This window comes from Coenobita brevimanus, chromosome 71 (genome assembly GCF_032717465.1).
Source record: "Coenobita brevimanus isolate Jiangsu-jjx chromosome 71, ASM3271746v2, whole genome shotgun sequence".
Lineage (NCBI taxonomy): Eukaryota > Metazoa > Arthropoda > Malacostraca > Decapoda > Coenobitidae > Coenobita > Coenobita brevimanus.
The window spans coordinates 58,534,953-58,607,041 of record NC_137024.1 but is presented as its reverse complement, the minus strand read 5'-3'; the positions used below and the strand labels follow the sequence as shown (position 1 = coordinate 58,607,041).

The window sequence follows — 72,089 nt, the reverse complement described above, 5'->3', positions numbered from 1 at the left end:
CACAAATCAGTCAGGTCTTGAAGTATCTTCCTCACTCTCTCTTTCCTACTGTCTATGCTCCAGTCTGTTACATACAAAGTGTCCATATATGTCAAAATTAATGGCTTAAATTTAGCTTTCTTTTTGACAATTTGTTTCAAAAGGATGAGCATTGCAAGCTCTCAGCTTTTTTTTTTTTCTTTTTTTTTTTTCATTAAAATAAATATGGCATAGTACTAATGGGGATAAATACAGTATATGGTAAAGGACAGTCAGTAATGATTAAAAGAAACTACACTCGGGACTCACTTTTTGCAATCTCCTGGATACTGAAAGGCCCCATTTTGGCTTGTACAAGAGGGAAGGGCTGCAGTGGTGGTGGCTGTGGTGGTTGGGGTTGGGGATGGTGATGGGGTTGTGGTTGTAGTAGTTGATGAGTCAGGTATGGTGTTGTCAGTCATAATGTCTGGAGTAGTTGTAGTGGGAGGAGGCAGAGATGAGGAAGGGGTTGTTGAGTCAGGGGAGGGCGAAATAGGAGACGAGGAGTTAGGGGATGGGGAACTGGGGGATGGTGATGTGGAAAGGGATGGGTTAATTGGTGATGGTAAAGTGATAGTCGTGGTGGTTACTGAGGTGCTTACAGAGGTGGTGGAGCACTTTGGGATGAAGGGCTTGGTGTAGCAGGGGTTGGGTGAGGGGCAGGCGACTGTGCCTGTGTCCTCCTCACACTGGCTTGTCTCAGGGTTGAAGACCTGCGGAGGTATTTAGATGTTCACAAGTACAACTCAAAAAACAATCCACTATGCCTACACTATAATGCCACTCTCCTTTCCACACCTTTCACCACTCTATTTTCCATTTCTTTTGCACATTTACCCCTTTTTTCTACTGCTGTACCCAGGTACTTAAACTCACACCAGTTCACTATCCTCACACTGTAATGAAGTCCCAACACCACAACGTGCTTACTCATCTCATGCACCTCCTAGTACAATATGGATAATCTGTGAAAGTGGTTCATTGCATGGCTGGTGAGGCAGCAGATAAAATAAAGGTATAAATGATCCCATGGAAGTTTGTGAATACGATGCACCAGAGAAATTCTGTGAATATGATAGGGCAGGTGTACCTGGCTGGGGGAGCAGCAAACTGGGTCATTTACAATTGGTGGGTCGCCAGCAATGCCGGCGCAGATGTAGAAGGCATTACACTCATCGGGATCTCCAACTGTAGGGCCAGCACCACATGTGGGTACAACTGGCTTGATCTCCCCAGCCACACAGGACAGGGTGGCAGGGTTCCAACGCTCATCACCAGGACAGTCTACCACATCACTTGCCGTGTAGCCACCAGAGCCGTCAGGAAAGCAGAGGTAGTAGCCTGAGCAACTCTCCAACAGAGGGAAGACACCTTGCTGTGATTTAATTATAAAAAAGAAGGGTCAAGATATTTAGTCATTAAATAAGCAAATTATACAATCACCAAATTCAGTCATAATGCAACCATCAAATTCAGTCATACCAACAACAAATTCAGACACATCATAAACATAATCATTCATATGATCAGATCTACAATCAACAAACAGTCACGCAATCAACAAACTCAGTCAAATGATCAACTAACTCACTCATACAATCAGTTATACAACCAATAAATTTAGTCATATCATCAATAAATTCCCAGCCACACAATCACAGCCCTATGCTCAACAAACTTATTCAAAACAATTTACAGTGATAGTCATAATCTTAAGCCATATTGTCATATCGTAATTTCACAGTAACATAGTTATAATTTTTCTTTTTTATATCTTCTTGGCAGAAACAAGCTTGTGGACTTCCAGTCTTTGGTATCGTCTTCCTTGCATAAAAGAAAAAAAAATTACAGCCTTATGAACACAAAATTCATATGGTCACAAAATTTACAATTACATAGTGATGAAACTCACAGCCATACAAGTACCAGTTCACACAACCAGCCCCATATTTCAAGCCTCAACAACTCAGAGCTGGAAGAATAATTCCTATTCTTGAGCTACAGTCTGTCATAAGTTAGTTATTGACCTCACTAATGACATCTGTACTGACCTCGTTAATGATATCAGTCCAGGGAATCAACAATAAATTAATACTAACCACTATCTGAATTCAGCTTAAACTTGGCAGAACTACAACAAAATAAATATATACAATATTTCCAGCCCAGTACTTACATAACTACGGCAGGTGAACCAACCACCATCACACAGGTCGTAATATACGATGAATAAGAAAGTATGATATTGGAGAATTAAATATAAAGTGATATAGGGGCACAACATAAATTATGACATGATAATTGAGTCATGATATTGGGTTACAACATTCTCAAACCTGCCATGTTCAGAATGAGGCTGGTAACTGTTAGTACTATTGGACCAATTTACTGTGGATTATATTTCAAATGCCATGCTATCACTTCCTTTGAAAATTTTTTATATAGAGGTACAATACCTATATGTACAGATTAAATCCCCTCAGACTTTTCACACAGTTAAGAAATAGAGATTTTTCTTCTTTTCTCATAAGGAGGTATCTCAGAAAGGAGAGATGGAAAAAGGAAGTTGCTGACAGAACAGTCTAGTGAGACTGCCTCATTAGCTGACACAAGTATGACCTTGTTGACTTTGTTGTATGGTACTGACTTCTGTGCACGCTGGTGTGATGATGGGTGGGGTATCAACACATGAGCTGCTGTCTTCATCAAACACCTGGCCATCAGGACATCTAAGGATCCATGGGGGTTGATCGGAGGACACACACCCCAGGTACCAGATCCCGCTGGTGTCATACGGGTCTGCTACAAAGCCTGGTCCATCACACGTGCACTTGTCTGCATTACTGGGTGCGGTATAGCAGGCAGTCCCAGCACTCTTCTCCTCACACACCTGACACAATGTAAACAAGTACATGTTTATCACCTTGCACACAATGTAGACAGAGCAGTACCCAAAGAAGACAGTGATGTCATATCTGAACTGACCTTGACCCTTTACCTTGACCTTTGACCTGAATTAAAACTGAATAAAGTCTTCCCATCTTTGCACACAATATATGTGCACATTCTGATCCAGATCAGATCAGGCATTAATGTGATAATGCTGCACTCTGAAATCCGAGTATGACCCCTGACCTCCAACCTACGACTGATGTGCACCAAAGTCAAATCACTTCTTACACATCTACACAGTGAATGTGCCAATTTTGATTGAAATCAGATCAGGCATTGATGGCATTTTTATTAATACAGAATTATACCTACTGTACATTTATCCTGTACATAAGCCATAAACAAAAATACAAAAACTGACTCAGTCACAACAACTGTGCCTTCAGCACTGCTACCAACACAAATCATTATCAGCATAGCCAACCCTAAGCTGCACACTAACTTCAGCTAACCTACATATTATGAGTAAACTCTAACCTCAGCTAACCCAATGTGAGTATTTACCTGCGTGGACTGACAGTTTGCAGTGAATCCAGTGTCCTCCTCATTGCTGCACATGGCAAGAGTGCTGCAGCTGACACATTTGAACGCAGTGCCTGTGACACCGGTACAATCGACACCCTCACCCAGCCTTGCCACACACGCCACCTGCAGCACATTACATAGTCACTTTGTTTTCACCTGACAGAGCAGGGCCACTCCGAAAACTTGAATACTATGTTGTGGTTACATGAAATTGGGCCTCAGCCATGAGCTAGGAATGTGTCTCCTTCACTACTATTTATATCAACACTCCCTGCTGGGTAGACTTTGCAATCTACTAAGCTGAAAGGGATTAGGGTTCTCTGACAGTTTTAACTACTGTAAATGCACTATAGCAAACCAGAGCATATCATGGTTAGCTATTCTGCACATCTGTCTATACGCAGATGCCTTAATCTAGTATAGGGAGGCCACAAACAAACTGCCTCTATGTCACCATACCTACTGCCATTTGGGTGCCATCCCTCCAACTCACACACCCTCAACATACATATCTCTCAATTCCATCCCTCCATCTCATACTTGGTTTCTTCCTCTACCTCAGTCACAAACACTCTTCTAGTCAGTCTCATTTTGCATCCTGTCCACATGGCCAAACCATCTCTCTTTCAATCACATCTGCATCATTACCACAATGCTCCTTCACTTCCTCATTTGTCTCTGGCAGTCTCTCCATGTAACTGCACATGCTCCTCTCAAATAACTCATTTCCACTGCTCTCACTCTTGACTTGTCTCCTTCCAATAGGGTTCAAGTTTTGCCTTGTTTCATTAGTATGGGACACATGAATATTTAAGGCATGGTTGTCACTTTGCTCCATGACAAATGATATTAGCCACCAGAGGAAAGTGACAGGCAGAAGAGGTAAAACAATAAATGATCTTATCCTTAAGTGTACCATACATCAAAAATAGGAAGCACACCACAATCAGGTAACATATCATACAGTTAGCTACCACATCACTCCAACTTTCCCACAACTACTGAAATATTTTTAATGTACTGTAACTACAAAATTAATAAGAATTTAATATTCATCAGAGACACAATGACTTAAAATTACCCAAGGACTTTGTCTTCCAAAGAATGACATACTTTGCTGAGACTCTCTCTCTCATGTCTGGTCCTTACCGTAAGCAGTGCCAACATCCGCATCATCACGCAGCAGTCCACTCAGCGTCTTCCTTCACGCCACAAACACCTGCATACAAACCATAATCAAATGCGGTACACTGAATTTATCATCATCCCTGTTAAAGTCATGGACACACTTGTACGTGTTGTTCAGGGTTTTAACTAGACCATCGTATTCAACTGAAGGAGGTTCTATCAGTTCTAACAGACAATGCCTATATTACTACTAATATGAACAGTCTATATAAAAATGATACCAACAACATACAAGAGATTATTTACATGTAAGCAAACTAAACCACCCAGGAGACGGTGTTAGGAAATCTCTAAGGCAACAGAGCATACAGCTCTCAGGCATACAACTGAAGGAGACAATGACCAAGAATGAGATGAATGGGATACAGCTGAGGAATATTATGGGAGTAGAATGGGAGAACCAAGAATGATATGGGTGGGAAAAGGTTAAGGGATATGACAGGAGAGGAGACCAAGAACAAGATGGGTGGGAGACAGCTGAGGGAATACTACAGGAGAGGGGGACCAAGGAGGAGAAATGGATGAGTGAGTTGGGAAACAATGGAAATCTCAAATTGGACAGGGATGAAGTTGTGTTTAGGTGCTTTAGTCAAGGAAGCAGGAGAGATGGACAGAAAGATAGACAGACACGGACAGAGATATAGATAGATAGGTAGGTAGATAGAGAAATAATGTACATACACACATATACACATACATACATACATACACATTCATAACAGATAGGTACAGTACATTCTATAAACAGAAAGCAAAATTATATGCCAAGAAATGCACTCTCTCTCTCTGCTTACCACTCTGGAGCCAGTGAGTTAAAGAGACCTGTGTGGCACCTTGGCTGATGGTCTGTGCTACCCTTGCCACTTTATATACCTCCATCAAGCTTAGCCTCACCCCACTACTCTCTCCATCTCTCCCTCCCCTCCTTCCACCTCCCTTTTCACTCTACCCTCCTCCCATCCTTCTCTCCATCTCTCCCTTCCCCCTCCCTCCTTTCACCTCCCTTTTAACTCTCCCCCCCATCTCTCTCTCCTCCCTTCTCTCTCTCCCAATCCTTTCATCCCACCTTCCCTATCTTCTTGCTCATCTTCCTCACCTCTCTCAATCTCTCTCTCTCTCCTAAATAAATAATTAATAAAATAAATAAGTAAATGAATAAATAATATATATGAACAGCAGTAATAAATAAATTAATAAAAAATACATAAACTTAACCCCTTCAGTACCACCACCACCTTATTTTTTTCTACAGGACTCTTACCACCTCCAGGCATTTTCTTTTCTTTTCTTTTTTTTTTCCTAGTATACTCTCGTCACCTCCCCACGATTCTATTCAAAGTTAGGAAGGACGTCTGGTGGTGAAAAATGGAGAGAGAGAGAGAGAGAGGAGGGGGGCATTATCTAACCCCTCCAGTTCGAATAAAAAGAAAACTCCAAAGCTGAAAAAAAATCTGTCATAATTTCGCCTGGGAGTATCGATAATAAAAATAATCGTCATCGGAGTGAAGGGGCTGACATTCTCAGGCTCCTATGACCCACTTAGCTGAACAAAATCGACTGGTATAGACAAGAAAATACTGAAGAGTTGTTCCGAACCTGACGGGGTTAATAGTCGTGTTGCTTGAATTATTCGTCTATATGTGAGCAGCGTCTGAAACACTCTGATGATGATGCGAAGAGAAAAAAAATCGTAAAAACTAGGCAGGCCTCGGAGAGGCAACTTAGATCAAAAGTTTACCAACCCTTCCCTGGCCCATAATCCACATATCCACAAAATATCTGTGAAATCCATCGATAACGTTCTGAGATATCTTGTGGACAAAGAAACACGCACAAACAGGGGTGAATACATAATCTCCTCCAACTTCGCTGGCACAGGTATAAAGAGTAAAACGATAATAAAAAAAAAAAAGTAATAAAAAGTTACTAAATAACGAAGTGGGGGAAAAAAAAAATTGGACCCGTATCCCTCCCGGCAGCTGTTCAACCTCCTTCCAAATCTTTCCCATTTTTAAAAAACGCACTGGGTGGCCGTCATGTCGCTGTCATCCTTCGGGGAGACGCCTGAATACTGCAGTGATTAATTATTGGCATGCATGACCTTGCTGGATGATTAGGCAGTGGAGGGGAAAAATGTGGTGTGGATGACAGTACTGAAATGTGAACAGGGAGCTCGAGCCACCACAAGCTCCCCTCTCCCCTCTCTCATATACATAAATACATTATATATATATATATATATATATATATATATATATATATATATATATATATATATATATATATATATAATACGATCATGTACTTTAATCCACACTGGCCGTACATTTGCCCCTCCCCCGGTCTGGAATGTTCCCAGTGCTACTGTTCAGCATTCCATAGCATGGAAAAGTGACCTGGGCAGCTACATCAGTTCCTATGAGTGGGTGAGATTTTCGTGGTATAGAAAAGTAACCTAGGTGGCTATGTCAGTTTCTATGGCTAAGTCAAAACATACGGTTTGCAAAGGGTGGACAGAAACGAACATTACGTGAAAATAATGGAAGACCATGAACGCAGTTGTCTGGACATGTGGAAGGTTTGAACAATGGGTACTTAACAAAATGTATAAAACTTAAATTTATGGTGTAATACGTAAAAATACATCGCTAAGTAAGATGTGTTACGAATCTCCAAAACATTAAATATCTGTGTAGGATTTTGTGAAGTTTGTGTACTGTAACTGTCCGCCTCATTAACACACCTTGTCATTTTGTGTTTGCAGGTGAGAATGACTGACACGAACTGAAAATGAATCAAAATATTTCTACTTTAACATTCTCTTAGATTATTTTTATTAACGTTATTTATTTATTTATTTATTCGTTCATTTATTTACTTATTTTCTTATCGACAGGTGTTAGTGAGGGTCGCCTTCCCGTGGTGGCACAGATAAGGCCGGATGGCTACAAACATCCCTCAGCACCTTCCCTATCGCTCCAAAGAAGGATGGCGGACTACAAAAGGGCAACATACTCCTGCAGTCCATCGAGTCCATGTTTTAGATCGATCTGGGACTACTAGTACTACTACTATTACTACTACTACTACTACTTCTGCACCCCTTGTTTTGTGTTTTGATCTGAACACTACACTCAACATCACCTTGTATGTTACTGATGCAAACTATGTTGCTATTAACATGATATGAGTAAATTACCCCATAATACGATGCTACGGTATTATACGCAGAATACATCGCTAAGGAACAGGTGCAACGAAGCCTCCTACGCCACCCAGAATACGTCCCTCATAAACCCCAAACACACATGCCAAGTACAGCCGCGGACATAATTCTCGATCCACTCCAGCGCCACAAATACGGGGACAGTGAGCGGTGACTTTCGGAACATGGCGATGCGATCTATGGAACCTAACAAACGTTTTCAGGATATTTGGTTTGTTTCATAATTGTTTGAGTAAACTGTGGGACCATGCTGTTTTCCTCAACCATAACTCTACCATACTGACTAGTTTTCCAACACTGATACCATGTCATTCACTCAAGAGCTAAGTTACTCATTTATTTTTTGTTTTTGTCTCGTGGGCACTGGTTATACTCTCATATAAATGAATTCTTTGCTATTTCTATGTCAGAATGTGTACTTTTATCACTCCAGCTGGGGAGAGAAAGGTCTGGATGATGATGATGATGATGATGATGATCTATGCATCTATCTATCTATCCGTCGGTCTTTGTACGTTAGCTAGCTATCTATCTGTCTGTCTGTCCATCTATCATCCACTATTTTACTACAGCATTAGCAGCGTAGAGGCCTGGGTGTACGCTGCTTACTTTACACATTAAATATTAGTATTTTTTTTTTTTTTTTTTTTTTTTTTTTTTGGCGATGGTTACATTACAGTATAACCGGGGTCCTTTGAGCATATGATACGAAAGAAGATAAACGAATCACATAAACAAATGGTATGGAAGGCGTTCAAGGGATCAAGCCAACGAGAATACGACTTAGCAAAATAGCGAAATACAGTTCAAGTTAATTTAATACTGCGGCACAACCCACACAACGCGGGAAAGTCAGAGCGCCTCTCGCCAATATTGATTTTGCGCGGGAAACTTGGGCGGGCTTTTGAGAGGCGTGGCTGCGTTTTGTATGACACGGATTAGAATGTTATAGTAATCTTTCGTTCCTCTGTATTTCTGAAACTGGGTACACACATGCAGTGCACTAATTAGAAAAGATAATTGTGCTGCACTATATTACAAAGGTAGGGAAAGACTATCTAACGAAATAAGAAATTCATCCACTGCTATCCCAGCTTATAGCAAGAACGGTATATTACAAAAAGTAAAAATACACCAAGAATATAAGATGTGAGGTTCGTGAACTGGGCTGTCATAGAGCATTTAAAGTTTTACGTAGCAAAATATATGGGTGGAACGTTTACTAACCGAACAACCTTCACTACAGCAAGTACTACTTGGGTTCGTAATGCATAAGGAGGTATCTCAGAAAGGAGATGAACCCAAAGATGAATATACGACCTATAAAGGAGAAAATATAGAAAGCAGACAATTTCTCTTTATTCCAGTCACCCAGGAGTCACAGAAAACGAGTCAAATTTCCCGGTTTCTGTGATGGCCGTCTACCTCTGGGTCTGGAAGTAAACAAAACTCGCTTCACGCGCCGCCCCGGCCACCCACGCCCACAATTTCCCCTCCCCACGCCCGCCATGCCACACACGGGCCTCAACTCCATCAACCTCAGAGACTTGAACATCCTGGCCGGCATTTCGTTGGTAGTGATCGTGGCTAGCGTGACCATTGGCTCTATAGTGGGTAAGTATTGACTTGTTGCTCTAGGGGGAAGAATTCGGAAGGCAGTGTTTTCCTTCTGTTTCATCTGCTTCCGGAATTATTTGGTGGTCTCTCCTCCCTGCTCTTAGCTTTCATCTCTCGGCTACTTGCGTTCAGGCATTGATTTCCGCTTAATCGTTCATTGGGTTATTCATCAATTTGCTAGCTAGTGGTCTGACAGCGGGGTCACTGTTTTCGTTCGATTTCGTTCACCTTTACTCTCATTCATTACCGTATCCCATTAGTAACCATATATTCCATGTTAACATGTTCACTGATTCAAATTCATCGTTCTTCTGGTTATTCATTAACTGATGGCAGGTGCTATAAGCGGGTCCATTGCTTTTCATTCCCATTCATAGTTATTAATTACTAAAGCTGTTTCGTTAGTAAGCATGATACACCTCTTGGTTTGCTCGTTCATTCATTACGCCTTCACACACTCATTCGACACCAGGGTTGTCTTAGTAACCATACGACTCCCGAACGTGCTTACGCACCCATTCATTGTCCTGGTTTCATTCACAAATCGTATTGTTTGCCGAGAAGTCTATGGTCGTGACTCACCACATTTCACTATATACCATATCCGTCAACAACTACTACTACTGCTACTACTACAACTACTACTACTGCTGCTGCTGCTGCTGCCGCTGCTGCTGCTGCTGCTACTACTACTACTATTACTACTATTCTGCTGCAGCTAGAGTCCCCACAGGTCTGTGATGGCTTTCCACTACTGTTTACCACGTTTCACCCATATTTTGACTGCGGCAGTTCTTATGCTTAGGCTATCCAGGAAATCTTTAACCTCTTCTTGTTATTTCCCGGCGATTTTATTCACCACAGAATTGCCTTTTGAGACGGGGGGAGGGGGGAGAGTTAGATATGACCTAGGAAATCCATAAAACTGCTTCTGAAGACAATAATGTTTTACTCTGGCAATCATAATATATTTTTACTCATCACTGGGAAGCCCCACCGAGGCCTGAGGGTTAACATTTATTACTGTGAACATACATTTTGGAATAAGGCCAACGTCAGAGGGTTATGCTAAGGAGACTCAACAGGCAATGGATTTTTACGCACACACACACACACACACACACACACACACTGATTTCAGTGCTTCATTTACCATCTGCTCAGTATCCAATACTTTTACGCTGCCTTAGTCAAAACATACGAATCTGCATCAGACACAGATACAACTTCGGTACAATTTCCCCCTCAAAACTTGATTAGGCTGGAAGAAACCCATATACTCCAATACAAATGTGAGACAACATATGTATGTACGTACATGTGAATGAATGTATGTATGTGTGTTGTCTATTGCATGCCTGTATGTATGAGTATATATATGTATGGAAACGTGTATGCATATATGTATGAATGTATGTATAGTCATGTATGAATGAATGTATGTGTGTATGTTGGCTGTTGTATGCAAGTATGTATGCATGTAGTCTATGTATGTGTATGTATGTATGTATGTAGTAACCCAGTACAGTAAAAACACAGTTGTCTTACCCATGTTCAGTAGCTGCATGAGAATGATAACGCACTGGTGTCTGGAACAAACGGGTGTCTGGAACAGAGTTGTAATGGTCAGAGTTAGATGGATCCACAGTGACCCAGTATAGACTACAAGATTCTGTCAATGTAAATGATGGTTAAGAAGAACATTGATGATGATGATAATGATGATGATGATGATGAGAGAGAGAGAGAGAGAGAGAGAGAGAGAGAGAGAGAGAGAGAGAGAGAGAGAGAGAGAGAGAAATGGAATGAAGCACTAATAATAAACCCACTGGAAGAATACACGCTGGATGCCTTGGGATGAAATGAAGCATGGGAATTGATCCAAGATATATATTTTTTAAGGGTCATATCTAAGTGACAAAGAAGGCCTCGTGGCACCTCTTCCTTGGTGATTTATTTTACATATTACACCCTAACCTTCCTTTTTATGCTATTTACATATTTTCAACATTGTTTCTTTAGTTTCTGCTCTTACTAGCCCTTGTTTAACTCCCGTAATTTGCCCTTAACACACATTCCTTCCACTCGCCCCTTGTTCCCCTTATCATTGTTGTCTCATCCCAGTTTACCATAGCATAGCATGTGTTCTCTAAGCCGACAAAAATTCCGAACCCCCCTTTATTTCAGCTTAATTGATGGCCAGGTGTAGTTAGATTAGTGGGTCACTTCCTACCTCGAAACTAAGGACTGTCAGTTTCAAACAATCATGATGTAGTATGGTATTCATGGTATGGAAGAAACCCAAATTTTGCCATGTGAAAGCAAACAGACTGTTGCAGCAGTTCTTCCCTTTTCAGCACCTTCCCCGTGGACGCACATCACTGTGAGAGGCAGCAAGTGCATAGCAACGCCTGAAGCCCCACAGCAGCAGTGGTTCATTCCTGAAGGGCCATCACTCTGTCACACCATGCCCAGGGACACACACAAACTACACCCACATACACACACACCACTGCATGATACACACACAGCCACTCAGCTCCCTGATACACATATACACACTCACAGTCCAGACACATATGCATCCACTATACCTTCTGACACACACACACTTCATTCAGACACTTACACAGCAGTGCACATGCCCACAATACACCCAGATACACTCACAGACACAGTTATATCTCCAGACACATACACAGATCTACAGACTTCCACCACCTTAAACAGTTCAAACACCAACCTACACACTCCCACCCTTCTGGAATACACACCTTCCACACAGCCACACACCTCACCTCACCCCAGTACACATCACCAAAACACCTCAAAACACATCATCACAACACACGCTCAACCAAACAAAACTCACCCCAGCAGACACCCTAACACCTCAAGACACACCAACAGACACCCTGACACCACAACACACACTGACACACTCTCAGGCACCTCACCTAACACTTCAGCACGCTCCTTAATGCTCCCTAACACCTCCACACTCCCAGACACAATCTTAGCACCTGCCAACACGTCCTCACTACAAGCCCTCATCACCAGCACACCCCACAATGACACACAGGTGCCCAACACATCCCTCCACAACATTGTATTTGCATTCCAGGTAAGCTCAGCAAAAGAACTTAGGTTGAGGAATATTTTACATAATTTTTAAGTTGCCTGTATTTCTTTAGTCAAGAGTTATCTACACATTTCTGCTAGTTTGTTCTCTGTCTGTCTGTCTGTCTGTCTGTCTCTCTTTTTTGTTTTCCTCTTACAATTCTTGGTGCTGGAGATTGACACATTCATGCAACAGGACCGATATGCTGAATAATTGTACAGAGTTCCAATTGACTAACTAATTTTTGTGTATAGCAGCCTCAGGCTGCTATACACAAAAATGGGATATGCTATTTATGAGCAAGGGCGAAGCCCTTGAAAGTTTCTTGTCAAGTAGTGGCATTTTCTCACATGAGAGGCCTGACCAGAACGCTTTTGAGAAGTTTATATCTCAGAAACCACAGGGCCAATCACGGTGTGGGTTTCACCATATGATAGCCCACTTCTGTAAGATTTGTTTTTGACACGTTTCATCACACCCAGGCAGTGCATGTGGCACGAGACACGCTCCAGGTGCAACATGTTGAAAATCTTCAAAAAAGGGCCACAGGCCAGACAGTTTGTCATAAAGGCATGAAACTTGGTAGGTATATAGCCATCAATATACTCTTGGCATCCTCGAGGTGTAAGGTGATATTTCATTGCTTTTGGATTTAAATGGCCTCGGTCGTACCTCACCGACAAAAGCATTTTACTGGTTTTATTGATTAAAAAAATATAATATTTTTTTAAAGATTTGTACACTTTGTTCTTTTGTGTTTTAGTTCCCCGGGCAGCCACAAGGGGCATCACGGTGGCAGCAGAGACTGGCTGGCCTCCTGCGACTACGCCTCATTCATCACCACCAGCAAGGTCAGTACTGGGGTGCCTAGAGGGCAGGGCGGGGTAGGACAGAGAAAGTTGGGTTGGGTCTGGTTTGGGTTGGCTTAATTTAAGCAAAGGGAAGTTTAATAGTAGGACACTGGGCTGAGTTAGGTGAAGAAAAACAGTGTAGTATAAATTAGTCTAGCTTATGACATGCAATGTGAGGTTAAATGAAGCAATGTTAAGTGAGGTGAGGTGAGGTATGGTGTGGCTAGGTTAAGTTAGGTTAGGTTAGATCATGGAAGGTGAAGCTGAATTGAAGGTAGGGTAGGTGATGTGAGATGAGGTAATAGTAATATTGTAGTCACTGTGCACCTTCACACCTCCCCCAGCCTCATTCATTCAACACCAACCATCATATTCCACAATGGGGAGAAGATAGAGTTCAGACAAGCTTCATAATACATCTGGGCTACAGTGACTGCCCTTCAGCCCCTCCTGCACTCAACCTACACCCCCACACCTCATGTCATACCCTTCAGCTTCAAAGCACACCCTTACATCTACCCTTCCAGTTCATCACATTTCCCTTGCCCACTGCCATACCATACCCTTACACACTCCTTCACATCTCCATACCCCATCTCATACTCTCCCTCACACCATATCTTGTCTCACCCCCTCACACACTACACTTTATCATGAACCCTAACGCCCTTTTATATTCCAGGCTGGTGGGGTGCTGGAGGGGGTCAACTAAGCCTTATAACACGTCTGGGCTACAGTGACCGCCCTTCCGCCCCGCCTGCCCTCTTGGCTCACACCGTCCAGTCCCGCCACGTGTCCTGTAGCCCCCGCCAGGAACACCGCTTCGGGGGCGCCACCTACCACTGTGCCCCTGTACCCCTTGTGGTGCTGTACAGCCTCTACCACCCACACTACATTGTCAACATCAGGATTGAGGGTGATGGACAGAGTCTCAAGCAGATACAAGATCTCTATGTTTCGGTTGGTGGACCTTTCTTCACTTACAATTGTTTATTTATCTATGTAGGCTATCTACCATCTATCTATCTGTCATACAGCCTTGACTATCCAACCTAGATCATCAGCATCAAGACTGAGGGTGATGAAGAGTTTCAAGCAGATACAAGTTCTCAGTGCTTTGGTTGAACTTTTCTCCTCTTCATCATTCTTTTCAGTACCAGCATGTCTATCAGCATCAGGATCCAGCATGATGTTCAGAGTCTCAAGCAGGTACAAGACCTCTGTGCTTCAGCTGGTGGACCTTTCTTCACCTACCTATCCATCTGTCTCTCTATCAGCTGTACCTGTGTATAACTAGTTGCCTTATTGGAAATCCTGGAGAAAGTAGCCACGAATAAACTGCTTTCATGTCACCCTATCCTTACAGTTGTAATTTGCTGTAAGGTAGCTATGAAATCATGAGTCAGTGTTGCTTGTGTGTATAGCTGACACCTGATCTTAAACCACATGTATGTGCATCATTTAAAACAACATCATAGGGGGAACTGGTTAATGAGCTCCATTGGTAGCACTGGAACTTTAATATGCAATTTTTTGTTGATTTACTATGGACATAATAGCAGAAAAAAAAAGGCCAAACCAGGCAACTTATAACATGGCATTACTGCATTTCTTAAAGCATGAACATTGTGTTGAAAGTCACTTCTTCTTGGCACAGTTCATCAGCAAGGACGGTCGGTACACACGTATCTTGGTGGCTCTCAAGACTGTCTTCTTCCCTGCCCTGGCGTTCTTGCTCCTGTGGTACCTCAGAGCCCTCCGCCATGCCTCCGCCACAGCTGCTGCCACATCCCCCACAGTTCCCACCACAGCTGTGCACTATTCTGCCACAGCCACTTCCCCCACAGCTATCATAGCCAGACCAGAAACCACCACATCAACCACAGCCACCCTCAACACAGCCACTGGAAGTATATCCATTGCCCCTACCATAACTACCACCACAGCTACAGCCACATCTCCAACCACAGCCACACTTAACACAACCACAGGAAGCATATCCATTGCCCCCATCACAACCACCACCTCCACAGCTACAGTCACACCCCCAACTGCAGCCAGGGACACTGCAGCTTTAGCTACCCCCACCACAGCCAGAGTTCAAGCCACAGCTGCCCCCACAGTATGCACAACAGCTGGTGGCACGTCCACGCTCTCATACTTCCAGATGATGCTGCTGCTTCTGGCCTCCACACTGCTTCTTGTCAATTGTGAGTTGTTTACAACCATGGTAATGGTAGCTCCTGTAAAAGCTGCTTAATTAATTCATTCATTGCATTAACACAACTCTTCTCATTTTCCATACATCTATCCTTCAGGCCCATGGACCTATCTGACCCTGGTGGTGGACTGTCCATGGCTGGTCATTGTGCAGGGGCTGTGTCTGGGCCTCTTCTATGCCACATTCATGACCTTCCTGCATTTCCTCACACATCTTTACCTCGAGGTTGGTGTGTGCTTTAGTCTACTTCCTGTTTTACAGTACAGTGCTATATTTATGTGTCCACAACAAATATAGTTTATCTTAAATGCTAACATTTATGAAGGCTCTGGCCATGCATGCTTGTGTAAGGCTTTTTTTTCACCTACTGATGGTAATTAACAATGATATTGGGTGCCATGTAAATCTGGCATTACACTGTGACATCAACAGGTATCTTGGGCAAGTATTTTTATTGGCTGTATGCATTTCCTATCACCAGTCCTTATCTAGGGCCTTGGGTTTGAATTTGGAGTTTTCCTTCTCCTAAGCCAGTTGCCATCCAAGGCTTATGGGTCCTGCCAACCCCATCACCACTCTTACTTCCACTAAAATGGGTCTCCCCTCCAGCCTGTCAACCGATGCCCAAAGGTGTGTACAGCGATGGCACGTGTAATTGGTGGTTATGCAGGCGCACTGCTGCTGGTGGAGTGCACGGAACACTGGCTGCTGCTCCACAACCCCCTACCTGCTTCATGGGAGTCCCTGCACCTTGGCCTGGCCACCATCACCATCATCCTTGTCATTGTGTATCTTGCCTACATCACCGTTAGGGTATACTCGGTTAGTCTCAGTTTGATTTGATTATCCTCACCCATGTCACCATTAAGATCTTCCTGGTATGTTATGGTCAGCCTATACTCTTTCATTCAGAATGGGACTAAATCCATTACAGTTCACCATCATCATCCATACATGAATGATATACCGGTAAGGTACCCATGGGGACAACTCAGTAGAGGTAGTTGCATACCTATAGTCATTGGGTCTGATCATCAGGAGGGGACATTTTTTTTTTGGGGGGGGGAAGATAAATAAATAATTGATCCCATGAAAACTATTAAACCCATCATAAAAATCTTTGTTCCCAGCAAAATACAACTCTTTAGCGTTAAAGTGAGTGTGTTCCAATATCCTTTATTCATTAATTGTAGAGCACTGGCTGAGAACGTAAGAGGGTCGTAGGAAAGGCTTTCTTCCCCCACTCACAGATGCTGAAAATAGGCCATTTTCAAAAACCATTTGTGTAAAAACTGTTAGATCTATTAAAATAAAGTCTACATAAAAGAAAGTACTAACCTTTAGCCTCAAAATGAATGGTGGCCAAAGTTCCTCCAATGACTTGCTGGGGTCCAGTGGTTGAGGGCAATGCTAAATGCTCTGGAACGGGGATCGATGTCCCTATGACACGCATTCCAGAACAGGGACCGACCTTTAGGGGTTAGAGAACAACAACAACCATCATCCTTCTCATCATATACTGCACTTCATTTAAATCACCACTAGACTCTACTTGGTCAGTCATGGGCTTAGTTTCTTCTGCAACTGACGCTGGATCCATTTCTATCTATCTATCAATCTATAGTTAGATGTCTTAATTCTGGAAGGGGTGGACCTCTTTACTAAATTGAACTGACCATTTTTTTTTTTTTCCCCCTTAATAAATGTGGTTGACTCTGGGCAAAGGCTTCAGGGCCTGTCCCCAAGGCCCGATAGTCCTACACACACCTCCGCATGTCACCACTTCGGCACAAATACTCACCACCCATATTGAATGCATGCTAGGGCTGTCTCATACAGGATTGGTATACTGGTATTTGCGGGGGTATTTTTACGACATGTCAGCAGGTCTTCTGGTAGATCAGTAAAGTCTTCATTCATGAAATTCAGATCCTTAAACTGTTCCCTTCCCCAGCTGGGATTCGAACCCAGGTCCATTATGACTGCAGGCTGCCTCTACCGATTCAGCCACCACCAGAATTAACTTCTCAGATGGGAATTGTACTGGATGACAATGTTTTTTTTTTTTTTAATCCCCCCCCATTAGTTTTGGAGTCATTATTTTCACAAGTTTTGACACTACTTTTGGTTCTCTAATTTTCCATAATAACTAATAAGTAGCTACTGTTCTGCAAAAAAGGCCGGAGCAAGTCATCTTCTCAGTCATGCAAATCCCCATGTCCTGTCTGGATCTGACATGCATCTGTAATACCTGTAACAACAAAGTATGTGAAGAATGTTTGGCATATGAGGCAGACCCAAGTTTCATGTTTCTGGATCCTGCCTCACCTCATGATGATGATGATGATGATGATATGCTTTTCTCCCCAGGCTATGAAGGTGCTGCGTAGGATGGCTGGGCAGCAGAGGAGTGACTCAAGAAGGAGTAGGAGCTCAGTTAGGTTGTGGAGTGCACCAGGGGTACAGAATGGCAATACAGCAAAGGAGAGAGGCTCAGTAAAGGAACACAGTCTGGAGCTAGAGCCTAGGAAAGAGAGAGATATGAAAACAGCCAGATCCATTGAAAAGAAGGAACGAGACATGAAAAAGGAGAGACAGACTACAAATGATACTGACTTGGAGAAGGGAGGGGACCTTGAGTTAGAACAAGTGAAAAAGTCAGTAGTTGAAGAAAAAGACCTGGAGAAGTGTTTAAAGGAGCAAGAAATACAACTTAGTTCAAAGGAAAGTAAACCAACCAATGACACAGATTTAAAGAGGCTGGTGGGCTCAGAAAAGCAGAAAATAGATCAGAAAGTAAAAAAGGACCTCATCGTGGAAATACCCATAGAAATAGACCCAAAGTTGGTAACAAACCAAAAACAGAAAGATGTCAAGTTGATGAAAGACCCCGGACAGAGAGATCCTTACTCAACGAAGGACCCCAAACACACAGAGTTACCAAAAGATGCCAAACAAAGCAGCCCAGAATTAACAAAGGACCTCACACAAAACCACCCAGAGCTGATGAAAGACTCCAAAACTAAAGATCCCAATATGAAGGACCCCAAACAAAATGATGCAGAGTTGACAAAAGACTCCAAACAAAGAGACACAGCATTATCAAGAGAACCCTCCAAAAGAGAACTCAAACTAAGCCTTCAACTGGAGCACATCAATTCACCACAAGCTCCCAGCCAGGAGGAGTGTGAAGTTGGGACGTGGAGCAATGCGGCACACGATCGTCGACAGGGGTGGTGGCGGGAGGGGAGCGTCTTGCTGGTGTCATGGCTCTGTGTGCTCCTCACTGCTGTAGAGTTTATCATCCAGAGGGTCAGTTGATTCATGTTTTGGTTTCTCAGTCTTGTATAATACTATACAGCCTGACTGTTTCATTGGAGAGTGATTATGTTATGTTTTTGGCCTCAATCTTATCTAGTACAGATCAGAGTCTAATACTGTACATGTTTTGATTTTACATATTGGACTAGTACAGATATACCAGTACTGATTAATCAAAAAACTGATCTTGGCAACATAATAGCAAAGGTCATTGCCAATACATGTACAGTACTACAGACTCCCTTCCAGTTACACAAAGTTCTTGTATGTTAGGGTTATGTTTCAAAATATCACAACTATTTCCTTACAACTGGTAGTATAACCTGGAGGAAACTGGCGAATCTGCATTAATGGTACCATTGGAGCTTCAGTAGGCAATTTTCTGTGATTTACTATGGACTTGACAGCAGTAATAAATATATACAGTGACTGATGGTGATAATTTACTGTAGTTGTACAGTATACATTTATGAGTTTCATTCCTTTAGTGATGATTTTTATAAAACCTTTTTTTGCTGCCACAAAACAGTGTTACTATAGCAGTAGCCTTCATTAATGACTTCAGCACAAAGTATTTCCCAAGTTATTAACAGAAGCCTTCATAAACCACTTCTGTACAATATGCACTTCCCAAGCTGAAAAGAGCGCATGAAGTAGGACCACTAACCTATTCAAAGATGTTATGGTATTGAAAATGCGAATGTATGTTGACAGCTTCATGATGGGATGTGGATCTGGGAAGACATCTTTGGCAACCTTGAGATAGAGAACACAAGTGGTCTGCTGCTGGGTGTGTACAGTGCTTGGAATGTCTTCACCTGTGTGGCACTACTGGCATATCCACCCCTGCCACCACCACCACCACACTCACACACACCACAAGGTGGGTGCAGTATATAGATGACGTTACCCATGGCACAACTGGATTCATTTGCATTCTTTACCATTTGTCCTATTCTCTCTCTACATACTCAACTCTCCTTCTTCATACAACCCAGCATATCCCTAGCTTCTTCATGCCCCTCCCTGCCACCGCCACCACCATCATTCTCGCACACACTAAAGAGTAAATGCAGCTTAATTCTGCACACTCACATGCTACAAGGTGAGTGGAAAATATAAACTTTCTAGCCCCACAGCACAGTCTGTACCTATTTCAGCTTTTCCCTGGAGTCTACTACATGCCTTCTCTACAGTCTGCCATATCCTCAAAGTATTTTAAGGCAGAGTATAGAAGTCCTTCTGTAGATAGACTTAACCAGTTTATGTCTCCACAGTGAACTGATGTCGCGTCCATGTTGGCAGGTGATACAGAGGTTGTTGTAGAGAGACAGTCTTTCCACCAGCCACCACCACAGCCACTACAACAACAGCCATCACAAGAACAACAGCAACAGCAGTGTCAACAGCAGTGTCCAGGATGGCGGCACCCAAGACCGCCGCTGGTACGACAAGATGCTATTGACATTGTAAGCCAGGACTCCCTAGAGGGCGTGGTGGTCATGGGCAGTCGCTCAGAGAGTCAGGATTCAGAGGGGGCGGTGCTGAGGCTGGCAGTTCTCAGTGCAGATGGACTTGTTAGTAATGATGATGCCGTCAGCGTTTACCTGATCAGCACTGACAATGTGGCAGGTGCTGAGGTGACTATTAGTGAGACGACGGCTGGGCGAGATGCTACGGCAGTCAGGACAAGTACCTCCATACTCAGTAACGGCATCATGGCCACCACCGACCAACCCAGCGACCTACCTGGCCATCCCCCTCGCCAAGATTCTTCGGCTGGGAGTAGGTCAATTCATTGCAGTGTTTCCAATGCCAGTGTAAGTAGGGGTAACAGTGTGGGCATTTGTGGTGGTGGAAACGAAACAGTGACTGATGGACGGAGAGCCACGTCGAGCATCCTGGTGAATGGTGTTGATGCACGCAGCCTAGACGATGACGGCAGTGATATAGGAATGATAGACGACGATGATACCTGTGATAGCAGTACATGTGGGGGTAGTGGTGGTGTTGTTGGTGGTGTGGCCATCAGCAGTAGCTTTAGTGGAGGTGTAAGTGGTAGTTTTAGTGCGGGTAACGGGGCCAGTGCTGGGACCAGCGGTAGTGTGTGCATCGTTAACGGTGGAATCAGTAGCTCAAGTGGCGATGGTACGAGCAGTGGTGTGAGTGGCATCAGCAGTGGTGTGAGTGGTGGTGCGAGTGGCAGTGTGAGTGGAGGAATGAGTGGCAGCGGGGTGAGTGGGGAGGGAATCATGAATGGAGTGGCCAGCTTTGGGTCAGACAGCAAAAGCACCACTGATTCACTGTAGTTACAGCCCCCAAGACATTAATTTAGAAGAGTACAGGCATATTAAGTCAGGGATGTGTTCTAAAATATCAGCTTTTTACATCCAGGATGGCCCATAAATAACAATCTACTAGAATCTCACGTGACAGTATCTAATGTGTTGCAGGGAGGACTGGGTTGGCTAGTGTGGATGTAGTTGTGGCTGTGGGAGTAGGAAATGAATAAATGATGCAGAGCAGATACTGATAATACTGACTGAGCTGTCCCACAATACAAAAGGTAACGCTCAGCGGAGTAGCAGTGGAATGTTATGTATGGTCCACCGTGTATATTTGCCACTGTAAATAGGGGGAACTGGCAAGATTGCAAGAAAAAATAATGGGCAATTCTTTTCAATTTACTGTGGACTTAATTGAAAAATCAGATGTACAAATAGGTGGCCCAAACAAGGACTTACCACAGTATATAAGCAGGATGGTGGTTTAGTATGGAACAAACTGCATTCATGTTATGTCTCCTTTCTTATATTCTTTACTGTTGCCAGATCCACATATATTACACAAAAATTGCCTACAAAAGTTCCATTGCTTCCAGAAAGGTGATTTGCCAGTTTCCTCCAGTTTACAGTACCAGACTGTAACAAAAAAGTTGAAGTATTTTGGCACACATCTCTATTGTGAGGAGTGCATGCAGAATGGTAGATTAGGACAAAATGACAGACAAATTAGACTTTTAAAAAAAGTGAAGGACTGAAGCTGGGTCATAAACAACCCCTTCAATCCAATGACATATTTTACACACTGTATTACCAGGTACAGTATATTCTTGCTATGTTGGCTATTTCTACATGATATTATTCAACTTGGGAAAGCCCTCTCATACTGAGGAGGTTAATGAAGCCTGCACCTAAACCCAGCAATTCTTAAAAATCTGTCCTACTTTGAATAAGACCATCCAGTGGTAGCAAGAATAAAATGTAAAATACATTGCTGGAGATAAGAGGTTGTCATGTAAAGGTGTTTCTTTGCAGCCACCTTGTATGAGAGAATTTCAGTTTAAGGCAGCAGATAAGAACAAAAAGTGATAGAAGTGTATAATTATTAGCATATTCATCCAAAAGGACAGTCATACTGTAAGATTCCCAACGAAATGGATTTTTTTTTAATTTACATATATATATTAATTGCTCATTCTCTGTATATTTATCTCTCTCTCTCTCTTCCTCTCATTTCCATTGATTCAGCTCAGTCTGGTTTCCAATCTCTGTTCCTCTGTTTCTCAAATTATCACTGTCATGCAGAATTATAAGCTGCCATTTTCATCCTATCATTCCATCACTTCCTCCTCTCCATTAAGCAAGATAGGCACAAAAATACAGTGGATGGAAGTAAATAAAGAGGTTAAGAATATATGTGCACAAAGGCAGTCACAGTTCTGTATCACATTTTGACTCCTTATGTACAGAGAATTTTTCTTCTACAGTACTTACAGATGATTTTAGGAACTGTGTCTTGTACTGAAGGGGTTAATGAATGTTTTTTTTTAAGTCATATTAATCCAGGAAATCCCTTTCATATTGAAGGGATTAATAAAGGCTCTATTAATTTCATTCACTTATTAATCTGGGAAATCCTTCTCACACTGAAAGGGATAACAAAGGTTCTATTTCAAGCATTCAGTTAGTCATCCAGGAAATCCCTTTCATATTGAAGGGGGTTAATGAGGTTAATGAAGGCTTTATTTAACCCCTTCATTTTGAAAAGTCTATTTGAGTAAAAACAAAATCATCTGGAGACACCAAAAACAAGAAAGATGTTTGATGGGGAAATGGAAAATACAAGCAGAATACCATGATATTTAAGTGTAAATTAGAACACTGTTCTCACAAACTCCTTCACAATGATGTCCTTTCTGTTCTTGTTGTTTCCAGGTTATTTTATTCTGTACAGGAATGACTTTTTCAGGAGGGGTTACGTGCAGTACATCTTCCATTAACCCCTTCAGTACAAAGAGATCCCCCAAAAGTGAATAAACTTGTTTGGCAGTGGCATGAATAAACATATTACACTAGAAAGACTTCTTGGAATGGATGGGTTTGATATAAGGTTGTATTTTAAGTGGCTCGGGAGCTTTTAAAACATCTCTTCCTTATGATAACAATTTATCTTGCATATTACACTTCAGTATCCACTTGTTTGTAATCACTGCAAATTTTCTGTTACAGTAATATTACGCTAATATACATACAGGACAGCATACATGTATAATATGTAAAATATCTAGATATGCAAAAGCACTATGATGCCTCCTGTGCCACTTACAAAATGGACTTGTCCTTAATTAACCCATTCCCTACAAGAGGTCTTCCCTGAACTGAAAAAAAAATGTCCACCAGTGCCAAGCTTGCATCTCTGTAAACTAATTTGCTGTACTGAAAGGGATTTGGCCCAACCCCTGTAATGTATATGAGCACAAATGAACTCCCTGTCATACCAGCATCATTTAAGCATATTGTATTGTACTGAATGTTACTCAGAGCACAAATGTTGTCATGTGTGTATATGAGTCCATACCCATACAGGTGGTCCTCATTTAAAGTGGATTTTTTTTTTTTTACTTAGTTACTGATGAATTAGTGGTAGCAAACACCTTTCTGTCACATGGTCAGTTGATCCTCAGGTGCTGATGAACTAACACTACTTTCTCTTAAGGGTGCTAGTGTTTCGTTATATAGTTGAAGTCAGAAATGAATACTTTTTCATTTTTAACCTCTTAGTCATGAACAACAGGCATGTCATACTTTACAATGTTTGACTGAGCTCTTTCAACTGCTGTGATTTCCTTGCACTGAGCAAAATGTCTGGTGTCAGTCTATATAAGGTATATAGTTTCTAGGTGGAGCAGTACCAGAGAAAGGCCTCCTCAAGATAATTTTTAGGCCTCTGACTGCTACAGTTCCTAACAGCTAAACAAAATATCCTGGTATTGGCATGAATATAATACCAAAGTGCACCAGTCACAGCAAAAGTGTTAAAGTGGTTTCCCTTGGGGCCATGTTCTTGTTACCTCTAGGACCTCTTTCTTAGCAATTTATATTTCATACTGCTCCATGTTATTCTTGTAAATGTTTACTGTCTCATATTAATACTGACAAAGAATGCCTGACTTAACATTTATCTCTGTCAGTCTGTCTATACCAAATGCCTTGATTCTGTAAGGGATGGCCACACATGAATTGCCTCTATATAACCCCGTCTCCACCATCAGACTGCCCTTTCCAAACTCGCACCTCTATCATAATCTCTTGACCCCATCCCTCCATCTCATCCTCAGTCTGCCCTTCCCGCTTCCCCTTCCACCTCATTCACATACATACTAGAGAGAAATTAAGTGGTAAGGACGAGGTACTAGGGAGATGCGAATAAAGACCTCAGAACAGCAGTTTACCAGAGACTTTAAACGAGGACTAACTGTACATTCCCCCCAGCACAAAGTCATTCCCCGTCACCCATATTTTTTGCCACACACGTAGTTGTAGGTTTTGTAGGTGTCGTCTCTTCCATATTCGTAAGTCGTGTGTTCGTCAGGAGCCATACATTGCTGTCTTTCAGGAGCTGTTTTTGTCATGTAAATATGGAATTCCGAAATAAGAAAAGACAAAGTTATTTGTATAACTATTAGTTTGTTTTTGTTAGTGTATATATGGCATTCATAAATACAACTAGAGAAGACAAGGTTATGTGTAAGACTAAGACTAAATCACAATATTTTGTATGATTTTAAAAAGATGAGGATTTTGTATGACTAAAATACCGGCATAACTTTATTTGTATGCCTGTAAAAGAGAGGGTTGTCTTATTGTGTATATATGGATTTCAAGAGTAAGACTAGAAAAGACAAGGCTTTTGTATGATAGTATAAGACTATGAGTTTTGTATGACTAAAAGGGAAAGGTTGTTTTGCCAGTGTAAATATGGCATTTGGAAATTTAAGTAGACATTCCAAGGAACTATATTCTAGTTAGTTTAGGAGGTAATTCTTGTTAGTTTAGGAGGCATACTAAACACTCATCCTTCCCAGTTTATGCTTCCACATGGTATGCCTGGTGGCATGGTTTTAGAGCTCTCTGGCTGGAACACAGTTTGACCTGCACACAACAGTTCAAGTCCTACAGGTGTCCAGAGGCTTTTCCATCAATGTAAATACTGTACTACCCAGGGTGGAGGTCAGTCTCCTACCCTTAAACGTTCTGGTTTACATTACCTTAGCCTTGGGCCCCTGTGTTCCAAAGGGGGGCAAAATGGGACTGGCACCATTACATTAATATTCCCTTCACCCAGTGACATACAGGTACTTTGTGTATTGTTTTCCAATGACGCACTTTGTATTTTATGTTTTCTATCTCCAAGCAGTTTTATTCAGCTAAGGAAGGACCTCGAGTAGTGGAGAAGCTGATGAAGGTTACTTTGGATTCCTCCAGTCTGAAAAGTGTCTCCTGGAGGAAGGACGACTAAATTTAAATATACATAACTGAACTGAAGGGGTAAATAATGCAGTCACTGCTGATTGGGAGACTCAAGCATCATAAAGTGAATTTCTTAAGTGTAACAGGCAAAATGAACTGGTAAGGAAAAGGTGCTACAAAGCCTCTTCAGCTAACAAGAATGTAAGGTAATTTGTATAATTACACAAGACAAGATTATTTGTATTATTATAACTTGTGTGGGTAATAGACAAATACATAAATAGATAAAAGATGAGGGTTTTGTCTGACTGTTCAAGATGGTGTTTTTTGTGATAAGATTATGATTTTGTTTATGGTGAAATAAGGTCATAGGAATCTCTGTTGGAGTTTGGATGGGATTAATTTTCAAAGTAATGGTACTGTAACGTTTGTTTTTCACTTTAACATACTGGGTATAATTTTTTTTTAATGTTTGGTGGTATAGTGGTGTGAGGCACTAGCCAGGTGCTGTGCATAGTTTTGTCCTCCTAAGGAGGCAGTTATAGTTTTTTCTCATATAATTGTAATGGGGTCATAAAGGCCTGTGTAGCCAGTAGGCATGTGGGATATCAGTCTTGACTCAGCATACATTACATGCTTGTATTGCACTTGGTCCAGGATCAAAACCTGGCTGGGACAGTGATTACATGGTTAAAAAAAAAAAAAAAAAAAATTGCCATTACAAAATGCCACCTAAGGAGTAGGCCAGTCACATACGGTAGCCTACATTTCATTGCACTGGACTCTGGTAGCCTGGGCCACTGCTCCCCACTCCCAAAGAGTAATACAAGATTAGCTATAACCAGTTTACTTACTTTTAAGACATCTGCTCTTCTAGTCTAAGAACCAAATGTACTTACTGTACTCAAATCTAGCCTAATAACCTACCTCAAACTGACTTACCCCAACTTCAAGTTGTCTGATTTATCAACCTGACCCTCTCCTAACCTAGATGGCTTGCTGTACTTAATACGCAGCCTAATTTGATAAGTATGTCCAGTGAATAACACGCAGTACTGACTTTGATGTGATATGCTAATTATTGATGAAAGTATGTACTGGTATTTTACACAACTGATGTACTGTGTTCTCTAATGAGGTGTTCAATTTTCCACTTCCCACCCAAAAATAAATAAATAAATAAAAGAATACCGGTATGTCACAGGCCAGCACATGTTGGCGCCTTTATAAACGAAATGAATGTGGTGGAAAGGATGTCCTAATGTGGTAGCACTGATATAACTGTGTGACGCTGCTACCCAGTTATATAATTATCCCTCACTATCCCCTGAAAGGAGAATTGTGAACTGCAGGAAAGGAGCAACTTCAGCCCACAGTCCTGAGATCGAATCTCGGCCAGACTAGTGATTAATTTGTTAAGTTTCATTTCAGTTATTCCACCGATACTTCTTGTTGCTGTGACCCCAGGCTCCTGTGAAACATACACCTAGACAGCAGGCTTAAGATGCCACTTCTGGAGCCCACCAACCTCCTTTTGGGGGACAGGGAGGCAGTGGAGCCACCAGGTTGTATCAGTGTTACAACATGAAAGCATCCCTCTGCAGCACCTACTGTACACTTACCGCCAATACTGTATAGACTACAGTGTTATTCAGTCTTGTAGAGCATATTCAAACTAAAGGAGTAAGATTATAGGCTTTGTTAAACTGCATACAGCAATATGAAAGAGGTGGCATTAATATAACTGGTTATACAATCATCCCTCAACTCCCTTCCTATCACCTGAAAGGAGGATGGTGGATTGCAGGGCAACTCCAGCCTACAGTCCACTGGTTTCATGTCCAGATGAATCCTGGACCACAACAATAAGAAAAAAGATGTTATGGTAGTGAAGGGGTTTTGTAAGTGTATATACAGTATGACAAAAAAAAAAGATAATGTATTGTATATGCCCATAAAGGACGCAGACTATATGGACCAAGGTGTGTATATACAGTACGACATAAGATAATAATACTGTACGCCCATAAAGGATGCAGACTATATTAGATTACTGTACTTTGGGGGAGCTACAGACAATAAATGAATACCCTTGTGCTATAAACACTAAAAAAATTAAAATCCAGCCATGAAACCCCAGATTCTCAATATTGCCAACAAACATAAATTCTCTACTGGTAAGTCCTTGTTATATGTTTTTTTTTTTTTTTCTTTTTTTTTTGCTATATATACTTTTTTTCCTTGGTGCAAATTAATCACAGAAATATTACCTGTTAACATTCCATCACTACCAACAGTAATCAGCTGATTTTCTGGTTTTCTCCCATATAAAGGATTATATATGTTTTCATCTGATGGAACTGTGCCACTCCCACAACTTGAATTGTCACAGTTGTGTGTGTGTAAAATATATATATATATATATATATATATATATATAAAGGCTTTAGTAATGGGGCAAAAATTAATCTCAGAGGTTAGGTTACTAGTCAAATCAACCCTCCAATCTGACTACACTTGGAAATCATATGTGCATTGGAAGGGGGTTTAGTGATCTTTGCCATGTGAAACAAACTTCAGTTTTGTGGGAAAGGCTGTGATATTTTCAAACATCCCCAACTTATGATTGTTTATGTGTAAATTGTAACTATATATATATATATATATATATATATATAAAGGCAAACAAGAAAATATCCCCAACCATTCTTGGTTCCTTGTGTTACTATGCAATACCTTTACTTTCCCTGATGCATATCTTGGTTTATGTAATGCACCTCAAATGTTTACGTGGGACCGAATTATTGTGTATGCCAAGAGTGAATGTCATCGCAGCAATTCTTGTGTAAAACCTCGTAATAAAATCTACACCAACTGTCTTGAGTTTATTTTACCCTTGATTGCCTAGTGGTGAAGTTGTTATAGTTGTTGTTATTCTTGGTTTTGTGGTCCCAAGCTCATCTGGAAATGAACCTGGTGGACTGCAGGCTTACCTTAAGTGCCCCTTCTTCTGCAGTACACCATCCTCCTCTCAGGGGATAGAGAGAGAACTGAGGAACATTTGTATAATCATGCAGTGGAGCCAACCAGTTATATTAGTGCCATTACATGAAGCCATCTTTCTCCTGCACTAGCTGAGTACAGTAATTAGAGCGCTCCTGTAATGATGTCACAATCAATGGCTCACCACAAAATGATATTATTTGTGCTCTTTTAATGGTCGGAAATTCAGTATGATCACTTAACGCCCAAAAGCATCCATGATTAGCCTACTGTTTCCATCATTTCATTTTTAAAGGCGCCAACATGCTTGCATGCATTGGCCTTGGTCACCTAATGGTTGCTCTTTATGCTGCTCAATCTCTAGCAGTCTCCCTATTCAGTCTCTTAACCCTGAGGTCATGCTCAGTGACCTCATCCCAGGTTTATTCGATCTACCTCTCACAACCCTACCTCTAACATTAACACTTCTCACTTTCTGCACCCAATCATCATCTCCCATCCTCTCCACATGCCTAGACCAACTCAGTCTACCCCTCCTCATCACAACACCAATACACTCCAGTCCCATCCTACCTCTTAACTCTTCCATCATAAACCTAGCCCTCCCAAGGCCTCACACTCAAGGACACACTGCACATCCACCACATCAATATCATTTCTGTATGTCTGAGCCTGTGTATATCCTCTTTCCTTACTGTCCTGGTCTCACTACCATACAGCATTACACTCCTAACACATGCCGCATACAAGATCCTTTAACACAGAGGGACAGCCCTCTCAATGTAGGGAGAGGCAACAGCTCCCTGAACTTTTTCCAACCCTATTGTTACATCCCCATCACACAATGCCACAGGCTCCAACAGCAGTAGTTCAGTATAAGAAGGACATTGCCCAATGAGTGTTCTTCTTATGGTCAGCCTTTCGGTGTGCAACAACGACATCAACTCAGGCACTGTAAATAAACACTGGCATCTTAAGTTGACTGTCTTTTTTTTCCAACTAATTACCGTACACCTAATGCTTGCCAGCTTCAATTCACTGTTTTCACAAGTACTGGAGCTATACAATCTGCACTGACACTGAACTAAACTCAAACTGAACTGAAACTCCTCTAGTTCCTTCCCCATCCTAATATAAGCTCCCTATGTACTAGAAAGATCTAGCTACTACATTCTGAGAAAAGCAACAGTTATCAACTTGGACACATCCAAAATATCCAAAGTTTTCTTACACTAAGGTACATAATACCTGTACTCTAAATTATTTAGCAAACAAACTGAGATAAAATTACATACTGTACCGTAATTTAACGATCACATTATAGAGAAAAGGAGCATAAAAGTTAATACACAACCTTACAAAATACCTCAGCTCACAAATAGCAGGCTAACTGGTAACTCTGACATGTTACCAAACTATGAGAATTACTGTACCGAGAACCTTCCATACTACCTAACTAGCAAATCCTGCTTCTCAACAATATTAGTGAGTAAATTATTTGAAGCCATTACTAGTATCATTATCCAGTCACATGGTGTATGATGAGAAAGTTACACAGACATGCATTCACCTGTATTTGAAATCCAAAAGCTACTTCCCCCCCCCCTTATCTATCTATTGCTGGAAGCCTCAATCCCATTCGGGGTGGCCACAAACAGATCACCTCCACGTTGCCCTGTCCCCCACCATTTCACTGCCCTGCTCCCAACTCACACACCCCTCTCTCATATACCAGGTACCTCTCCACCCCATCCCTCCCTCTCCCCCCCTCCACCTAACTCACATACACTCTCTTCATTAGTCTTTCACCCTCCATCCTCTCCACATGGCCAAACCACCTCAGTGTATTCTTCCTAACGCTTCCTATCACATCCACATCCACATCACGACGCTCCTTTATATCCTCATTTGTCAGCCTGTCTCTCCATGTGACTCCACAGGCTCCACTTAAATAACTCATTTCCACTGCTCTCACTCTTGCCTTGTGTCCTTCCAACTACGTCCAAGCTTCATTTCCATACGTCAGAGTTGGTATCACAATACTGTCATGTAGTAACTTTTTCACTTCCAAGCTCACTTCCCCTCATTATTGACAAAACCCTACCCATTCTTCACAAACCAAAGGTGGCACTGTAAAAGGCTGTTTGCAGGGTGAAGAGTTGCCACATTCCAATGCCACTACTAGCATGGGGAAGGTTTCAGGAAGTAATTCCCTATTTTAATTACAAAACAAGCCAAATAACAGACTATAATAGATGAGACAAGTTCCCAGTCTTACCTTACCTTTCCATTGTCAGCCGCTCTGCCTCCGTGGTGCAAGTTCCTCTACTCCTCCTCTCATACATCTTCCACAACTCCACCGCCGTCCTCTCTCCATGTCCACTGTTATCACACATAATATGAGATAAATTCACTTGAAACAAAACACTCCTTCAAGTTTCCCGTCACTCCTATTCCCAGAGTTGCCAAACCTTCACAAATCTCGTTCAACTTGCTTACAATAATCGCTGGGATGTCGCTAAGCACAAATACTCCGGAAAACCACTGCACCTCGAGAAAAAGTACTAGTATCTGTCTAAAATATCAGTAAAACCTTGTATAAAATCATTAGATTATTAGGAAATTCCTCAAAATATCTTGTTACAAAAAGTTTTCAATTTACAAGACTCCTATGGGGCAAATTAGCACGAAATTAGCACTTTTCGCATGACATGGATTTATTTAACCACATATGGGTAAAGGACATAGCTGCAATATTCTAGTGAGTCTCCCTATGTGTTCGTAATATTCTAGATCCTTACAAACTTCTCCAACAATTATCTGGAATCTTTTTCGTGTTCAGCGACTGTATAACAGGTTTAGCAATGTAGATTTGGTAACTCTGGGCACAGTCAGATCGTCAGACATCAAAACATTGAAGAGTTGCCAATGAGGGTGCCAGTGTTATTAATTACGTCGTTAACAGGGTGCCATTAGTGCCAGAGGTGCCTTGGGGGACGCATCATGGGGTCCCAGGCGGTGATGGTTGTGGTGGTTATGTGTGTAGCAGGAGTGACGGGTCAGCTGGTGGTTAATGTTAAATCACAGGTCAGTGGTGATGTCACACCCACTGAATCATTTCGCCCTTCTCTTCAGCACCTTTTGGTGTTTTTATGTATTGTATGCATTATTTCAGGTGGTATTATGCTCCTCGCCTGACCAATATTAACCTCACTGAACCTTAACAAGATATTTAACAATGAACGGACCCATGTGGTAGAGTGTGAAGTTGCTGTTAATATTTAGAATTCCATGGCGAAGTTTGTGCATTAGCCTATACTGTAATTGACAGACAAAGGTTGTGGATTAAGCTTTACCAGTAGCCTGCCAGATTCAGGTTCAAATTTCCCTTTTCTGATGGTTTCCGTTTTTTTACCTCTTACCATACCTGTGATTTCTGCCATAATGCAGTTGATAGTTAATTTTAAGATGTGTTACCTACCAAGTGCTTATTAACATATTTTTGGTATTTATTGGCAATAAAAATTAAGTTAAATATCATTATGGAACATGAAGAGAGACAATTTTTTAATCCTATGCAGCTTACCCATCCTACCACACCCTGTCATTCTAACCCTGCCGTGCCAGACCCAACCTAGTTTTAAGACCCAAATTTGCAGCCAAGTTAACCTAAACAAACCAAAAGTAATTTAACTTCTTCCCCCCCCCCTCAAAAAAGCATAAAAAAAAAAAAACTGATTTATAATGAGAATGACCAACAAAAAGATGATTGGCTATGTGGACTTGCCTTCTTGTATGTCATTCGCCCATTGTTTCCAGGGTGGGGAGGTGTTTAAGGAAACAATCACAGCTAACATATCGGATGACTCAGTGCTGCTCGAGTTTCCGCAGAGTGACGGGACATACATCACACAGCTCATAGACTTCAAACAGGTAAAGCCATTAGAAGACTTGCGTATTGTTACAAGCCATATTGCTTGTCTTGGATTTCCTTTCTGTCAACAGTTTCAGGCAACCACTGGAAAGTAATTAGCTGGTTTTTTGCATCTGGTTTAGCTTCTAGTTCATAGGAAACATCAGGTTTACCATGGCCAGTCTCAATATAGGGATTTCTGAAGAGGGAGCATGGAATTATTTGATCTGATTTTTGTTTTGGCATACTGTATTCACCCACCAGATAGTGGCAGTTGAAAAAAAAAAAAAAAAAAAAAAAAAAAAAAAATCCCTGTATCCCAGTCATACCAAACTGTGGGATACTTCCAGGAACTTCAGATCTTCAAGGTGATTGTGCTGGGTGAGGAGGAGCTTGGCCAGAGTCAGTACCAGGTCATGTGCTTCGTCCTCCGCTTCTTCAAAAACAACTTTATCTCCTCGGATGCAATGTCAAAGCTCAGACAGGTTGGTATCTGTCATCGTATTCATCACCATCATCATCATCAGTGTGTTTTGCCTTTATCATTACAGTATCTCATCATCGCTATTGTCACCATCATCCTCATCTTCATCATCACTTACAGTCAGCATCTTTACTCTTATCATCTTTGTCATATTCATGGTAATTATCATCATTCTTGGTGCTAGAGAGGGATGCCTGGACAACAAACCTTATTGCCCTCCTCTTCCTCTCACCTCCTGAAAGGGGGATGGGGGGTTGCAGCACTGAAGTCACATTGCAAGACATGCTATCCCACCAAATCCTAAGTAACCCAACCTAATCCAGTCTCAGTTAACTCCTTTCCATCTTACCCCACTTTCCTTCTGTCAGAAAAACCCAGGTACAGTACGAGTTCCTGAAGAGGATCGTGGGACAGAGGAGGTGGAGCTTGATGTGAGTGTGGAAGTGTCGAGGGCCGGCCTGCTGTCTCCACACCTGCCACGCCTCTGCTCCCTCGCACAAACTTCCACATACGCAGCCGACCGAGACCTTAAGTTGTGGGCTACACAACGCAGAGGTAAGTGGTCTCTCTCTCTCTCCTTTTTCATTCCACTTCCCTGTTTTCTCTTGCTTTCTTTCTTTCATTCCTTTATTCCTCTCTTCTCTCTTTTGTTTCCACCTCACAGACCTCAGTGGTCATACTCTTTAGGCCAGTGGCTAGCAGTCTTTCTCATCACTCATCATTTCTTTCCTTTCTCCCTCCTTGTCTCTCCTCTTTCTTTTCTCTCCTTGGCAACACCACCACATATGCAGCAGACCATAATCTTGAGCCTTGGGTCATGCAGTGGAGAGACCTTTTTTTCCTCTCTTCATTTTCCAGCTTTACCCAGTAAAATAATAACTATTCATAGCAGTGATTAACCCCTAAGTATGACTAGGACCGTTTATTTTAACATACCGATAACATATTTGAGACTGGAAATGTATATAAGTTTTTGTTGAAGATCCTCAAGCATATTCTATGCCCAAAAAGGTTGCAGCCTACTTCCAGTTAAAAACAATATACACCCTTAGCACAAATATAGTCAGTGCTTTTACCAGGCAAACTTGATCACTCCCACGGCCTGAATACTAAGTCAGTTATGGTTGTGTGATATCCGATGAGCCTTTTATAAGGCAGGAATGAGTCTCCATGGTTGGTAGTCAAATAAACCGTCCAGTATAATTATGCATAGCTGAAAGGTATTGCAGTCTTTGTCAGAATATAAATGATTGCATTGTATGATCAGTTTGTCCCAGAACTGTGCATTAATTCTGTTCATGTTACAGAGCTTGATGGTGACTGGTCACTGGTGAGTGATGTTACACACCACCTGCCAACGCGTGGTGTGGGCCGCTGCAGTGATGCCACACGTACTGACCTCACCTCACCCTGTGTCTGTCACTATCAGGTAACTGTAGTGGATGGATTCCACACCATTACAGTGGATGAACAGCATCATCCAGCAACACTAATGCCTTTTCTTCCCATGTCTTTAATGTATGAGGCAGCCAGTACTCTCAGTCCTTTATGTACTGGGTATGCTGCTGGTCAGCTCTGGAAGTATCTTCATCAGTCTGTCTTTCCTACTGCCTATAAGCTCCAGTCTTTGAAATGTTATGTGTCCAGGTATCTTGAAATGAACTACCATATTCTTGAATTTGTTTTTTTTTGCTTATTCATTTCAATTTGGAGAGGACAAGTCAGGCAGGCTCTGTTTCTTGGATTCTTTTTCTGCATTAAAAGAAAAACCAATACTTAATATTCCTGTTATCTGTCCATCAGGTGTGCATCGCATGGTACCCATGTGGACTGAAGTACTGCAAGGGTCGGGATAACTCAGGTAAGGCCGTGTCATATCGTTGTGGGATCAGAACCTGCCGCAAGTGTCGCAACTTCTCTTACTTCGTGGCCCAGCAGCAACTCTGCTTATGGGATGAGTGAATGGTCCTCTGTTGTAGTCAGTTTGTTCTAATCAGACAGAACTGGGCCACACACAACATGAATTCCAAAACGTGGTTGCATGATATTCAGTGAACCTTTGTTAATAGGTACGAATGAGTCTCCACGGTTACTGGTTAAAACGACATTCCAGTATGACTACTTGCCAGTATGGATGTTTATTAGTTTCCATCTGTGGATCTGGTTCAGATAGACCTGGTAAGAGACAGGTTGAATATCTTTTGTCACTGTGATGTTTCTATCAGCTACCAAGTATTGTATACATTATCAGTTCCTGTGATGTGTATGGCTAGTCGATCAGAAACTTTTCTAGCTTAAACCTTATTATGGCTTAGCTGTGGTTTTTATATCGTATAACAGTGTACAGTACTTGTTATCAAGCTAAATAAGATGCCAGTTAAATCTTGAGCCAAGTTATCTTTATAGGTGAGCCAGATAATGTAGTACGTTGGTTCCCGTACCATATCCACCCATTGGGTGGCCAGTGTTTGGTGGCCATGTTAGGAGTATCATACTACATGGCACTGAAATTGGGTTGTACAAGGGGATATGAAAACTGGAATGATGCAACATGAGAAAGACCCAGTGGATATGTGGATTAAAGGTGGATGATTGGATATCCTCAGAACTAAAAAGATAACTGGAAGTGGAAAACATCAGAAAGGTAGAGACTGAGATGTTTCGGACATGTTCTAAGGATGAAGCAGAGGGCTGAGTGAGGAAGTGTAGTAGTATTAGGGCAGCAGGATGTTGATTGAGAGGTAGACCAAGAAAGAAGTGGTGTGTGCTGACCTCAGATCTTGAGGTATTATTAAGAGAGTTACCAAAGGACAGAGCTAGGAGGAGTGCTATACTTTAACTTGTTTGCCCCATTTCCTGTAGTAAGGAAATAGACATAAAATAGAAATTAATTCTAATGACCATTATATTTGATGTTCAAAAGTCAGTTTAATTTACTGACCCCAGGTTCATTATACACCTACCCTAGTTCATTAGATACAATGCAGTACCATCGGTGCTCATGTATTGTTTTAATTTTATGTGAGCTAAGCACAATACTGGACTGAATGGCTCAAGTCAAACCCTCACACTGTCAGTTAGACAGTTGGCCACATGTGCCAAACATACAGGATCTTTTTTGGTGGCTAAATGAGGATTTTGTTTGGTTAGCCCATAATTTGTTAAGCACCAATATTACGTATATCGAGGTGCTGTATATATGTATGTACGAGTATTGTTCCAGCTGGTTTGCATACACCTGACCATTGGTGGGCAGCTGTACTATACACATCCAAACCATGTTAACAACAGTTTACTGTACTATACAGCATATTGTTGTTGAATTTTCGGTAAAGTATTATTAGACTCTAAATTTTATTGCCATCACCTCAGGGTATTACTTAACTTTCAGGATAAAGTATGTGAAGAGTGGTAATGTCATTACCAGGAATATTCATTTGAACTTGGAATGAAACATTTGGGGGTAATACTGCAGTTTAAGTAAATGGAATTTCTAAAACTTTATTTATATATTTATTTTTTATGGAGGCTGATGAGGTGTGGAAATAAGGGATTGAGCTGGCTGGATGAATTTTGTGTGGAGTAGTGTATTACCAGGGTTTGGCATCCCTTTCTAACCTTACAGTCATCAGACTGACTGACTGTTGGATAGGTGAACGAGACTGTGTGTGGAATGAGTTTTTATCTATCAGATGGTGTCGGGATTCCTGGGGCTTTGATGAGCAGTGGGAGTTTGGCCCTTTCAGCTGAGCAAACTTTGGTTTGTTCATTTTCAGTTTTTTTTTTCTGACTGTGGATGCTACCTTACTCAACCTTCAGATGGTAATGTCTTTGTGATGGTTTTCTATGAGGTCCTCCTCAAGTTACAGAAAAATTGCTTTTTAAATTGTATTTGTTAGCAGTACAGCAGATTTATCAGTTCCCCTCAGTTTACTGTAGCAGTATCAGTACTTAAAGATGCCCCAACCATGAGACAAGTAATGTTACCTGAATTAATACACACTCATCTGACTCGCTATCAGCTGAATGGAATCCACTGGCCTTAGCTGGAACAGAATAATACAGCAGTCCAAACATGAGAATATAATGTATGGAGAATTAAACATCCACTGTACAAGCATTTTTATTGTTTATATATAAAGATCATAGGATTTGGAATGTGACAGGTTTGATGAAGTGGTTTAATACTAGGGAATGAAAATGATCTGACATTCTTTTCCACAGTATGAGGGATGCTTGAGCATCAAATTTGAAGAAAACAATGAAAATATGCACTGGGATACTTTGCCATAAATAATCCATAAATATTTGTAAGGTAGTTTTATAAGTTACACAATACAATTGTACTCTTGCTAGTGATCTAAAGTTTTCTTATACTGTAATATAAAACTATTATTATCCTCTCAACAGATAAACTGCATCTGTAATATATTGTCAATAGTAATTGTCAACGTTTAGGAAACAACCTTGAGATAATGTTGATTATAAGTTGTATTGTTTATAATTTTAAGCAGACTTTAGAGTGTTTGAAGAAACTAAACATTACTAAAAATAAATTTCATTCAACATTATTATATACAATTCATATATCTGTAAAATGTTAACATAATACCCAAAGACTGATATCTGCTGCCCATCCATGAATTTCTTGCGCTGGCATTGCATATACAAAGCATTCGGATATACATCAGCTCCTTCAGTCTGGTGATTCATTTAAAATTTTTCTTTCCTGCAGTCTGTACTTAATTTTATTCAGCTTGGAGAGCTCACTAGTCATACAGGAGTTAATGAAGGCTATATCTAGCCCCCTTATTTTGAAAAGCATCTCCTGACCTGATTAAATGCATGTGGGCATAGCAAGAATAAAACAGAAAATACCTCTATGTCATCAAGACTGAAGGGGTTAAGCCATAGTGCCTGGAGATGTCTTTCATTTTGTTCTTGTCATCTCAATATGATTCTATTCAGTTAAGGATAGACTTTGATCTGGTGGGGGTTTGATATAGCCATAAACCCCTTCAGGATGAGAGGCCTTCCCTGGGTTGATATTCTGAGAACAGCAAGAAAGGACATCACCCAGACTCGAGACAGGCAAGAGCACCATTTGTTTACATGTGGCGAGTGTTGCCAAAGGACATGCCGGCCTGGTTGGCACCTTTGTTGGAGCCATACTGCAGGCTGATGACTGAATCCCCAGCACGAAGCTGCTCCTCAGTAAACTGCCGCACATTCTTCTCAGCCTCCTTGGGTCCAATGGAAGGAACACCAAACTGGGAACCCTGTAATAAGCCATGGAATATTTGTGGAGATCAGGTTACCAAACCGTTTCTCTTTAAACTGGCTAAAAATTGCCATCTCTCCATCTAGAATGTTGGGTTGCAACAAAGTTTAGTTACAGAATATGACAAGTCACAAGTGTTATGTGGAAGATGCCATAAAATTATCTTCTGCCATACAGCTAGCCATCCCTGTGTGTGTGTGTGTGTGTATGCTGCACTCACTATGCAGGGATTATGAGAGTATGATTAAGGACAGACAGGAACACCAGTGACAGAAAAACAAAGCCAAGTGGATGGTTCCATATAATTTCCCACTTACTGCTTGATGTCTCTTTAGTGTCACTGCTTTATGTCTCCTTTACCTCTAGACAGCAGGCTATGCCCTTACAAAACATATCTGTAGTCTGTTTGGGGTCACAGGATTTTTAGTAAGCAAGTTGGGGTCAGGCAGGTGATCTGATTTAATACACATGATATTACAATTTACTCAAGCATACAGAGGGATGAGTATGTGAAATAAGCTCAAAAAGGAAAAATCTGAGCCAAGTTATGATAAAAGAATTACAGCATGCCTTATGCAAATACTGTACAGTGTGCTCACAGGTTACTCTGTTTTTGGTTAATCAAAGGATGCCATGCAAGTGGATACCTTGTATGTGGAGATCCAGTTAAAAAAAGGTGAACTGTAAACTAACCCCCAATCCTATTGCCAACTTGGCTACTAAAGAGTTTCCATGGCTCCAAATTGAGTAGAGGTATGATTCCTAAGGGCAAGACAACTATTGAGAGATACAGGCAAAGACATGAAAAGGACTAATTCCTGTCAAAGCTTGAGAGCATTGCCAATTAGTCCAATAAGCCATAACTAGCGTGATGTGCTACTTTTGATAATTTATATCACCTTTCTTTCTCTTCCCTTAGCCACTATTGGCCTTGCTCTTAATTTTTGCACAAAGTTTTGAAGTTTTTTCTAGATAGGTTTGAGCCTTCCTTGGATGCTAACCATGGTAGATAGATCAGGAAGAGTGGAAATTTCCTTCACAGTAGCTACTGTTCCTCTGTTTCTAGACTCACCCTTCTGGGTGGGTATGACTTGACAGATAGCCTAATACACATACAAGACTGAAAAAATCATTTATAATATGCATGTTACATGACCCTGGAATGCCTCTCATGGGGTAAGCCATATTCCTTGGGTTAACAAACAAAAACTGCCAGTTTGCTGAATACTGTATAGGGGAAGGGATCAGAGGACATCAGACCTCATCAACTTCTAACGTACCCATCTTAGAGCACACACTATACTGTACATTCACTTATTTCCACACTCTTCTTATGCTTGATTCATTCATCACATGAAGATAATGTGGCAGATTCTCTTCCATTATCCAAACATTGCAACATTTCCTTCTCTGAAACTAAGGACTGTAGCTTGCGCTTCTGGCCAGTGGATAACGCCATGATTGACCACAAAAGTTAATAGGGGCCGTGAAACAGGTCATGTTCAGGTAAAACCAATTACATGGTAGAGATACACAGTGCATCTTCGCACAGATTAAGTGTGGCTGTAGTCATTGCTCCACACGTGGTTCCAAAATCGGAGTAGAAGGATGGATGGAGGATTGTGGGAGCCTGAAGGCTGCCGTGACATCACAGCACAGGCAGTTTCAAAAATTCTGCAGCCTGGACCAATAACAAAGCTGGTTTGATCCAATTGGGGAGTGCACATGTAAAATGAAATTTTGCACAAAAGCGGTCTCAGGGTGCAGTTTCTTTGGCCATGCGAGGGAAATCTGTGCATGCTAATCCTACCTATCTTGCAGAAGCACTGTAAATGGATGTTAATTTGCTCTTAAGAATTTAACTCTGATGACAGTTTTCATTGTATTCTTGCTGCTACTGTACTGTACTTGCTGGTACAGAAACTCAAAATCATCTGATAAAAGTAAGGGTAATGAAAAAAAATAAAAAATAAATAACTAAATGCATAACTAGATTCAAAGGATTAACAAACAAACCTTCCAGTATGCATGATGTCCCTTTTCAACCCTTATTTCAGTTCAATACCAGCAGTATAGCATTTCTAACTGTACTGCAAAGGAACAATATCAAAACTCTTCTATCTACATGTGCTACCCACCTAAGTACCAAAATTTCCCACTTTTCTGGATTTTTGTCAACTATTTCATCTTGTCTGCTCTTCAGCTTCATCATCTAGCTAATATTCTCAAGTTGAGAATGGTTTGGTATGTTTCTCTGCCCACAGATAATTTTCACAATGAGGATGGGTTAAAGCAGAAAGTGATGGACATGCCATAAGTGCAAAGCACACAGTGCAGCAGCAGAGTCAGTCTAGTGTGTAAATGCTTGTCGAAAATTATTCTAATAATAATCATGCTGATCCTTATTCTCACCTAAAGATGGGATGATTATACTTACAGATGGATGATTATACTTACAGTCTATGAAAATAAAAGATGCCCAGTGAAATGGGCAATAAAATCACACTGAAGGCCCTGGAATCTTGGCTGAACCTTACATGCTTTTCCACATGAGCATATTTTTCTTTTTCGTTACTGATGCACTTCACACTTCAGATGGGCATTTCTATGGCAATCATGTCAATACAGTAAGGGCTGCAAAATCCATAATCATGCATTTCCCCCCTACATATGGTATTTCATCCAGCCGAGTGGATCCTCCATCAATTCCTCAGCCTCACGGCCTCAGTAACTCCTATACCTTGTTTTCTACACATTCATTTATTTTGTTCATCCATCTTTTTGGCTTATCATGCTTCCTTCCACTCTCAAACTCATTCAATTACACCCTTATCACCACCCTCTCTCCAACACAGTCTGAACATGCACTCTTCACCCTACACTCCAAATAGCTTTCCACATCTCCACCCATGCTTTAGGCACTGGGTGGGAATGGGTCACTTCCACAGTGACAAAGTAGTATTACAAAGCACTAAGAAGCGACTGCCTTTCATACAGAGTAAACCCACCTACCCGTCAGGCGTGTGCCAGTCAACCATTAAAATACATTTAGTACTGAGCAGAACTTTACCTCTGGTACCTCTTTCTATTATATTTCCAATTCCATTATATCTGACTACCTATGGTATTCTTTCTGGCCACTATGTATCCTCCATGATATTCCATGTTCTATCAGTAATCTGTGCTGCTGCTTCCCTACGTACAAACTATAGAATTAGATTTCTGGATATGAGCATTTTTGTAAGCATTTACCAACTTTTTTTGTGACTAATGAAAGTGCTATTAATGACTTTACTAGAAGCAACTGGTACTGCAATGATCTGTACACCACCACCAAAAACACCTATGCACAATGGATTTGACAATGAGCAGAATATAGTGTCATCTCCAATCAGAATGCCTGATTGTGGCGTATTTATGAACCAATTAAGTATAAGCAGGGAAGCAACTACACCCTGTCCAGTACTATTCTTTCTGCCACAACTTACCTTCCTGCCTAGTGACTGGATGCAGATGACGACAGAGTTGAGATTCTGTCTCTCCCAAAGGTCGACTGTCTGGAATGTCTCCTGGGACGGCACTCCAGCCTTCTTGGCGCCCTCCACAAAGTTGTTGATGTTCTCCATACACTTGAATGCCATGGTCGACTTTGTGATCTTCTTGATTTGGCCGGGTAGAAGCTTGTTGATCACCCTGCAGAAAAAAATGGTTACACTGAGTCCAGAGGTGTATTTACAATGGACTCTCCCAATGCTCATATATGTATCTAGTCAAATAACAACAAACAGAACTACATTTGCCACTCCTGTATTCTAAACTGTATCAACACCTAATTTCTCTACAAGTACAGAACTCAGTTTTGATACTAAACATTTTTAAGGTGCTATTTTATTAACTCTTCTTTTTTAGATCCATTCATAATCCTGATTTTTTTTTTCCCACCTATGGATATGTGAGGCAGATTCTAAAACCACGAGAAGAGACAGTACAAACTTGATAGCTAACTATCAACAGCATGCCACTACATTCTGCAGTACATTTGGTATTTGATTCCCTTACACAGTAATGTCTACATTGCTCTTGCTACGGTAAGATTATTTTATTCAATTTATCACGGCCCACTAAGCCCAAAGAATACTTTAATTTTTGCCATCGCCAAATGAATACTGTTCAGCACACACTAGACTTTTCAAACTGGAGGGATTATGTATAGCCTTACTAAACCCCTTCAATATGTGGTCTTTCTCATGCTAAATAAAATAGTCTGGCAGATGCAAGAATAATCTGTAAAGGACGTTACCAAGATGGAGGGGGTTACTGGAGAGTTATCATGAATACATGGTGCTGGAGAGACAGACCTTCCCGCAGTGCATGTATATAACCAGACAGAAGGTGGATCACGGTGGACTGCATAAGGGCAATTTTAGTCTCCAGTCCACAGCGTTCAAGTCGCCTGGGACCACAGCAACAAAAAAAAAACAGCAGCAGCAGCAGCAGCAAAAACATGTTAATAGAGAACAATTACCGAAAGAAAAATGAACACTCACTCGCAAAGAAGGCTTCCATCCTTGAGCACCTCGTAGAAGTTGTCAGCTCCGCCACTTTGGTCGATGTCCTGACCGGTGACAGCAGCAATCCACTGAAGACACTCAGCCGCCTGTTCCTCATTGTATTTGGCATCCACCTGACGAGTAAATCACGTTAACACACCCCTTGCATTTCCCATATCTATCTACAGTCAGACCCCCTAATTCCGTAAGGGGTGGCCACAAACAAATCCCCTCCATGTCCCCTGCCATTTCAATGCCCTCCCCCCAGTTTACACCTCTCTATTCCATCCCTCCATCTACAAACTTAATGTGTTGTTTATCTTCCGACATGTCCATGCTTTGCGCCAAGAATATATAAATATCTTGCAGAAATAACAGGTAAGGAAAAGGTGCCATACATGGTTTTTCATCCGAGAAAGCTCGTTAACCCTTTTCAGCTCAGAGTAGAAAGAGCCACCGTTGCAACGCCAGGCTCATCTGGACGTGAGCCTGGTGGACCGCTAGAAACTGCCCACTTCAACCGGGCATTTATTTATATTTCTGAGGGGAGGGGGTTAGGCTGAAGGCTTGTCTGTTGTGATGGTGTGGTGAATGAGTGTGATCATCTGACCCCGATAAGGCAATTGTGATGTTTATCATACGTGAATCATAGGCTGCCTCCATGAGTGCCTGGTATTGAAGGCTTCGTCTGCACTCTCTCTCTCAGTTGTCATTTGTACGTTATATCGTACTGATGTGCGCATAAATTATGATAATGGGGTTCAAATTACTAAATGGCTTCTTATGAGTTGTGTATGCACACCATCATATTAGAAAATTGTGAAAAATAAATCGCTAGGAAAGAAATGTTACGGAATCTCTAAAATCACTTACAGTACAATACGACCTCTCTCTCTCTCTCTCTCTCTCTCTCCCGGAACTACCCAAATAGGTGAGAATCTGAGCCTGATGACTGCACCTAGCATGTAAAAGTCCATTCTACCTATGGTGTATTGGCTGTAAGGGAAAGTGAGGAGGGGAGAGGAAAGGCGAGTGGGGAAGGGGGAGTGGGAGGATGAAAGGAGAGTAGGGGGAAGGGGGAGTGGGAGGTTGAAAGGAGAGTAGGGGGAAGGGGGTGTGGGAGGATGAAAGGACAGTGGGGGAGGAGGAGGGAGTGAGTTGGGGAAGGGGTAGTGAGGGGAGGAAGACCATAAAGAATGAAGAGCGAGGGAAGCAAAGAAGAGGAAGGAAGAGGGAGAGGGGAGGTAGGAAGGTGGAGTGAGAGGAGGGGAGGGATAAAGAAGGGAAAAGGAGGAAGGAAAAGGACGAGGGGAGGTAGGAAGAGGGAGTGAGAGGAGGGGAGGGATGAAGAAGGGAAGAGTGAGGGGTATGGAAGAGAGTATAACCCCTTTCAGTTCATTTGATGGCCAGGTGTGGCTAGATGGGAAGGCCTTAGGAACCTTAGTAACCAAGGAGATTCATTCCTACCTCATAACTGCGGCTCAACTGAATTTCATGAAACTACTACTTGTTACTGAGGTTGTGTCACAGGTTCAGATCCGCCGGGTAATAAAATGAAGAGAATATAGTGTGTGTGTGTGTGTGTGTGTGTGTGTGTGTGTGTGTGTGTGTGTGTGTGTGTGTGAGAGAGAGAGAGAGAGAGAGAGAGAGACGGCGTTAGAGAAAAAAAAAACAAATGTACGGGGGGAGTGATATGGTGTTGCCGGCCGGTGTGTTGAGTTAGCGGTGACGTCATGCTATAGCCATGCTGCCCTTGACCACCCCTGTCTCTCTCTCTCTCTCTCTCTCTCTCTCTCTCTCTCTCATAAAGTTAATCAATTCACTTAAAGACAATTCCCAAACTGAAGGAAAGCATTTAACAGCAGCAACAACAGCAATACCACGCCATCATATAGGATGCAACTCGTTCATTCATATAAAGGTCGGTATGCATAACAAAACGCACCTTTGCACTAGAGACTACACACTTTCCAATCCCTTCACCAACGAGGGGCCCAAACAAAACCGCCTGGCAGTAACAAGAACGACTTATCATGGGGAAAAGAATAAGAAAACAGAGCCATCCTTGCACTCCACCTGCTATGTTTTGCACCGATACCTTCTCAGCTAAACATCATCTTCTCCCCCTCTTCCGTATCCTCATCCCTCCCCACCCACACGTCAGAATCTTCCCCACTGTTAAGAAAGTCAAGATAAAATTCACTGATAGAGGTTAGGAATCAAAGAAGCAAAAGATCTCCATTCGTCGACCTCTCCTTCACCTTCAATGCCCTTCCCTTCCCTGCCTCCCCCTTTCCCCTCCCCTCTCCACCATCATTCCATTCCTCCCTCCCTCCCATCCCTCTCCCCCGCCCCCTCCACCTTACTCAGCCTCTCCCTTATCTGTCTGTCCATCTCTCCAATCCCATCTCTATCTTCGTTACTAAATCTTTACTATCACCTTCTCCCCGCCCCCCCCCTCTCAACCTCCCTACCTGTGACCCCCGCGCTATCTCTCGAATCCTATCCCCCTCCGTCTCTCTCCCTCTTCTCCCCTCCCCTCCCTTTCTTGCACCTGCTTGTCTCTTCTTTCTTTCCCTCCCTCCCGTCTCTCCCTACCACTCCTTTAAGCGCTCCACCCGTCTACATTACCAGGTACTTCTGCAATTTCATCCTTACCTTTCTCTCTCAACCTCATCCCCTTTCCCTCCACCTCATCAACATCCCTCCTTCCTTCCTTCCTCCCCTCCTCACAATTCATTACCTTTCCCTCACTCCATTCCCTCCACTTACCTACCCCCTCCCTCCCTTCATCCTTTCTTACCAACCTCACGTCTCTTCTCAAAACACTCAACTCCTTCCCTTTCTCACCTCTCGTCATTCCCCCACCCCAACTCTCCCCTCCTTCCTTTCCTCCCTCTCTCTCTCCTTCCTTCCTTTCTTTCCTCCTTTTCTACCACTACCCCCCTCTTCCTCCTCTACCACCATCCATTTCTTCCCTCTCACAACCATATGTTGAAATTGTATTCACTGCGTCGCGCCTGTTTTTCTTTCTTTTTCCTGCCGGTTATATGTCGGAGGGATTGGTGGGTGTCTCCTTTCTCTCCAGCGTAACAAGCCTGGTTCCCACGTAATTACAGGGTTCTTAGTAGTAAAGGCCTTTCTTTGGTTATTGCAGGGGTGGCGAGATAAAAGGAAGATATGGTGAAACGGAAGGCAGTGGTGGCTGAAAGTGGTATGGTTTTGTCTTTTCACCTCCCCCTGTATCAATACCCCCCACAAAAACACACTAGTCCACACACACACACACACACACAAACACACAACATACACAAACATTAGCACAGTAACGCTACGGAGTGATAAGCAGAAACAGCAACTCGGCGCCAGACTCATCCTTCATTCAAACCGGTTCCATCTCGCCCACTGCTTATCTTACCCACCCACACACCTACACCACCGCTACAGTACAACCACCACCATCACCACTATACTAAAACCACCACCATCGCCATTACACTACAACCACCACCATCACTACTACCAAACACCCACTGCCATCAAATAACCACAACACCATCACCACTACAACCACACCCACCACCTGCGTGTGTGTGTGTGTACGGCTGCTGCCAAGACGCCGCGCCGACTCCTTACACACACCACGTACGCACATAATTATACACTGAAAAGTACCCCCCTTCTCTCTCTCTCTCTCTCTGACAATTATGAACAACCCCACATAGTAATATACAAAAAAAAGTTACATCTATATCTTAATTCCACTTCGATAAATCCCTGAATGGCCGAACAAAATCGCCTCACGGTAACAAGAATACACCGAAATAAAAAGCCATCGAAGCAACCATCTTAGTACTACCACAGTCATTCTGGTCACTCTACCACATCCTATTCTACATCATTTTACCTCATCATTCTACCACATCATCATTTTACCACAATGTCATTCATCTGGATTCAACACCAGAGATTAAGTTCAGACAGCACTATGAAAAAAAAGTGGAAGGGCGCTTAGTATGAATTATGTCGCAGCAGCAAATAAAAAGAAAAAAATTATGTCCAGCTGAAAGAATTAACATCAAGAATGGTCAAGTTCCATAATATAAATATATGAATGAATAATGAAATAAAAATCCTTTCTCATTTTCTTTTACGGCACTATGGAGGGGGTAAATGCGATGAGAACTCCACGCTGGTAGTAAAACGTGTACCCTTCCGTGAGTGACTGCCTGACTGCCACACCGTTCACCAATCATTGCAAGGAGCATTTTCTGACGCTTTGCAATGTAGTCCTGCACTTTAAAATAATCCTATGAAGACTTACGTTTCCCAAAATTTATAAACCACAGCAAAAATTTATACACCACTGATAATAATAATAGTATATAAAGTTTGCGAGGTAATGAGTCGGATGTGACAAAAACATAACACCAACCTGCATGCTTTTACCTTAATAACACCAACACCCACATCACCACCACCTACACCACCCACCCACACCACACACACCCTACTGACCTACATGACCGTATGAATGACAATTATAATATATGCTCCTATAATATTTCCGGATAACACACGTACAGACCGACAAATACTGATAGACAGATGGACAGACAAATGGACAGACAGATAGATGGATCGATGGATAGTCACCTTAACGTCTCACTACAATGACATCCTCTTTAAATGCTTCCTAGCCCCATCCTACTTATATTCAGCTGGAGAGAGAACTGGAGAACTTATACACAGCATCACTAATCCCTCCACCACTAGAACAGTCTAAGCTTCATAAAAAAAAAATCTTCTGGAGGTGACGAAAAAAATACTGAATCCCTCATTGAAGTCAAGATATTAAAATTCATCTTAACCCCTTCAATCCAGGACCCATTTCATTTTTGCTATCTTCAGACGATTTTATTCAGCTTTTGTGAAGGAGTAAATGGAGGTAGATTTTTAAGTCGCTGTCAATCGTCTCTGTAGCTGAAAATAATCATCCAGTGGTACCGTAAATAAATATATAACAATAAAGTCAAGCTGAAAGGTCAAATGTGTCGCTTGATTAAAGGGGATTAGCATGAGGGTGAAGCAAGCCAGTGCCACAGCAGTGATGGTGGTGGTGTGGGAGAATCTACCCCTCCCCCCACCCTCACATCACTCCCTCCCCCACCATCCACCCCGTCATTTTTAAAGACATCGTACTGAAGGGGATAATATTTTCTTCAACAAGGTAATACGAGCAAAAAACCAGTGCAGTGTTGGTGGTGAGGGAGAACTTACCCCCTCACCCCTCCCCTCCCTCCCCTTCACCCCACCCTACCGTAATACCTAACCTGGGAGAAATATAATCTGAAGACAGCACGACATTAAGCTGGCATACAAGGGAAGATATGAACATTAATTATAACCGGTAAAAGCTAAAAAAAAATATGTTGCAGTGATGGAGATAACTTACCTCCCTCCTTCCCTCCATCCCCCTCTCCCTCCCTCCCTCCAACCTCCCCCCCCCCGCCAGCGAACACCTGTGAGCACAAATTCACCTGGTTCATGGATTGAGCACACATACATACCGGTAAGCACAGCCGCGTTCATAAGTTAGAATACACACCTGTTCCTGCTACCTGCTGTAATGCTGTATGCTGGTGGGGCGTTGAACTAATTCGCCTAAAGCCAGGTGCAACGATATCAGTGTACCAGGCAGGAGTGGAACAGGCCTACATCCTACCACCACTGAACATTACTAGGAATATCACGGGTTTATACGTATCCCTACTTTTGAGTGCGGCTGTACGACACACACACACACACACACACACACACACACACACACACACACACACACACACACACACACACACACACACACACACACTTTCTTCCTTCGTGTGTGGAGAGAGAGAGAGAGAGAGAGAGAGAAATCAGCTAGTATAACAGGTGAGCAGTAACTGGCTTTCATACCCTTCCCTTTGCAGCAATGGTCCTTTACTTCCTCCTCCATATCTCATGAAGTGAACAAATGAACCAACTAAATACATCATCGTCATCATTCTCATCACCATCAGAGCCATTATCATCAGTCATCCTATCACAATCATCAGCATCATTAACACCATCACCACCACTACCATCATCATCAGAGCATCATCGTCCTAACCCTAGCTCCCATAAATAAATGACTGTAAAACCAAATTAACTACAAAATCAGTTACCTGTTGACCAAAGCACCTCCCTAGTCCAGCAGCCACCTAAGATGTTCCCTATTTAATGCCAGCGATATCTTTCTTCGGGCCAGTCATCGTGTCATTAGTGTATATCACGTGCTAGTCTCACCCTCTCACTGACGGATTTCTCTCAGTAACAAACTAGTCTGGTGTTGGTGGAAAGCACGCTGTTAATGTGTCCCATCCACGCCTGAGAAAATGTGGCTGATTACCTAGCTGAAAAAATATATGGCGATAACCTAGATAAAGGTGAAAGTTATCGTACCATGCCACACCTCAAAAAATACATAAATAAATAAATAATCAAATCTATATTATACTAGCCTACTTATAACATGCACTTGCGCGGCAGTTAACATGTAAATCTGAATATCGAGTCTGAATTAGTTTTTGTCAAGAGAAATATAGTTCTTAAATTCTACTATAAGGTAAAGTTTTAACCCCCCTCTGTTCTACATTATTACTTATATTTATTTTCGTTTTCCCGCACGAGGTTTAGTAACTGAATCAAAGTCTAGAATAAATTACAAAGCTGATTCATGGCGGGAAATGAATTAGGGATGCAAGTGTGTGTGCGTAGGATTCGAGATGCGTGTATGTGTGTGTGTGTAGGGTTCGAGATGAGTGTGTGTGTGTGTGTGTGTATAGGGTTTGAGATTTTGTGTGTGTGTGTGTGTGTGTGTGTGTGTGTGTGTGTGTGTGTGTGTGTGTGTGTGTGTGTGTGTTTGTGTGTAGGGTTCGAGATGCGATTGTGTTTGTGTGTAGGGTTCGAGATTGTGTGTGTGTGTGTGTGTGTGTGTGTGTGTGTGTGTGTGTGTGTGTGTGTGTGTGTGTGTGTGTGTGTGTGTGTTTCAGAGATGCGAGTGTGTGTGTAGGGTTAGAGACGCGAGTGTGTGTGTGGTTAATCCAGGGAATGAGTTGGTTGTGCACGTAGGAGTGGTTCAATATGCATGACATCACCACCAATAACAGCATCAGCACCGGAAGTTGACAATTACTGTTGCTCACACCACATGGCTCATCCCTCACCCCCACACCCCAGTTACCACCACAATCACCAACTATCCTTCCCCTGTCAGTTACAACACTCCTTAGTTTGAATTTTTAGCATTGGAGCTCTACATGACAAATAATTTCATTCTTATCTTTTTCCAACTTCAAAATCAATAGCAAGACTCATACCCCGGAGATGTTACACTTCTTCCTGCACGTCATTCGCCAGACATATTCAGCTTAGAAAACTATCACACAGTTAGTAAAATAGCGCATGCGTGTAGCTAGCGTCCCCTGTGGTTTGTGGGATTAACTGGTGAACCAAACTGTGTAGAAGCAGCAAGAATATTAAAAGGAGTTATGTTACAGAAGGGATTGAGGGCATCAGTACCACGATACAAGATTACGACAAACGTTTTTAATCTTTCATCTCCCCTCACAGCTTTCCACACCTTTCCCTCCGCAGCAATGTGACTCTCATCTACAGCTAGTACAATGGACACATGAATTCTCTGACTTCCCCTTTACGGCGGGCAGGTAGCAACAGTCTACACACACAAATCACCCTCACTTTTTTACTTAAATCATGGAGTTAACTGGTATTCCCATTATTTCAAGTTAAACACCTGGCCTCCTCTGGATTAATCAGTCTTTCCCCTTGCCTATGACCTTCAGCCTTCAGAATTTAAACTGGGCGTGTCTGGACACCTCAAAATGAACTAACCTCTCTGTCGTTCTTCCAGCAACTTTAATACAATTACTTTACTACTACTACTACTACTACTATTACTACTACTATTTCTAACTCTGCAGCCGCATCATGGTGAAGAGATTCATGGTCTAACCTCTCCAATTCGAAGCCTCATCAAAGCTGAATAATGTATCCGAGAGAGAGAGAGAGAGAGAGAGAGAGAGAGAGAAACACTAGATGGGATAATTTTGCAAGTCACTTTCAGCCTGTTTCCTTCTCCCTACTTTTTTATTCTTGTTATTTGGTAAGTTTTTTTTATTATTCTTGTTATTTAGTAAGTTTTTTTTTTATTCTTGCTATTTAGTAACTATTCTTGCTATCTCCAAACGATTTTATCTAAACCACATCTTGAATAACAAAAACGCACCCTGTCAATCTTTATCTGTTAACGTTATTACTGATGCTGATAACATCCTGCCTAATCAGCAAGTAACATGTCAGCAACGTCAGCACGCGATAAAATAGCCAAGATAAGGTAGGCTATGTGTCAAACTCGCTCTTACGTAGGCTATTATCTATGTGCTAACTGGAGAGATTCCGGCAGCTTATTCAATCTTCCATTCGTCACTATCACAATAAAAACTATCATTGTATATTATGGGGAAGTTGCGGGTATTGTGAAAAAAAAAGATGAAAGATTATACGTCATTAATAATTCAAAATACTGAAACTACTAAAATACATTAATACAAAATTTAGTCATGTCACAGAATTTAGAGTACAAATGATTTACTGAAGAGAAATTGACATACCAAACTGAAACACGTACTGAAAATACCAAATTACATATAATTCACCCTGAGACCAAGTTCGAATAGTAAATTTTCGAAACAACCGAGAAATTAGGCCAAGCATGTCTCCAAATCTCGACCCCTGTTCTTCTAATCCACATCTTACAGTGAATCACCCTTCTGCTCTGGTCCCTAATCGATCCACGCACACGAAGCCTCCACCAAACCACCCCTCACACCTACACCCACGAATTCGTAGGATTTGTTGTCGTAGCCTCACCTTCGACTGGGCCTCAGCAGCGATTCCAGATTTGACGGCACGGTTAGACATGGTGGTGGTGGGATTGAAGGAGCGGAGACGTACACTCACACTGATGGTCCGGTGGCAACTGATGGCTGAGCTGCGCGGACCCGCCTTTTTACCCCCAAACCTCCCCCCTCCCCCCCCGTTCAAAATCATCTCCCCCCTCCCTCCTTTGCAGTATCCCCCACCTTGATTCCCCCTCCACCGCTTCTGTTCCCTCCTGAGCCTTGCCCTTCACTGCCATGTTTAGTTTTATTTGCTTGGTGAATCTAGAGCTAAACAGACTGCGTGTAACTCTATGTTTGAATTTACTTCGGCACATACGAATGCAATTTTTCAACGTCAACTCTGCAACCTCCCACTTTCATTCCCCCCCCCTTTCCTTCCTACCGCCCCCCTATCTCCTCACCCGCCCTTTACTTTTTTTTTTCGTTTTTAAGTGCGAATATGGAGCAAAAAACAACTACGTACGATCAATGAATGGAAGTTTTTGCGTACTAAATGGCAGTTTTCCTTCTCTTACCTTCCTGCTGCCTCTCTTCCGTCTATAATTTTCTTATTCCCTCCATACATGTTTTCTCCTTATTTATTTATTTATTTTTCTTCGTTCTCGAAGGCAAATAATATATAACAAAAACGAGTTCGAGTGTCGCAAGGCTATTTTTATTCATTCACGAATGAGGTTTTGTTTATTTATTTAATGGACCCTCCACTTGACCTCTTCTCCCCTCCCTCCTTCCCTCTTACCCCTACCACTCTTCCTCCTCCTATGCCCTTCACTTTAACATCTTTTTTTCTCTAATGCCTGTGACTGGAAATGAAAAAAAAACGAGAGCGAAATATGGAAGGAACTTTTTTTTTCCCCCTCGACTGCACCTGTTTATCGTCCTGCTGCTATTTCGGTTTTTGTTCATTTCCAATTTTATTCATCCTTTAATCTTTACTGAACTGGAATGGAGATTGTTATTATTATTATTATTATATTATTATTATTATTATTATTATTATTATTTGTATATTAGTTCTTTCACTTTAAATTTGGAGATTTTCGTCCTTTTCCAGCATATTTCCCTTAACTGGTAGAGCATATCATAGCACTTCTTCGTGACTAGCACCATATTCTAGTGTTAATTTTGCAATGACTCAACATTCAAGATGGCGTCATGGTAGTTTTACCCTAATTAAAAGATGAACAGTAAAAATAACTCTGGAAATGCTAACGAGAGAGAGAGAGAGAGAGAGAGAGAGAGAGAGAGAGAGAGAGAGAGAGTTTATCAGTGCCCTTCCTGTTTTAATCTATTATAAGCTACATATCACAAACGTTTGACCTCTCTCTCTCTCTCTCTCTCTCACTCAGTCTCAAACACCCAGCATACCCGTGTGTGAAGAGTTGGGTGGCGGTGGGTCACTTCCTCAGTCATAAAACTGTTTCTTTACCCAATGGATCAGTTGCCTTTATGAACTCGAAAAACGTGGCTTGAACGTGTATAGCTGACCTGTACGCTACCATACATATTACTAATACTACCACGACTACTATTTACACACACACACACACACACACACACACACACACAGGAACCCAGGCATCAATTCTAAATATTCAACTAATCTCTCCCCCTCAGATAACACCCACACCCCACACCGGCCACTTCATGTACACTTTCTAGGGCAAAGCAACACCATTCTCTCTACCCTAAAATAAATCGCTCGTTATATTTTGCTGCGTTTCGTGTAGGATTTAGTTTTATTTTATTTATTTACTTATTTATTTAATGTTCCATTTTTATTTGTTATTTACTAATTACGAATATACACTCAAGTACACAATATATGGGGTGCATGTTCTTGATTACGCTCTCTCTCTCTCTCTCTCTCTCTCTCTCGTTATCTTTTCTTATCAATAAACCTATCTCCATGTTTCCTGTCATTTTCACATGACATCTGAGAGAGAGAGAGAGAGAGAGAGAGAGAGAGAGAGAGAGAGAGAGAGAGAGAGAGAGAGAGAAAAGAGAGAGAGTGGATAACAAGCAACCCTAATTACTCCATCCTAATTATTTACACGGACTGCACTCCTATCTAATTAGCTCTCATATCTAATCCATGTGACACTTCTCTCCTTCACCGCCCCATCAAGAGCGTAGGGACCCTGGGCAAGGCTAATTAGTACAGGCAATCAGAGAGAGTGATTAGCCGGTTACCCTCCCGTGACTGGTTAATACAAAAATCCAACCATCCCTCTCTCTCTCTCTCTCTCTCACACACACACACACACACACAATAGCATATGTATAAAGTTGCAGTTAAAGGTGTCACACACACACACACACACACACACACACAGCATATGTATAAAGGCGCAGTTTAAAGGTTATGCACACACACACACACACACACACACACACACACACACACACACACACACAACTATAACCTAATCTAAGCATAATGTCACAGTTCAAAGGTTGTATCTGACGTCGCTTTTGGAGATTTCGTTGCACCATTCACTCAGCGATTTATTGTACATATTACACAATGATATTTTCTTTTATGATATTAAATTTTGTCTCCATTAATCACCCAGTTTGCCTTTGGGCTATACAAGGCTTTTAAAAAATCTAATATATACTCAAAATAAATCACTGAGGAACAGGTGTAACGTAGTCTGCCAAGCTAAAAAAAAAAAAAAAAAAAAACTAATATAAATCGCTGAGGAACAGGTGTCACGTACAAGTAGTCTGGAAAAGCTAAAAAAAATAATAATAATAATAATACAAAATAAACAGCTGAGGAAAAGAAGTCACGTACAAGTAGTCTGGAAAAGCTATAACAAAATCTCTTACAAAATAAATCGCCGAGGAACAAGTGTCACGCGCCTGCCACAGCATTTGGATTTCAAGCGGTGGTATATTAATGAGGAGCGAGAGTAGCTGGTGTGGTGCTGGTATCACAGGAAGCCAGAAGCGGTGAGATAGGGCAAAGTTGTGTGTCACCCCTCATCCCTCATACGTCCTGCCTCATCCCATATACCGTACACCTTGCCTCATCCCCTACATCGTACACCTTGCCTCATCCCATATATCGTACACCTTGCCTCATCCCTTACATCGTACACCTTGCCTCATCCCCTACATCGTACACCTTGCCTCATCCCACATACCGTACACCTTGCCTCATCCCTCATACATCCTGCCTCACCCCATATATCGTACACCTTGCCTCATCCCTAATCTCTCAATCCCCTCATCCCTCACACTCCGTAATTACAGATAATGATGATCCTGTCTGTCTGTCTGTCTGTCTGTCTGTCTGTCTATCCTCCAGTCAGAACAGCCTTCCTATGTTTAATCCGTTAATTTAAGACAGCAAGGACTATGATATCAATCCGGTTATTTTAATTCTGCTGAGGGAAACATTTGCCCTAGAAGTTTTAAAGGCAAGAGAGCTTAATTAATGAAGTAAATCAGTCTATACGCTTACACATAAGTTACGTTAAAGGAGGTGGTTTAAGTGTAGGTATAATCTTGACCTTTATTTCAAGAGGATAAAGAGGTGACACATCTTGTTGAACAGTTCGACTGCGTGCAGCCCTCAATGTCAAGATCGGTAAAAGTCTATGGACGCGTCACTCCATGTTTCACAACCACATCGACCTAAAAATAAAATAAGAGACGGGGTTAAGGAGAAGTTGGGCACTGGGATGTATCACTGCACTTTATTATTATTATTATTATTATTATTACTACTACTACTACTACTACTACTGTCACCATCATCATCATCACTAAAACCTCCCATATAAGGCCACACTCAGCACCCAGCGCAGCACACCACCACCTACGCACCTTACGCATTCTACGCCTTCCGGAAAGTCAGCATAGGAAATGGGAGCGTTGGCTATGCTTCTGAGGCGAGACTCTTCACTACCACGACTTTTTTATTAGCCTGACGACATGGTTTAGGTTAGGAAAATGATTCGTGGTGTGTGTGTGTGTGTGTGTGTGTGTGTGTGTGTGTGTGTGTGTGTGTGTGTGTGTGTGTGTGTGTGTGTGTGTGTGTGTCTGTACGAATACACATACATACTTAAAAACATAAACACGTACACACACACACACACACACACACACACACACACATATATATATATATATATATATATATATATATATATATATATATATATATATATATATATATATGTACACACACACTCAGTTTAACCCAAATATCAATGTGTTCACAGGAAGCAGACGAGGTCTGGTCAGTGAACCGTACATGAACCCACACACACACACACACACAGTATATTTTTATTACACTATTCTTCATGAGGTTCTGCAATACCCCCATCAAAACACTACAATACAGTTCAATATGGTACTGCACTGAAGAGAGTAAGTTTCTTTAACCTACTCTCTCTCTCTCTCTCTCTCTCTCTCTTGTCTTGCAGTTGCAGGTGTAGACTACGTAAGATAACGTAATTAATGGATTAGTGCGATTACCTGTGCCCTCTTTAAGGATTTTTTCTTTTCCTCTCTCTCTCTCTCTCTCTCTCTCTCTCTCTCTCTCTCTCTCTCTCTCTCTCTCTCTCTCTCTCTCTCTCTCTCTCTCCTCTCTCTCTCTCCTGCCATCTGGTAATCTAATAAATAGGTCTCAAGTTCATCTGTTATTGTATCTAACGGTAATACTGGGAGGAAGAAGAAAAGGGGGAAGAAGAAGAAAAGGGGGAAGAAGAAGAAGAACAACAACAACAACAAAAATAACAACAACAAAATGAAGAAGTCAAGCTGTTAATGTGTGTGTCTTGTGCATTTGTTCGTTTATTTCATGAGACACTTAATAGATATCGACCTTAATCTTTTTGCAACCAGGGAGTGTCAGAAAAATACAAAACAAAAATTTTGGCGATCGCGCACGACGTGACGGCGCGAATTTTCCGGGAAATCGCGACATATGATATCCGAAAATAATTTTTTTCGACTTTTTGGTCAGAACTGGTCATTGTGGGCGCAATAACGGCGAGGAAACAAAGACAACAGTATCTGCAAACATGTTATGATGGAAAGGCTATTGGTCCCAAAATTTTTGCGGGACAGATAACCAGTTGAATCACTGTTAATAATGTTTTTGTTCCAACCTCTCTCTCTCTCTCTCTCTCTCTCTCTAGCGATGCGAAGCGACAGTAACAGCCGGTAGGGGCAATTAGCAACGGTCAGACCCCTCCTACCCTATCGGCCAACCGTTATGCTTACAACATTCAAAGTTTTAAACGCATCGCCGGTTTACGTCAGAAGTCAAATTCTCTTGATTTTCCGTAACAATTCAAGCATTCAGATTTTATTTTCCACAGTGATATTTCGCGTACCGGTAATAATTCAGATTCACTCGATTTTTCGTTACTATTTAAACATTCAAAAATTTAAACTCATGTTCAGTTTACGTAAGACGCAGGGGGGGGGGCTGTACCCACGAGACCAGCAGCCACCCACCGCCATGGCATATAACACACACTAATGACTATAATGGTTCGTTCATTACCGCTAAAGATGTATGCTAATCTGGCTGAGTAAGGTTAATTTAATAATCTCATATATTTAACCCATTAGCTCCCAGGGTTCCTGTGTGAGGGACTGTGCTGGAGGGGTACTAAGCATACCGTACTGCCCTCCGCCTATCGGTTCATGTAAGCCAGGTCCCTACCCCTGACTCCCCCTTCTTTAATAACTTTTGAAAATGCCCAGTTCCGTCATAAACGAGGACTATCTATCTATCTATCTATTGCCAGACGCCTCAATCCCGTTTGGGGTGGCCACAAACAAATCGCCTCCAAGTCGCCCTGTCCCCCGCCATTTCACTCCCCTGCTCCCAACTCACACCCCCCTCTCTCATATACCTCTCCACCCCATCTCTCCATCTCATCCTCGGCACTGGGAGCAAACTGGTTACTTATTACTTATCTGTTGGAGCGAAGGAGAGGATGTGACGGAGAGAAGAGGAAGGAGAGAAAACGTAAATAAGAAGTACTGACCGGTGGTAAGAAGTGGAGGAGGAAGAGGAGAGAATGTAGAAAATGGAGGGAAAAGGAGAAACTAGAGGAGGGGTGGAGGGAAGTGGAGGGAAGAGAAAAGATGAATACGAAGGAGAGAATGAAGAGGAATGGGGAAGGAAGTGGAGGAATGGAGAGAAATATGAAGGAAAGTGAAGAGGCTGTGGGATGTGGAGGAGGAAGTGGAGGGATGGGAACAGCTGATGATGAGACGTGAAGGAGGAACTGGAGGTGAAAGTGGAGGAGGAGGAAGTGGAGGAGAGAGAGAAAAGTGGGATATGAAGGAGGGAGTGCAGTGATAACATAATCGCTGGTGTTTGAGCTGGCTTTAATTCTCTCTCTCTCTCTCCCTCTCTCTCTCTCTCTCTCTCTCTCTCTCTCTCTCAAGCAGGTGGGTAAGGGGTTGGGCACATCCGGGTAGGCAGTACCCGTAATTTAAATTGTTCGTTAACTTAGCCACTCCTTCAACGGTTACTTTCCTCCACTCCCTCCGCCCTTTCCTCCACATTCCCCCCTCCACGGGCTCCTCCACCCTTCTCTCCCTCCCTCCACCTCTCTCTGCCCTTCCTCTTTCCACTCCTTCCTCCATTGCTCTCTCCACCAGCTCCATTCCTCCCATCCTTCACCTCTCCCTCCACCCATTCCTTCTACCCACTCCACCCTCCCTCTCCCCCTCCATCCTTTCTTCCCTCCCTTAACCCCTTCACTTCTCTCTCTCTCTCTCTCTCTCTCTCTCTCTCTCTCTCTCCCCACCGTTCCTCATTTCCACTGTTCCACTTTCTTCCAATCCACCCTTGCCTCTCATCCATTCTTCCCTGTCACCTCTCCACATTTCTCACTCTCTTCTCTCCATCTCATCCCCTCGTCTCTCCACCCTTGCATTCCTTCCTCCACCTCCACCTTTCTCTCCACCTTCCTCCCAAATCCCTCCAACCCTCCCTCTCTCCCCTCCCGTCTATCTACTCCTCCATACTTCTCTCCACCTTCCTCCATTCCTCCCTCCACCTCATCCACCCTCCCTCCACCCTTCTCATGAGTTGCGTGTGGAAATGATGTCATACTGAGAGAGAGAGAGAGAGAGAGAGAGAGAGAGAGACTAATATACAAACCAGTGTGTGTGTGTGTGTGTGTGTGTGTGTGTGTGTGTGTGTGTGTGTGTGTGTGTGTGTGTGCTCAGTCGTGTTCCAGCATAACACCAAAACTTCCCCTCTAATGACGAAGGTTAAGGAAGATCCCTAACACTTTTTCCTAAGCGATTTATTTTGCTTATTACACCTTACTGTTCTGTGTTCTCCAAATCCTTCAAACATCACCATATTCTGTATAACTACGGAACCAAAGGATATTAATAAGACATAACCAAAAATAAATCGCTACGGAGGAGGTGCTAGGGAGCTTCCTTACCCTCCACACCCTCCGGAAAAACTTGGTACGCAGATCCATTATTTTTTTTATATATATTCTTATCCATTAACTTTTTATTTTTAACTTAAATGGGAATCAAAACATGTAAACAGATAGATAGATAGATAAATAGATAAAAAGGCAGACAGACAGGCAGATAGATAGATTTATACAGAGATAGGAAGATAGATAGATAGATAGAGAGAGAGAGAGACAGAGATAGGCAGATTGATAGGCAGATAGATAGGCAGATTGATACAGTATAGATAGGCAGATAGATAGATAATTCGACAGACAGACAGATAGATAAATAAAAGATAGATATAGACAAGTGAACAAAGATGAAAAGATAAAGAGATAAATAGACATATAGACAGACAGACAGACAGACAGAGAGAAATAAATTCATGACCAGATAGATAGAAATAGAGAGAGAGAGAGTCCACTGATACCTGCATATTTCCCTTCATCTTAATACCATCGTCAACCTGTAACCTGAGAGAGAGAGAGAGAGAGAGAGAGAGAGAGAGAGAGAGAGAGAGAGAAGATTTAATAATACCGGTGATTAGACGTGTGATTATAGTGCTCTCTCTCTCTCTCTCTCTCTCTCTCTCTCTAATCTACAGTACTCACGGCGCCTCATGAACTAACACAGCTACGCAAGACGCCTTACTGAATAACAATGGCTGGATTTGAGCAAGGATACCACATGCTTAGAAGAGTGAGCTAGTTTTAATTTCTCTAGTATGGTGACGTCATGATTACACTATTATCTTTAAACATTATAGTCCATTTAAATCTCCCTCCCTCTCTCTCTCTCTCTCTCTCTCTCTCTCTATTAGGGTCACATATGATCATGTTTCGCCTCTGGAATTCAGTGTGTATGGATCCACTGTGTTAGAGAGAGAGAGAGAGAGAGAGAGAGAGAGACTTTATTAATTCCTTTAAATCACTGCAATAAAGTTCACAGCGAGATTGTGGGTGAAACCAATTCTCTCTCTCTCTCTCTCTCTCTCTCTCTCCTTACCAATATTAGCTTTCTATCTATCTATAAATCTAACTAATTGGCATTTAACATCAATACATCTATTTATTTATCTGTCTATCTCTGTTTATGAATCTATTATATCTATCAAATTTATATATCTTTATCTATTTATCTCTTTATCTATCAATAACTCATTTATGTTATGTCTATGTATGTATGGATGGATGTTATTTTTATCTATCTATCTATCTGTCTCCATCCATCCATCTATCTATCCACCCATCCACCTATTCATCCATCTATCTGTCCACCCATCCATCCATCCATCCATCCACCTACCTATCTATCTATCTATCTATTGTCTGACGCCGCATCCTCTGAGGGGTGCCCAAGATTATAAAAAAAAAACTCCAGGCATTACTATCCCTACTCATGAACGACCTCTCCTTCTCCTAAACCAGCAAGTAAATTTTCTCATTGGCATTCTTCCTTCCCTCTTTTTATTTCTTCATTCATTTTTCTTTCTCTCTTCTTTTTCTCTCCCCCTACCTTCCTCCTTCTCTCCCTCCCTTCCTCTTCCTTCTCTTCCTCCCTTCCTTTCCCTTCTCTCCCTCCTTCATTCCCTCCGTCCTCCCTCTTCTTTTCCTCCTCTCTCTTCCTCCTCCCTTCTCCTTCCGTCTCTTCCTTCCCTGCACTTCTCCCTTACTTCCTTCTTCTTTTCTCTCTCTCCTTCCTTTCCTTTCCTCTAACCCTTCCTTGCCTCCTTCCATCTCTTCCTCCCTCGCTCCTTCCATTCCCTTCCCTCTCTTCCTTCCTCCTCGCCTCCTCCTCCTCCTCCCTCTTTAATTCTTCCTCCCTCCCTCCCTCCTTCTCCTCCCCTCCACGTCTCGTCCCTGAATCAAGCCTTCATTACTTTCCCTCCCCTTGTGTCTCCGTCTTGGGAGGGAGGGAGGAAGGGAGGAAGGGAGGAAGAGAGGAGTAGAAGTATAGCTGAAGCAGAGGTAATATATCAGAAGTGGTAGTAGTATGTCTGTAGTAGTAGTAGTATATCAGAAGTGGTAGTAGTATATCTGAAGTAGTAGTAGTATATCTGAAGTAGTTGTAGTATATCTGAAGTAGTAGTTGTAGTAGTATATCTGAAGTAGTAGTTGTAGTGGTAGTATATGTGATGTAGTAGTAGTATATCTGAAGTAGTAGTAGTAGTAGTAGTAGTATATCAGAAGTAGTAGCAGTAGTAATTAGAAGCAGTAAGCTGTGTCGGGTTACTGAGGCGTCTGGCATGTTCCCTTATAAAGAAATGAAGGGGAGAAAAATGAGGACGCAAGGTAAAGAGAAAAGGATATGCAGATGAGAGAGAGAGAGAGAGAGAGAGAGAGAGAGAGAGAGAGAGAGGAGAGAGAATGAAAGTACTGATGCAAAAAAGAAGAAGAAAGATAAAGAAATGGGGATATGGAGATAAGCGAGGCCAGGTGTCATAGAGGGAGGATAGGGAACAGGAAGGGTAGTGGTGAGTGGTGAGTGTAGGCACAGAGAACAATATTAGCACAGAAAAAAAAGAAACAAGATGGAGAGGAAAAGGAAAGATTGGAAGATGAAGGAATGTAAAGAAATAGTGAAAGATGAAAGAGTAAAAACAAAGTAGAAGATGAAGGAGAGTAAGGTGAAGACACAAAGGGTAGGAGAGCTAAGGCGATGGTGAAGGGTGGTGGTGGTGGTGGTGGTGATGGGTGATTGTGACTGTGAGAGTGTAAGGTGATGGTGAGGGTGGAGGGAGATGGGGACGTGATTGTAAGGGTGAATGGTGGTGATGGTGGGGGATGATGGTGGAACGTGATTAGTGATGGTGGTGGTGGTGGTGGTGGGTGATGATGAAGGGTGATGGTGGTGGGTGATGGTGAAGGGTGATGGTGGCGGTGATGGTGAAGGGTGGAGATGACAGACACTCTCTCCTCCCCACCCCCCCCACCCCAACATGGCTGGGGGGGTCAAAGGGTCACTTCCCACCCCGCCTGCCTACCTACCACCTTGCCATCTCGCCTGACTCACTCAAGGTCAAGGTCACACACCTGTACCCCAACACCCCCACACACCTGCCACACACATACACCTGCTGACCTAAAAACACACACCAAACACGAACACCAATCAAACACTCATCCCATAGACACCAAAACGTAAAAAATCCATTCATTATTACTCTTCTATCCTCCTAACACAACATCGTTACCTACCATATTGCGGAAATAGGTAACTTCCGGGGTTTATCGGTGCAAATATCTACCTGTCACACCTGTCACACGGATATCTACAGCCATCACCAAAAGTATGTCTATCTATTTATCTATTGCCGGACGCCTTAATCCCGTATGGGGTGGCCACAAACAAATCGCCTCCATGTCGCCCTGTCCCCCGCCATTTCCAAAAGTACGGAAGCATTTATATTCGTCTCATCCTTAGTTCACATACGAAAGCCTGAGAGAGAGAGAGAGAGAGAGAGAGAGAGAGAGAGAGAGAGAGAGAGAGAGAGAGACCAAGACACATACTCATTTGCATAAGCACATACACACAGACACACACACACACACACACACACACACACACACACACACACACACACACACACATAAATTTAAAGAAGTGCATGATAAAATAGCAACAGAAGACAAGACATGAAGAGCCTGACTCAGTCCTGTAAAAATATAATTAGGTAAGAGCGCACGCAAACACACACACACAGACACAGACACACACACACACACACGACGTACTCAAACATAACTGCACTCAACCTATATTCTTACACACACACACACACACACACACACACACACGACGTACTCAAACATAACCGCAGACACAACCCATATTCCTACACACACACACACACACACACACACACACACACACACAGAAGCACCAGACCATCAGTTAACAGTCTCCAAGCACTTTAAAACACTGAACTCACTGTCAGCTTCCCCCCTCCCCCTCTCTCTCGTCCTGTTAAAATTCTAGCTTTGTTTATTTTGCTTATTTATGTCACTCCAAACACTCTTTATTAATTCAAGAACAATCGTAACTACATATAACGATTTCCTGACAAACTATTTTTTTATTTTTAACCCCTCCGAATCCCAGACAAGCCAGCCTTCAAATTATGAGAGAATCGTCTGTTTGTTTACCATTTTTCCCGCCCAAAAGTTAAACCAGCTGATGACCGCAATCGCAGGTTCGGCTCGCGTGCCAGGAACAGCTTATCTCGGAGTTATGGCGGGAGCTTTTTTGACCCACGGCTTCCTCTAATTATCATACATCTCCCGCCCCACCAAAGAAAACCCCCTGCACGAAATTTCCGGACGCGCAGAAAATAATCCCGAAATTACCCCGAAGCGACCAACATCTTCATTTGTTTACACTTTTCTCGCGCCACAAGTAAGGCCAGATGATTTTCCCCTCCGCACAAAATGAGGACAAGACAAACATGGACGTCTAACATGGATCTCTAGTTGTTGCGTCGACTTCTTTCTCCTTTTAATCAATGTGACCTTGACCGTCGACTTATAGGCTTGAAATTTATTCGCCAAACTCCTGAGGTCTGGAACGAATAGCTGGTAAGATGGCGTCACCTTGAGTCGCGAGCACTTTCCAGTCGTGGCATATTTTCCTATGATTAATCCATCAGACCTGAGCGCGTGCCTTGCCCACCATTATTAGTCATGTTTATCTATTAATTCACGCATAAGCCGCCATAAAACGTCTGGGTATAAATTTGTGGCCTTGACAGACACGCTCAAGTAGAAGGCTCAAGCGAAACCCGAGACACAATGGCCTCTCTGTGCCGCCATTACTCGTGACGTCATCAGCATGGCCTCTCGTGCCTGGCTCATTCACTTATAAATTATTAAACCTCTTTTTTTCTACTTTAATGCATCACACAATTATTTTTTCTTATACAATGATGCGCTGTCACTACATTCACGGGAAATGCTGTCTTTTCGTACAATAATAAAACTGCATTCGAATTTCCACGAAGTAAGCAAAATATTCTGGTTAATTACATCATCAAAAAATATAAACAGGAGGAAATAAATATAAACGCAGATACAAAATTCTGATTGAGTTAATTTCTGAAAGTATGAATAACCCCCCAAAAATGAATAAAACGAACAATGCATTTCTTTATATATATAATTATTACAAGGAATATTAAACTTTGCCACCTCCATTATGTTATTAGAGAGGCTTAAATACTATCAGCCCCCTTCTTTGTGTGAAAGGGTGATTACGAGAGAGAGAGAGAGAGAGAGAGAGAGAGAGAGAGAGAGAGAGAGGAAATAACTGGCAATAGGTACGGTGAAGGAAGAATAATAAAGAGTAATTTGGGGGAAGGAAGAAAACAGGGGAGGAGGTAGAGGGAGGGAGGAGGGAGAGGAAGGGAGGAGGGAGAGGAAGGGAGGAGAGAGAGGAAGGGAGAAGGGAGAGGGAGTGAGGAGGGAGAATGGACAAAGGGAGATCAGAATGAGAGGAAGGGAGGGTGGGAGGGAGGAGGTAAGTAGGTAGACAAAGAAACGGAAGGAAAAGGGGAGGGGGAAAGAAGAATATGAGAGAGAGAGAGAGAGAGAGAGAGAGAGAGATCAACTATAGTCCATTCACTTTAACTTGGCCGAGATTTTCGTCCTCTTGCAGCCTATTTCCCGTATCCTTTCCACAGCACTTCTTCGTGACTAGCACCACTTTCTTAATTCCTTGTTATAACTCGGAATTCACGATGGCGAGATGGCAATTTTTACACAATGTTAAAAAGCGCATGGTATATAAATGCCCCGGAAAAATACAGGGAAATATAAGACTCTCCCCCACCCTCCACCCCCACCGACAATCAGCTGTACAGGAATATGGGGAGAAGCAACTAAGAAATCCTAGAGATTAATAAACAGTGGAAGAGGAAAATAAGAGGATGTTAAAAGAATGGAAGGAGAGGAAAGGGTTAGAGAGGAGAGAGAAAGGAAAGGGTTAGAGAGGAGAGGAAGAGGAGAATGGAAAGAGGGAGGGGGTAGGGATGGAGGAAAGGCTGGAGGGATGATGGGAGGGGGGAGGGAGGAAAGGCTGGAGGGATGATGGGAGGGGGGAGGGAGGAAAGGCTGGAGGGATGATGGGAGGGGGGAGGGAGGAAAGGCTGGAGGGATGATGGGAGGGGGGAGGGAGGCAACCTAGGCAGATTGCACAAGCTAATGAGGGCAATTACATGGTTCAGTAGTTACGTTACTGGTTGCTTCCATCACAACAACCACTACTACCATCACTACCACAACTACCACAACTACCACTACCTTCATAATCAAAGCTGCCATCACCACTACTACCACCACCACTACCACATGTACCGCCACTATCATAACTACCACAACTACCACCATTATCACAACTACCACCACTACTACTACCATCACGACCACAACTACCACCACTACCATAGTCTACAGTATATCACAATTATGAGAGAGAGAGAGAGAGAGAGAGAGAGAGAGAGAGAGAGAGAGAGAGAGAGAGAGAGAGAGAGAGGCAGGAGGTGGAGGAGGAGGAGGAGGAGGAGGAGGAGGAGGAGAAGGAGGAGGAGGAGGAGGAGGAGGAGACGGGATGAGAAGGGAGGTAGGGAAAGGGGGAGGGGAGAGGGAAGAAAGGGAGGAGGGAGGAGAGAAAGAAAGGGAGGAAAATGAAGGAAGGGAGGAGGGGGAGGAGAAAGGAAAGAAAAGGTGGGAGAAAGAGGGAAGAGGGAGTGCAGGGGAAGGGGAGGGAGGGAAGGTAGAGAAGGAGGGAGAGAAGAAGGATGGAAGGTAGGAGAGGGGAGGGGCGGGGGAGGAAAGCATAAGAGGGAGGAAGTCTGTTATTCAAACCAAACAACAGATGCAAATCCAGATGGTACCTCTCTCTCTCTCTCTCTCTCTCTCTCTCTCTCTCTCTCTCTCTCTCTCTCTCTCTCCCCGTTCCTGTATCTTCCTTGAGGGAGAGAAAATAATGATGAGAAAGAGAATGGTGGTGGTGGTGGTGGTGGTGGTGGTGGTGGTGGTGGTGGTGACGACGACGATGATGATGATGATGATGATGATGATGATGATGATGATGATGATGATGACGACGATGATGATGATGATATGATGATGATGATGATGATGATGAGGGATGTATGCGACAGGTGTGTATAATTACGGCAGGTGTGAGAGAAAGACAGGTGGGTGTGCTTGTGTTTATACCTTGACCCACTCCGTCTCTCTCTCTCTCTCTCTCTCTCTCTCTCTCTCTCTACGGTACAATCAATCTTTCTATCTGTCTGTTTATCTATCTATCTATCTATCTACCCACCCACCCACCCATCCAACCATCCATCCAACTATCCATCCAACTATCCATCCATCCATCCATCCAACCATCCATCCATCCAACTATCCATCCATTCATCCATCTATCTGTCTATCTAACAATCCATCCATCTATCCATCCAACTATCTATTCATCACTCAATCTATCTATCTACCTATCCTTCTATCTATCCACCCATCAAGTCATTTATGGAATTCTAAGACCAAGTTCAGTCTCACCAAAATTTAATTAATCAAACTCTTTCCTGTCTCAATCTGGCCTCGATCTCGCGTCTCGTTGAACAGCCGATCACCTCTCTAACCACTTGACCACCCCCCTATACGTGAGAGTGAGGGGGTGTTAGTGACAAGGGTGTGTGTAGTGTGAGGATGGTAGGGTGAGAGGGACTGCAAGAGAGTGAGGGTGTGTGGAGATGTGTGTTAGAGTGAGGAAGAGTGTGTGCACGAGTGTGACGTTAGTGGTGTGTATGAGGGTGAAGGAGGGAGTGGTGTGGATGCATACAGAAGTGTGAGTATGGCGGAGTGTGAGGGTGTGGATGAGGGTGAGTGTAAGAATGAGGATGAGTGTGTGTGAGGGTGAGGGTGGGGAAGGAGTGTGATGATGAGGGTGACTGTACGGTAAGAATAAGTGTGGGGGAAGGGGTGGAGTGTGAGAGTCAGGTGTGGTGCAGATGTGTGTGTGAGGGTGGGAGTGGTGGTGGTGGTGGAGGGTGAGGTAAGAGGAGCACTTGAGTGTTACGTCATCAAGGAGCACCTAAAATACACACACACGTCACTCACTCACACACACACTCACCCTCAAACTTTCCTACAGAGAGGCTGAGGACAGGGTGAGAAGGGGCGTAGTGAAGGGTGCAAGAATGGCCAGAGGGCGAGAGAAACAATAATAATAATAATAATAATAATAATAATAATAATGTCTTGTAAGGTTGTTATTATTATGAAGACTTCCAATACCCCTTTGGGATTTTTTTGTTATTTGTTTCTGTCAATATTATGATCATCCTAGAGAAGATATAAATCGTTACCACTGGCATACCGTTTGAGCCGCAGCCTTCATTCGTTGCCATTTAATATAGCACTGGCTGGCTGTTTCATCTGACCAAATATGATCCTGATCCCACTACCGGAACCCGGATAGAATCGGGGGAAAAAAAAAAAGTGGCCCTAAAGCTCAATAACCACTGAGAACTAAAATTTTGATGGCATATCCCTGGGTCGCGGCCAGAATGCAGTCCAGATCAGATCATTATTCTCTGAGATCGCCAATGGTTCAAATTTCTGGCCTACTCCGGAAAAGACAATTCACCTGATTTTACAGGAAGAATAAACTACAGGCACCAAATCTGATGGACTGGGTGATGACCTAAGGTGACATGCTCAAGATCAGTGACGTTGACCTCAAGGTCCTTTTATAGCTCGGCTTCTAGTAGGCAATGGCTGTGGGAAACGAAGGAAGGAAGGAAGGAAGGAAGGATGGATGGACGCATGGGAAAAAAGATGGAACGACAGATGGGATGAAGAAAAAAAAAATCAGAGGTGATGGAAGGAATGAAAAAAAAAAGAAAGAAAGAAAGAAGGATGATAAAAAGGAAGGAAGGAAGGAAGAAAGCATGGAAGGAAGGAAGGAAGGAAGGAAGGAAGAAGTCATCTCATGAACACTGCGAAGGTTAACTACCAAGTAATATGTTGCAATTTCTCCCTCTCTCTCTCTCTCTCTCTCTCTGCTTTCATTTCTACCTCCACTTCTTCATTCAGACTTAATTCCTAGCCACATGATCCCTGGAGAGAGAAAGAGAAAGAGAGAGAGAGAGTGAGAGAGAGAGAGAGAGAGGCCGTGCTATCAGCTGAGGTCAACTAGTTCATCATCAAAATCTCTCTCTCTCTCTCTCTCTCTCTCTCTCTCTCTCTCTCTCTCTCTCTCTCTCACCCAAAACCTATACATGGCAAATAATAGATCAGGAACCAGTCAAAGGAAAAGAAGAGAGAAAGAGAGAGAAAACGATAGGGAAAGGCAGGAAACAAACCTTTTCCTTTTGCACAACTCTGAGAAGAATGTGTTTCCTTAGTGTCTGTTCTTAATCTCCCCACTTCCACTTCTTAATCTCCCCACTTCCACTTCTGTTCTTAATCTCCCCACTTCCACTTCTTAATCTCCCCACTTCCACTTCTTAATCTCCCCACTCCCACTTCTGTTCTTAATCTCCCCACTTCCACTTCTTAATCTCCCCACTTCCACTTCTGTTCTTAATCTCCCCACTCCCACTTCTTAATCTCCCCACTCCCACTTCTGTTCTTAATCTACCCACTTCTACTCACACTCAAACCAGCTTTTAAAATTCAGACAATGGACAGATGGCGAGAGAAACAAAAGAGGAAAACGATGGAGGAATATTATTAACACACACACACACACACACACACACACACACACACACACACACACACACACACACACACAGAAACACACACACACACACACACACACACACACAAACACACACACACACACACAAACACACACACACACACATCATCATCATCATCCAAGCAGCCTACATGCATTTATCACCCTATTTCCCAATCATTATCAATCCATCTGTATCGACCACATCCTAATATTAACATCAACATTCGTATCTACTGGGAGAAATAAATCTATCCATCTATCTATTTATCGCCAGACACCTCAATCCAGTAAGGGGTGGCCACAAATAAATCGCCTCCATGTCGCCCTGTCCCTTGCCATTTCGCGGCCCTCCCCCAACTCATCCCCTGAGGCTAAATAACAGGGTACAAAGCAATATAGGTCAACAAAAGGGGATATTAACAGAAGAAAAAAAAAACACAAGCCTTCATCCTCCCATTCTCGAAGCAAAAATAAATAAATAAATAAATAAAAATTAAAATAAATGGCGTTCAAGACAGCACGACCTTGCGGGCCAAACTCTCTCTTTCACTCTGCCATTCTCCTCTTTATTTCTCCTCTTTACTTATACTCTTTACTTCCTATGAACCCAGTGTGTGTGTGTGTGTGTGTGTGTGTGTGTGTGTGTGTGTGTGTGTGTGTGTGTGTGTGTGTGTGTGTGTGTTTTTTTTGGGGGTCGCCTCTCAACTTGCGACACCCCACACTTCGAAAAGGAGCAAGCGTTCACACACACACACACACACACACACACACACACACACACACACACACACACACACACACACACACACACACACTAACCCCTATCCTATCTTTCCACCCTCCTCTTGGAATCCCACACAGTCTCACCACACACACATAATTATCACGACTCCCTAACCACTCATTCCTTTTATCTCGACTCCCTAACCACTCATTCCTTTTATCTCGACTCCCTAACCACTCATTCCTTTTATCTCGACTCCCTAACCAATCATTCCTTTTATCTCGACTCCCTAACCAATCATTCCTTTTATCTCGACTCCCTAACCACTCATTCCTTTTATCTCGACCTTCCCAACCTGATCAGTGAGGTATTTACCGGACATCACATCTCTTTCCTTACCTGACCTAACAACCCTTTCATTACCGTCACTCAACCTACCTTCATACGATAGACAAAGGCAGACAGATAAATAAACTGATAGACAGACAGATATATAGGCAGAGTGATAGATACAGATAGATTTTTACTAAACCACCTGACACTTTTTCAAACTTGCTCCTTACAAATCCCCAAACACATACCACCTCCAGCCGCTAAACACACACTGATAACCCTGGACTTTTTGCTGTGTATTGATGTCCACTGATTTACAATGTCAGGTTCAGTGATTTTCTCCCATCCTTCATCTCAAGCCTTAACCTCTCTCTCTCTCTCTCTCTCTCTCTCTCTCTCTCTCTCTCTCTCTCTCTCTCTCTCTCTCTCTGTACTACTACTACTACTACTACCACTACAGTACATTTCAATCCCTCAACCTCTTCGCACCACACACACTATCAATCACCACCAAACACACATTAATAAGTTCCTTCATGTCTTTGTGTACTTTTCCACATAATCTATACTTTTAACTTTCTAAGCATTTTCTTTAACAATCTCTCTATGACCCGTACTCTCGCGAAGTCCCTAGCACCTCTTCCTTAGCGATTTATTTTTTGATAGGGCTGATTAGTATCTTTCTGTACGTTATCTATGCAGAGTATGGCGATATTGAAAGGATGTATATAACAGAGTAGGACATAAGGGTGTAATAAACAGAATAAATGGCATAGGAAAAGGTGTTAGGGAGCTTCCTTGACCGACGAGAAGACGGCACTAACAAACAAAATAAATCGTTTAGGAAAAGGTGTTAGGCAGCTTTCTAAACCAACGAGAATACGGCGCTAATAAACAAAATAAATCGCTTAAGAAAGGGTGTTAGGGGGCTTTCTAAACCAAAGAGAATACGGCGCTAATAAACCAAATAAATCGCTTAAGAAAAGGTATTAGGGGGCTTTCTAAACCAACGAGAATACGGCGCTAATAAACCAAATAAATCGCTTAAGAAAAGGTGTTAGGGAGCTTCCTTAACCAACAATCATACGGACTTCTGTTTCAAACCTTCACTCTTTCCCATCCCACACGTGTCATCAGCGCCTTACAAACATTATCAACTTTTTTGTAGTGTTTTTTCCAGACGGTTACAAACAACTTCCTGTACCCGGCATGAGTCACCGTGGGGGTACAGCTGAACTTTCTCCTGTACCCTCAACCACCTCCCTGAACTTTGGTACAAGGACGAGCACGACGGAAGGAAGGAAGGGAGGAGGAGGAGGAGGAGGAGGAGGAGGAGGAGGTGCATGATGATAATGATGATGATGATGATGAGGAGGAGGAGGAGGACGAGGAGGAGGAGGAGGACGAGTAGGAAGTGTTAAATAAATGAGGAAACATACTTGAAAAGAGTTACTGACGAAAGGTTACAAAGCCTAGCTACAAAAGACTACAAAATACATAAAAATTAAAAAATACTTGAGACGAATGAGGGAAGGAGGGGATGAAACAAGAGAAACGAAGTGGATGGAAAAGTATAAAAGATACATAAATATACAGGCAAAATACAGAATATAAAGATAATTTTAAAAGGATTCCTATAAATAAATACATAAATAAACCTTCAGAGGATAAACAGATACATAAGATACATAAATATACACAAATAAGTAATAAATAATACACTAAATGACGTCCAAGGTGTCACATCCTCATCAGGGGAAGTACAGAGGGTTATCGCTTTATCAGTT

General features: G+C 42.3%; 3 protein-coding genes across 3 annotated transcripts; 2 read left to right on the top strand and 1 right to left on the bottom strand.

The window, feature by feature from the left end:
* Window positions 1–9,417: 9,417 nt before the first annotated feature.
* On the top strand, window positions 9,418–21,349 carry LOC145406803 (uncharacterized). The gene is given in 12 exon segments (XM_080277900.1): window positions 9,418–9,523; window positions 11,884–11,985; window positions 12,148–12,650; window positions 13,411–13,498; window positions 14,181–14,458; window positions 15,156–15,258; window positions 15,634–15,708; window positions 15,817–15,944; window positions 16,329–16,541; window positions 18,090–19,031; window positions 19,755–19,955; window positions 20,414–21,349. Coding segments are annotated over 12 exon segments (3,675 nt in total).
* A 10,350-nt stretch (window positions 21,350–31,699) lies between these two features.
* Window positions 31,700–35,927, top strand: oaf (BRICHOS-like domain-containing protein out at first). Its single transcript, XM_080277644.1, has 6 exons — window positions 31,700–31,882; window positions 32,615–32,728; window positions 33,059–33,193; window positions 33,561–33,747; window positions 34,500–34,621; window positions 34,996–35,927. Exons 1-6 carry the CDS (start codon window positions 31,799–31,801, stop codon window positions 35,152–35,154), a joined length of 801 nt encoding a protein of 266 aa, XP_080133770.1. The 5' UTR covers window positions 31,700–31,798; the 3' UTR covers window positions 35,155–35,927.
* A 1,375-nt stretch (window positions 35,928–37,302) lies between these two features.
* Window positions 37,303–52,098, bottom strand: Chd64 (transgelin calponin-3). The gene is made up of 4 exons (XM_080277918.1): window positions 52,000–52,098; window positions 43,021–43,157; window positions 41,962–42,166; window positions 37,303–38,471 (listed from the first exon to the last, which is right to left on the bottom strand). Exons 1-4 carry the CDS (start codon window positions 52,048–52,050, stop codon window positions 38,301–38,303), a joined length of 564 nt encoding a protein of 187 aa, XP_080134044.1. The 5' UTR covers window positions 52,051–52,098; the 3' UTR covers window positions 37,303–38,300.
* Between the last annotated feature and the right edge of the window lie 19,991 nt (window positions 52,099–72,089).

Coding starts and splice junctions, on each gene's coding strand:
- oaf (XM_080277644.1), top strand. CDS start 31,799: ATGGGGTCCCAGGCGGTGATGGTTGTGGTGGTTATGTGTGTAGCAGGA. Junction 31,883..32,614: donor TGGTTAATGTTAAATCACAG/GTCAGTGGTGAT, acceptor CATTGTTTCCAG/GGTGGGGAGGTGTTTAAGGA. Junction 33,194..33,560: donor CAATGTCAAAGCTCAGACAG/GTTGGTATCTGT, acceptor TCCTTCTGTCAG/AAAAACCCAGGTACAGTACG.
- Chd64 (XM_080277918.1), bottom strand. CDS start 52,050: ATGTCTAACCGTGCCGTCAAATCTGGAATCGCTGCTGAGGCCCAGTCG. Junction 43,158..51,999: donor CTGCTGAGGCCCAGTCGAAG/GTGAGGCTACGA, acceptor TTTACTCGTCAG/GTGGATGCCAAATACAATGA. Junction 38,472..41,961: donor TCCAGTCACTAGGCAGGAAG/GTAAGTTGTGGC, acceptor GGCTTATTACAG/GGTTCCCAGTTTGGTGTTCC.